Source organism: Nicotiana tomentosiformis, chromosome 6 (assembly GCF_000390325.3).
Source record: "Nicotiana tomentosiformis chromosome 6, ASM39032v3, whole genome shotgun sequence".
In the NCBI taxonomy this organism is placed as follows: Eukaryota; Viridiplantae; Streptophyta; class Magnoliopsida; order Solanales; family Solanaceae; genus Nicotiana; species Nicotiana tomentosiformis.
The window spans coordinates 94772382-94844470 of record NC_090817.1 but is presented as its reverse complement, the minus strand read 5'-3'; the positions used below and the strand labels follow the sequence as shown (position 1 = coordinate 94844470).

Below are 72089 nucleotides of genomic sequence, written 5' to 3'. Positions count from 1 at the left end.
AGAATTTGGAGATGATACAAAAATTAAAGTTGTAGTCCTTGATGTCTAGTTTTTGTAAAATCAAACCATTTCTCATTTGGAGGTTTTTACGCAAAGTTATGACCATTATACTAGAGGTTGTCTGGGAAGAGTTTGGATATCGATGTTGAAGAATTTGTTCATCGTGATCGCGAAGGGATGTCCGCGATCGCGAAGAAGGAAGTCTGGGCAGTGGATTAATGTCCAATTTTGGACCTTTGAGCAATTTATCCATATTTTGAGTTGGGGACCTAGGGATTTAGCGATTGTTTAGTTGATTTTCATCACATGGATTGGGGTAAGTGTTCTCTACTCGGTTTCGATTTTATTTCATGTATCTATCTTCATTTTTGGCATTTAATTGAGGATTTCAAGAGAGAAATTGGGAGATTTTCTTTAAAGTTTCATAAAGTGAATTTTTGAGTTTTGAAAATCGATTTGAGGTCGGATTTGAGTGAAACTAGCATGGTTGGATTCGTAATTGAATGGGTTGTCCGATTTTGTGAGTTTCGTCAGGTTTCGAGATGCGGGCTCGGGTTTGAATTGTTTTTCGGTTTTGGGATTTTGATTAAAGATTTGGCCTTTATTGTTTGGAATTATTTCCTTAGGCATTATTTGATGTATTTGAGTTTCCTTTGGCTAATTTCGAGCCGTTCGGAGGTCGTTATGCATGGGATGGCATTTTTGGAGTATCGTTTGCTTGATCTGTATTGGATTTGGCTTGTTCGAGGTAAGTAACACTTCTAATCTTGGTGTTGAGGGTATGAAACCCCGAATTACTTGTTATGTGATTGATGTTGAGGACGCACATGCTAGGTGACGGGTGTGTGGGCGTGCACCATGTGAATTGTGATTTAGTCGATTCCATGGAACTGTGTAGCTATCTTATCTAAACATTTTTATTGTACTCTATGTCTTAGATCACTTAATCTGTAATTTATGCTAAAAATCATGTTTAGGCTATATTTTGATACTATTGGGACCGTAGTGGTCGTTCTTTGTTGTTGAGTTATTTGCTTAATTGCAGTTATGTACTCTGTCACATTCATCATTACATATCATATCTCAGTCTTTGTTATAGTATATTGTCACATCTCGTATCATTGATTAGGGTTGCTTAGCATGAGTTTTGTGAGCCCGAGAGACTGGAGAGATTGATTACTAAGTGAGGCCGAGGGCCTGTTGTGAGGGATGCGATCGGGCAACACGACGAAACATGCTTATTGATTCATGCCAGGATTTTGCTTATTATAGTGCTTGGGCTGGATCGGCCCCTACGGAGTCTGCACATCCACAGTGGGCGCAATTGCTATTGATTTTTGGCCTGGATCTCCCCAGTATTCATTTGCATTTGGGCTGGATCTGCCCTAGATTTATTCATGTTTGGGCTGGATCTGCTATGTACAGTCCTAAGTGACTAAGAGTGCCGAATATTTAGCATGATGAGTGAGATTACGAGACAATGAGATTGAGTACCTTGAGAGTGCGAGTACATGAGTTCATCACTGAAAGGCATTGCATGTGACATGCACACTTGAGATACATGCATAGAGATGCATTTCCTCATGCTACCCGATTTTGGTAACATTCATGATTTCACTTGCATATTGACATATAGGTATAGAGATGTACTTTGCTCAAGCTATCTGAAAATGAAACATCTTAATTATTGTTGAAAGACTTTTGGGAAAAAATTACAGTTTTCAGACTTACTCATATCTTTGGTGATTTGGTGAAAAGAACTGAGTTTTACTCACATCTTTGAAAAACATGCCTATTTTATCGTAACTGTAAAGGAGTTGAGCATTGTACCTCTAAATTATTTCTTGTACCATTTTTTTATGCTGTTATAAACTGTTGCTGGTTATTGGAGTTGGACACTGACCCTTGTCCCAGCTCATCAGTACTTTCAACCTAATGTTAGGTTTGTTACTTATTGAGTACATGGGGTCGGTTGTACTCATACTATACTTCTACACCTTGCGTGCAGATGTTGGATGCTGAGGTTGAGCTGGATCTGAAGATGTACCTGCGTTCCAGTTATGGCTATCAGTTGTCCTTGGTAGTATTAGATTCGAATTCTGTTCATTTACATTTCAACAGATGTTGTATATTTCACATAGGTCTTATAAAAATCTAAATCTTAGAAACTCATGATTTGTACTACCAGTTCTTGAAAGAATTCTTGTATAAAAGTAGTTGTATTATCATTTCTTCTCTTAATCAATCTCATTAAATTGGATAGTTGTTAATTGGCTTACCTAACGGGTTGGATTAGGTGTCATCACGACTAATTAAATTTTGGGTCGTGACAGTTAACTACATATACTTCCACGTGCATTTGGGAGCAATAATGCCATTTTCTTAATTGTTTCCATTTATAAGCCATTTCACATAGGGGTGGGCATAATACCGACCGAACCGAAAAAACCAACCGAACCGAAAATTTCGATTTATTCGGTTTCGGTTTTTCGGTTTATTCGGTCGGTTTGCGGTTTATTATTTTAAAATTTTCGGTATTCGATTCGGTGGTCGGTTTTTATGGTTCGATTTTCGGTTAAACCGAAAAATCGAAGAACCGATAAAGAAACCAAGTGTTAAAATAGTCAATATATTTGTACATTAGCTTTGGAACAAAATCATATTATAATATTATTATTTCCACCATCACTAATATAGTTTATTAGCTAATAGTACATGTTGGATATTCTTTGTAGCAATGTGTACCGTGTATAGGAAATAGACAACATCAAACAGTTTTTTGTCTGCATTGCTGAACGTTCGAATTTCATCATCCAGGATGTACCAAAGCAAAAACATATTTGCTATGTGTTCCAACACAATTGACGACCGTGAGAGCTTATTGGAATAGTTCTCTTAATGAAAGATTAAGAGATAATGAGTTGGTTCCGGAGCAAATGAACACCCAATGCTTCTCCTATAGTGCTGTCACTGTCACTGCTGTTGCTTCTGTTTTGTCTTAGCTCAGTCAAGGATTATCATAAAGGAAATTATATGAATTTGAACCGAAAATTAAATCGATTAAATCGAATCGAACATGAAAAAATCGAACCGAACCGAACCGAAGTTATTATGGTTCAGTTTTAATTATTAAAATCACAAACCGAAAACCAAATTAATCGAACCAAAATTCTATAAAATCGAACCGAACCCACCGATACTCACCCTTAGTTTCACATTTCAGATTTTATTGGTTGTTTCTTTTCGGCCTCCCATGGTAGTAATAGTTGTACACAGCCTTTTCATGTTCTTTAAGCACTCTATAAAAGTGCATAAAAAAGTATTTATGGGGTAACGTGCCTGCTTGGCCTTCTTTTATTACCTTTGATTTTTCTTGTACGTCCATCTTTTGCTGGTGTAACTTATAAGGCTCTAATTATTTTTTCACTAGATGTATGGATAAGTATATCCATAGACAAAAGGCCATTCACTTGGTCAAAATAACTAATTATCTACTTCTGTATCTCCTCATTTTTTTTAATGTGGCTATGGCGACTATGCAACGCCAAGCTCCCTGTAGTACTTGTCTTTTGGATAACAATGGACATAATACTGGTCAAAGCAGTCAGTAGTTTAGCTAATTCTGTAGGAACTAATTTTTTATGTAAATGTTTATCCGTAAAATAGTACAGTTGAATTTGTAACGTAATTTATAGACAAGCGAATTGATTTGATCCTAAAGTAATAAATAAAGTAAATAAAAAGAAAGACTTAATATTGGAATCGAGATAAGACATCAAATAGCTTGGTTTCGGGAGCAAAGCTTCCGAAGCAGTAGTAAGAATATCGATAGACAAGAAATAAAGTGTTATTGAGCTTAGAATAATGTGTAGCATAAGTTTTTTGTCGGAAAATTACCCCTTTATAATGGTTGTTGAAATCACTATTTATAGCTGCACCTAAGGAACAAGATCCTAGGTTTAAACCCTTCTTAAATGACAATTATGGGGATCATTGATGAATGTGTAACAGAAAGTTATAAATGCCGAAATTCTCTATAACAGACTATGTATTTAATATTGAAGAATATTTTTCATTGAATGTCAGCGGGTGGCAAATATTCATTTGTCTTTATTAGCAATATTGTCTTCAGGGTTTTTCCGGTGCTAACCGAAGCTGCTGCCCCCGGTCTTGGTTTCTATTTGCCTCGCTTTCCGTGTGTCTCCGGTTCCACGTGTCACTTTATTATTCGAGTATTTAATACGAACCGATTTTACCCTATACAGATAGTCCCCCTGCTTTTCGGTGGCACATCTTTGTGTCATCGGGAGGTTGGTAAAGATATCTTTCTTGGCGGGAATTTTCTGATCCCTTCTAAAAGGTTTCTGACGCTTGATTAGACGCACGTGTCTCTGCATTTAATGCCCCGAACACGCGTCACTCCACGATTTAGCAACACTTTCACCGATTCTCAAGGTAATCATGGCCACGATTTTAGCCACATATTCCTTTACTTATATGCCCCATTCTTCTTCTTTTACACCGCACATGCACATGTTTTCAAACTTTCTCAACTTCTTTGCATTCAACTCTTTCTTGCTCTCACTATTATTTAATCTTCTTTTTCAGATAACTCTTATTACCTTCTGCTAACCATGTGCTCCTCCTCCAAGAACTCAAGTTTTCTAAAAAACAAAGAAAGTATAGACGATGCTGCCCCTCCTACGGTGAGCACCATCATTCCCAGAAGGCTAAGTATAAATAAGGATTTCGAAGAGAAGTTTCCTTCTACAAGCTCTCGTACGTGGGCTGTTAGCGTGTACCTTTCTTCCATCTGTCCTTCTAGCATTCCTATTGTGAAGGAGGATTGTAGTTACCATGATCTAAATATCATCGCTCCCAATCTGGTGGAGCGAGTGATCTTCCCCAAGAAGGGTTTTATGTACGTTTACACGTACCACTTCACTTTGGGCCCATTTTCGTCGAGCAGAGGACTTGACCCCGTAATCTTTGGAGTTCTTCCACCGGTATCAAGTCTGCTTGGAACAAGTGAGCCCCTCTGTGTGGTGGACGGTAGCCTATCTACGGAGCCTATGCCAGAAAACGGGCGAAGAGCTCTCCTTGGCTAGCATGATGAACCTCTACTCCCCCAAGATTTTCCGTAGGGGAGTAATAAACTTTAGCAAACGTGGTCACCATGCTTTGCTAACCAGCATGGATGATGACAACAACCGTGGATGGATGGCGCGGTTCGTCGTCATTGTTATCGGGGATACCTGGCCACAACTCCATATTTCCCTGAGTTATGGGCTCGTACACGTAAGTTCAACGTCTGTCTTTTCTCTGATAAAAGTTTGTTTCATGTTGTTACTTATTCTTCTTTTTTTATTATTTCAGCAACTCGATGGACACCACCAAAGGTTCAAGGCTTGGACCAGTGGGTTAAGAAGATTCTGGATATTACCACGCCTGAAACCTGCCGGTGAAAAGAACTGGCCCTCAAATACGGGTGGAAGGACAAAAATCATGGTAAGTTGATTCGCGAAACTAATCTTGTCTTTATCTCATTTTTGTGTATAAGAAATTAGTTAACTTTCTTTTCTGTTGAATTCAAGTCTTCTGCAGGGCTCTATTACCATCCCCGAGGAGGATATTTTGGCTGATCCCACAGAGGCTGTAAGGTTACTAAAGGAGGCCTTCACCCGAACAGGCGCCATCAGATACATTTCTGGTGCAGGTGCTTCCTCTCGGAGTTCCCGGTCGGAGAACAAGCAACCAAAAAGTCGGCATTCCTCCTCGGCCGAGGGCAAAAATAAAAAGGTGAAGAACGACGTGCCTGAGCCACCCGCAGCCACTGTAGTGATTGATGATGATGGGGGAGCCAGTGAGGAAGAGGCTTCCCTACAGAGGAGATAACAATCTTCATCATCTCAACAAAATGCTCAATCTGAAGAGCTTATAACACCAACCGAGGACGATGTCCAAGCCCTCAAGGGAGAGTGTGATATAGTGGAGAATTCCAATTCTCGCTTTCGAGCCCGGTTCCTTCTCCCGGTACTATGGGGCTGAGTACCGGGCCTCTTCCGTCTTCGGTTGATGAGCAACCTAACAACCAACACTGCCTTTGCCGCATTGACTTCTCATCCCATAACACCATCAAGTTCGTCTCCTTCCACGACGGTAATACCTTCGTCACCAACAACTGCTACATCACCCCCACTGTTCGCAGAAACCCGAGAGGAGGATGTCCCCCTTCCCCAGTCCCCAGACCATGAGAATTTGGGGCACAACTACTCGCCCCTCTCTGCAGATCCCCAGAGGAGGAGAATCGTCTCCCTCTCAGTCTCTACTAGGGCTGTCTAACGGGACGGGACGGGACGGAACGGGACGGTGGCGGGACGGAACAAAATGGGATGGGACAAACGGGACGAAACGGTAGGCCCATCCCATCCCGCTAAAAAACGAGACGAGACGGGTTCGCGCGCCTTAAGTGCCATTTTAAAAAAAAATTTAAGCATTGAGTTTGGCAACGGCTATTCTTTTGACAATGACTAAGTTTTTAAAGTTTGCAACAACTAGATATTTTACTGATTTAATAAACTTAAAAATTAAACGGAAATTAGAAAACTAAGTAAATAATTATAAAATATTAAAATAAAAGACTTATAATGAAATATTCTAGTAATTATAAATTTATAATAGATTTATAATTTATTTAATATAATTTCAAGCCATTAAGTAACTAAGTAAGAGTGTAAGACAATTCATAAAAAAATATTCAACGCTTAGAGCCTTTTATTTTATTAATAGAACTTTCAAATCTCACATACAAATATAATTATTTTAAAGAGCACCTAATCTACGCAGCCACTTTCTAGGAAGGGTTCTGTTTGAACTAGGCCTCTTAGTAGTCAATTACAAATTATCATGCTAATATTTGTAAGCTCCTATATAACTTCGTTGTTACTTATCTATAATTTCTCTCGGACATTATTCTGGAATTGGCAATGTTGATTGATGTTTCATGAGTTCCATGTCGTCATCGCTCCCAGTGCTAAGTATCTCATTGTATTCTTCTTCTTCCCTAGTGGTTAATTTTTCAAAACCAAGATTTCTTCTTTCTGAATTAATACAATCTCTGAATAATACGGAAATCTCTAGGATGTCCTCCGATAATGAATGTCTATGATCTCCGATTTAAAATCTTGCCGCGCTAAAAGCACTCTCCGATGCTACGGATGATGCTTGAATAGAAAGAATATCTCGGGCCATTATTGAAAGTGTTGGAAAAGTCTTGCCACGCTCCCTCCACCATGCCAAAAGTTGTTCGTTGCCTTCTTCGTCTTTAATACTTTTCAATCCTTGATTAAGATAAGAATCAAGTTCATCATCAATAGAGGAATCAAAACCTGTTATATCATCCATATCTTCCCATAGAACTTCTACTCTAGACTTAGAAGGTTCACCACCTGTTGTTTTCATAGATTTATATTTATCAAACATTGATCTAACATAAGAATATATGTTAGCTTGGCAGTCTTCGAGAGATGGTTGTTCATTTTCTTGAATTGCTAAATTCTCATAAATTTTACGAACAAGTCCATATGCACCTCTTAATTTTAAAGATGGGTTAAGTATAGTAGAAATTAAATAAACTTGGGGAAAAGGAAAAAAATACCTTTTAAGTTTTGTAATTATTTCGTTAATGGCCGGTGCATAAGTTGGATTAGTTTTATACTTACCAAATACAACAGAAATTTCACAAATATACCATAATATTTGTGTAACAGTAGGATAATATATACTAGAAAATTATTTTGTTGCATAATAAAAAATTTCTAAAAATTTAGTAAGCTCTTTGATATGATCCCAATCAGAATCAGAAATTTGATCAGCGGGGATACCATTATGCATATTAAATACCTTTTGTATATGCACCCGATAATCATAAGCAACTTTAAGCATTTCATAAGTATAATTCCACCTAGTACAAACATCTTTTGGAACTTTTCTATATGAGGGGTATTTATAGTAGAAATAGGGCCAAAGTATAATTTAATAAACTTAGGGGTTATATTAAAAAATAATTTTTTTGGGGGGGAGGGGGGGAGGGAGTATTTTGGGGTGGAGCTGGAGGCCAATTAAAGCCGTTTTTGGCCGTTGGGAATGGCTATTTTTGCAATTGGAGCCGTTGCCAAACGACTAGAATTCAAAAAAAATTTAACAAAAGGACGCGGGATGGGACAAAACGGGACCGGACAAACGAGACGAAATGGCCATCCCGTCCCATCCCGTTAGACAGCCTTAGTCTCTACCGAGTGCCATCTGCTATCCCGGCCGGTGGAACATGCCAATTACCTAAAGACGCCAGCTTCAGAGAAAGATAAGAAGAAAATACTCTCTCTTTCGAGGGAGTGTATGATAAATAATGCCATGCACTACGCAACAACGACATGATATTTGTTCCATCTGTTGTCCCGGCCGGTGGAGGCTTGATTGCAGCAGAGCTAGCAAGAATTGATGGCCCTCAACCAAGAAGCCTCCCAGTTAAGTACACAACAAGAAGCTAAGGCTAAATGGTCTCAGGTCCAAAATGTTATACTTTCTGCTGCCGAGCGCGAGGCTGCCTCTACGAAGAAATTGAATAATTTGGAGGCAACTTTGAATTCCAAAACTGAAGAGGTTGTTGTTGTTGAGGAGAAGCGTGCCCAGATGGAGGAGAAGTATAAGAAGGTCATGGAACACAATAAATTTCATATTTCCACTCTCCGTGACCTTGATCTCAGCCTTAGGGTCACGAGGTCCGAGCGGGATAGCCTTTCGACCGAGGTAAATCGGCTCAAATCAGAGCTCCAGCGCCGAGCGGTTTCCTCACTAATGAGAAAACATATTCTACATATAGCATGAGAAGAAAACCTTGAAAGAAGCCAAAGAGGGCGTCATTGACTTTGATGCAGAGATCGCCAAGGCCCGAGAGCTGGAGTAAACTAACCGAAGGTGCCTCCCGACTCGACCCGATGCAACTGACTCTTCTGGTTTTGATTCCGAGTTCTTGGGAACTGAGAAGCAACTAGAAGAGAATAATGATGAAGGTCAAGATCCCGAGCCGGCGGATGATCCGCCTACATCTCCTGGGGTCGCAGATACTTCTCTTCCTCCGAATTCAGGATGTAGTAGTTTAGTTTTTTGCTTTCATTTTCTTTTGTTGTTTTCTTTTTATACTCTTCTACATGTGCTACTTAGAACGTTTGTTATATAAAAGTGATTTTTGTTTAAGCATTGCATAAAATTTACTTTTTTGCGACGAATTATGCAAGTATTCGGGTGTATTTTTTCCCATAGCATTTGGGTTCCGAGCATAAATTCTTCCGGAACCAACCTTTTACTATGAGGATTTTATAAGAGTGGGCCCTCTTATATTTACGGTGCTCTTGAAGAGGACTTGTTCATTCCGGTACTAGCATTTGAAGTACCTATTAACTTTCAAATGATAAAATAAATTCATAATTGTTAAAGGAAAAAGTACAAATTCTTAAAAATAATGAATATTGATCTTTTTTTTAACTAACTCAGTAAAGGAAGAATTCTTGCCGACAGAAATTCTTGAAATTGTAAATTCGATATACATGAGTTATGTATTTGCTTTAGAAGTCCAAACAAAGTGGCATAATGCATAATGTGTTGACTCGTATTGACATTATCAGCAACAATATTTTAGTCCTATATATGACTTACGTATGTACTTCTTTGAGGAAATAGCTTGAAAAGGCAAATTTCTATGACACAAAGCATGCACGGTTCTAAGATGAAAAAACAAATATTTAACATGAAGAATCGCAATTATGACAACATGGAAAAATATTCTAAGCTTCTTTGCACTAGGAATATGTGGCGTTTAACTTGACCATGTCTATGTTTGATCTTAAGAATGACACTGCTAATGATATGTTCCAACTGGAATGCGTTTATTGCAGATTAAAATCTACTTCCAACCCCCTATTCGACCTAACTTCAGCCTTGGAAGTTGAGAATTTTCAATTGGGCTCCCTTTATGGGGTAAATGTCCTAGAAGAAAAGGAAAAAAGAACCATGCTTATTCCAAAAAATCCACAAAAATAGATACGAAATTTATGTAGATTAATAACTTTAACATTCATGTTATTAGCGATTTATTCTTTTGATAATCAAGAAAGTGATTATCAAATAATTAGCCTAATTAATTAATTTTATTAGAGTAATGATAATTAACTCGGATAGCTTTTGTCTAGTAATTGAAGTTAGTAATAAATAAATAATAAATAAATCAAGAATTTAAAAATATAAAATTATGAGAAAAGGTGAAGATGCATGTGATGTGAAACAACCATATATCAAATACTAATATCACGTATAGAAACCAAAAAAGATATAAACTAATTATAGTGGTTAATAAACATGATAAAGAAATATGAAGATAAAAGACAGAACAATTAACTTTGCAGTTACACAAATTGAATCCATGAGTCGTCCTACGAATATATTTATCAAAAAACAAAAAAGAAAACCACTGGAAGTCCTCAAACATCAAGCATGAGCATTAAAAGATTTTTTCATTACCATACTTCTAAAATGTACAAGATCCAGGAACTTCGTTCTATCATCTATGTCCAAAGAAGTTTTAGTACTCGATCTCGGTTAAGCTCCTGTTCTATTTCTTGCCTTGAGGAAATGAGCTATGACATAGTAGGTCTAACTTTCCATACTGTTCTTTTCCTTGATGAATCAAATTATATTATAGAAAGTCCATGTCGCATTCTTATTAACATATGTATCTATAATGATACTGAATTTACTGTAATTTCATTGCAAAGAAATGAATGATTTCCAATTCCCACGAAAGAAGATTACAAAGCCACAAAAATTTATCCAAACAATTCTTGGCTTTTTGTCTCCCACTCTTTCCAAACGTAACTTTCGACACTTCAATCCCCGATATTTTGTATTAAAGATGGAACTATTAATTGCCACACAAATATTTCATAATCAATTCCCACAAAAGGTAATAGATACATCCTCAAAGAACATTGTGTACATTGAACGTATTTTTAATGTTTATGGAACAATCATAAATTTTTCTAGCACTCTATATTTAAAATAACATTTTTGTATTTTAAAGACTGAATAGTTATTAGGATTTTGAAATGACAAAAAAGTCATCAAAATTCTTATGGATATTTTGGTAATTTAACTTTTCCTTTTGGGGCTTTTCACTTATAAAATATATATATATATATATATATCAAAATAATTTCTGGACACGTGCGTCGCATGTATATCCCATATTAATCGGTACAAACTTTATAAAACGGAAGATTACCAAAAACTATCCAAACAATTTGATTAAAAATACTAGAAAGTGGAGATGTAGTTGCCGTAGTGTAATATCAAGTGTCAACTATAAAAAGACTAATCCAAATAGCTTATTAACTATTTTGTAAAGTAAATATATAACCTTCATAGTGTAGTGTTAAACATCAAGATGTATACATGATATAAAATTGAAAGAAATATTATTAGCAACTCTTGCGACCCATCACAAAGACATGCATGCAATTCATCAACTTATTATATAATTACCAAACCATATAAAATGCAACTCTTAGCTGCAGAAGAATTCCAAGAAAGAAGAAAAGATATGCGCTCACAAGGAAACATTCTCAATCTTTTCAATGGTAGAATCATCAATTGCACCACTACTCTTCATTAGTTTTATATGAGCATGAAAACCGATATAGAAAAGAATAGGGCCTTCGGTGCCTGGAGCATGTAGAAGATATTCGTCCCAGTTGTTCCCTGTCATCTACATATACATAAATCGACACTTTACCTTAGTCAACACATAAATATTGAAAAATCAATCATAAGGAAAACAGTGACAAATCAATTAACTTATCTATACAAAATCATCTTCTTGAGGTGAAGCAGCAAACTGGAATGATATATCATTTTTGCCAAGCCCAATTGTGGTGTTTGATGCTTCCACTGCCGAAGTATCCTCATGCGGGTCTTTTAATATTGGTTACTCTTAAAACTCAAAATAAATGTCTCGTAAATAATGATGAGAAACTGAAAAGCCTATAACTTACTTGGATGAAATAAACAAATGAATTTTAAATGTCATTCTCTCATCCATGCATTGCATGCTATCATATCAAAGCGTTTTTTTCACTCACGGAACTGGTAGAAATTTAAGTTGGTCCTAATACTACACATTTAATTTCTAGTGTTTAGTTCAAGGAAGTCAGTTACATTGAAATAATGCATGCATAGATAAGCAAAATTTATGTACTAGAAATTAAATTTATTATAGGAGTATATAGTGTTTGACTAAGGGTAAAATGGACATTCAATTTTTAAAGAATATTTTAGTAAATTAGCTTCACCTAAAAATCTTCATGTTTATAATATACTAGAAACCCTAATAGTACAAATGGGGGAAATATTAATATCTTATCCTGACACATTAACCGTTATAAGTCTTATCATCAATGGTCAATCTCGACCTCGACCTTGACAAATGACTTCGCTGCATCTTGGGCGAGCTCGAACGACTCTTTCTTTAATGTCAAATTACACTAAATATCCTAAAGACGGATTTTGGCCTATACATATATCAGTATAAATCTTTTAAAACAGTATAGATAATACTCCCTCCGTTCACTTTTACTTGGCACGTTTTGACTTTTCACGCCCTTTAAAAAATAATAAATGAAGTGCATAATTTACCATGATACACATATTAATTGATGCATATTTTATTGGATTTAAAAAAATGATTTGAAATGAGTAATAAATACTGTGGTTATTACAGAAAAAAAAATTTATTTTCTCTTAATATGCGTGAAGTGACAAGTAAAAATAAAAATTTATTTTTAATATACATGTCAAAAGTGAACGGAAGGATTATTAAAATATTTGCACAATGAGTAACCGAAAATTTGGAAAGGAAATGACAAGCTGAAATTAATGAATAGCCACTTAGCCAGCCTATTCGAATGACTTGTATGTCAGTCACTATTGTAGTTTTAGCTGTACGCAAATAATTAAATTGGTACAACGTTTTCTTGTGCAGTCCTTCAAATAGTATCAAATATTTAGCTCGACAGTTTTCTTGTTTTTTGAAATTCCGTTAAATGTGAATATGAGTAACGTTAGTTGTGTTTGTAAATGTTTCACATCTTAAAATTTGTACCTTCTCTTTAATAAACTATAGTCTCCTCCTTTTTTATATCAAGAAGTTATTGTCGATCGGGCGGATTTATGGACGGAAGAGGTTCACCCAAATCCCCTTCGTCGGAAAAAATTACACTATACATATAAGGAAAAATTCGGTTTGTACCTCTATATATTATATTATATTTTAAATTCCCTTAACACAACCCAAAAACATAGCTCAGTGGTTAAGAGGGTTCGAAATCTTTATTAGATTGTTGGTTCAATTCTTATTGGCCACTGTCTTTTTTAACTTTTTTTTTTTTTGAACCCCTTAGCGAAAATCCGCCAATGATTGTCGAATAAAAATACTATTTTGTAGAAGTTGTACGCAACTTCGACTAACTTATGAGTTTCTTAGGATGGCTAGTAAATCATTGTTAATTTCATGGTGTGTACCTACAATAAAATAATTATATGTAATAGAGATAATTAATAATTACTGACGATATAAAATTTAATTTATATATATACATATACCTTTTGTCTCAAAATATGTCCTTATATTTGTGAATTAAACAGAATAATATTAGCTGAATTGTATAATATATTAGTATTACGGAATATATATATATAACAAGACAATTGTGTGATAGTTTGATGTTCTAGTACTATATGAATAATCTAACTTCCAAGTTTACTTTTCAATAACCAAAAAAGATTTAACAAACAGACAGACATAAGAATAAATAATAGGTATATGCGTGTTATGCATAACACCAGTTTGAAGGATAAAATTACAAGCTCAAACTAAGATTGTCTAAAAAACGTTGTCTATGCTTTTCTTTGGGCCCGGAAGCTAGTTATATTTTTGTTTAACTAAAAACCAACAAGATTACTCGTAGGTTGACGTGAACGTGAGTGATGCGCCATGTTACGGTGTAGGATAAAATCGATTTGTATTAAATACTCGAATAATAGAGCGACACGTAGAACCAGAGACAGACGAAAAGCGAGACAAGTGGAAACCAAGATCGGGGGCAGCAGCTTCGGTTGGCACCGGAAAAACCCCGAAGACAATATTGCTAATAAAAACAAACGAATGTGCCACCTGATCACATTCAAAAAAGAATATTCTTCAGTATTAAATACATACTCCGATATAGAGAATTTTGGCATTTATAGCCTATCTTTACACATTCGTCAATGGCTCCCATAATTGTCATTTAAGAAGGGCTTAATCCTAGGACCATGTTCCCTAGGTGCAACTATAAATAGTAACTTCAACAACCATTGTAAAGGAAAAATTTTCCGACAAAAAACATATGCTACACGTTATTCTTAACTCAATAACACTTTATTTCTTGTCTATTGATATTCTTACTACTGTCTTCGGAAGCTTTGCTCCCGGAACCAAGCTATTTATTATCTTATCTCGATTTCAATGCTAAGTCTTGCTTTTTATTTAATTTATTTATCATTTTGGGATCAAATCGATTCGCTTGTCTATAAACCACGTTACAAATTCAACCGTATAATTTTACGGGTAAACAGTTTGGCACCCCCCGTAGGGCTTAGACAGTCGCGTAATTTGGTTGATCCTTGAATCTATCACTAATCTGTTCAATTCTTTGTTTCTTAGCGAAAAATCGTAAAAATGGCAGATAACGATGTCAAAATCTTACATAACGTTGAGGCCCAAGGAAATCCGCCTCAACACGAAGATTCGATCAGTGATACTGGCAATGAGGAGGATGCAGTCACGCCGGTCCATGGCTGGTAATATCCACGACACGTTCGGGAGGCAACTCCTGATGATGCAGAAGACGAGCACATTGCCGAGACGGTGAGAATCCTGAGGGAGCAACAAAAGATTATTATGGGCCATCTCTCACAATAAGATCAGGCCATGATAGAGTTGAGGCAAGCGTTGTCGGATGCTTCCAACAACACGAACGGAATAGGTCCAGTTCCTCCCGATGCTCCCGCAAACCAAACAGCACAATGGTTTGATAACAACACCCCGATGGGTGAGGTCGGCTTCGACGGGGGCGAGGGGAACGACAACGGATCTGGTAACAATAATGGGAATAATCCCTTTAAAACCAAACTCATGCGGTTTATGAGGGAAATAAATGCCCAAATAGACCAAATTCCGGGTGCACCGCCAGTGTTGAAAGGACAGAACTCAAAGAAATACACCCAGTTGCCGTTTAAACTGAGCGCAACACCAGAGTTAATCCCGAAGTGGTTCAAAATGCCAGACGTGCCAAAATATGATGGGACTTCGGATCCTCAGGAGCACATCACCACCTACACAACGACGGTGAAAGGAAACGACTTAGCTTCGCATGAGATTGAGTTAGTCTTGTTGAAGAAGTTCAGGGAGACCCTTACGAAGGGGGCCCTGACATGGTATTCACTTCTACCCGAGCATTCAATAGATTTCTTTGAGATTCTCGTGGATTCTTTTATCAAGGCTCATGCCGGGTCCAGGAAGGTGCAGGCACGAAAGGCTGATATATTCAGAATTACGCAAGGAGAGTCCAAATTGCTGCGAGAGTTCGTGGCTAGATTTGAGAAGGAAATGATGTTGCTACCGGTAGGACCAGATGAATGGGCGGCTGAAGCATTCACCAAGGGGTTGAACCCGAGGAGCTCTAATGCTTCCTGGAAACTGAAAGAAAGCCTTCTCGAGTTTCAGAAAATAACATGGGGAGATGTCTACAACCGATATGAATCAAAGATAAGAATAGAGGATGACCAGCTCGATTTCCCAGCATCAACTAAGGGTCGGGATTGAGAGTAGAATAAGGAAAAGTTGAAGAATGATTTCGACACAGATCGACGGTCTTTCTAATGGCCGATTTTACCCTACGAAAGGGTCAAAGGACGCGGCAGAGGTTTTCGGTTGGCGAACAGGTTCGCTACCGATAGGAGAGTTGACTGTGGCCGGAATAACAGATCGTTGCAGGACAAAGAGATGTCATGCTCTTGGGAATCCGCCTACCCCAGATTGTCTAAATATAATTTCAATGACAGCGTGGTGGAATTTGTATCGGCGATAAGGAAAATCAAGGAAGCACGGTTCCCGAGGCCGATGAGATCTGATCCTAGTCAGAGGGATCCTAATAAATGGTGTAAGTATCCTAGGAATAACGGCCACCAGACTAGAGACTACCGACATCTGCGCGAGGAAGTGGCGAAATTGCTGAAAACGTCCTTCTAGAGAGTTCTTAAGCGACCGGGCTAAAAATAACTACGGCTGTAACCGGGGTAACGCGGAACCCTCGAAGACAGGAGAAAATACTCCTCGTCTAACGATCAACATAATTTTCAGAGGGAATAAGATTAATAGTGTAACCTTTTTCAGCAGCAAAAAAGACAAAGGTATCGGTGACCCATAGCTAAAGACTCCGAAAAGTCGCCGACGACGATATCTCCTTCACAGAGGAGGACGCCGATGGACTCCTACTACCGCATAATGATTCCCTGGTAATTTCTCTTAATGTTTTAGATTTTAAAATTAAATGTGTTTTGGTGGACCTAGGGACTTCAGTCAATATTATCCAATGGAGTGCTAGAACAAGCCAAGCTAACCGGAAGCATTATTTCGGCCACAAAGCTACTCGTCGGGTTCAACTTAGCAAGTGTTACAACCCGGGGGAAAATCCTGCTACCTACAAATGTCGAAGGGGTCATGAAAACGACCTTGTTTGAAGTACTATACGACGACATGGGCTACAACATTATTCTTGGAAGGCCATAGCTACACAAAATGAAGGTTATGCCATCAACATACCATCAACTTTTGAAATTCCCAACTCCAGAGAGAATTAAACAAATAAGAGGAGATTAATCGGCGGCAAGGGAGATGAAAGCGATCTCGGTTTCCAGTAGTAAAGGGAAGGTGCATGCAACGTAAAAATTATAGGAACCGACGCCTGCTCCCGAGCCAAACGAAATCGGCAAAGGGGATGAGCTGTCAGAATCTTATCAGGTACCAAGGTATTTCCAGGTACCAGAAGAAACGGACGCAACCAAATCCATATCGGAAGAGTTCGAACAAGTCGTATTGTTTGAGAACTTCTTAGAGAGGAAGTTCTACTTGGGGATAGGATTAAACCCCGAGCTCAAGTCAGGATTTATAGAATTTCTTAAATTGAATGTTGATTGTTTTGCGTGGTCGCATACGGATACGACAGTTATTCCGCTAGAAGTGGCCGTGCATAAGCTAAACCTGGACCCCAATATCCCTATGGTAAGGCAGAAGAAACGCCTTATTGTCGAGGTCAGAAACATGTTTGTCAAAGAAGAAGTAACTCAATTGCTTGGTATCGGTTCAATCTTGGATTTAAAGTATCTCGACTGGCTAGCTAGCGTAGTATTAGTTCAAAAAAAGAATAATAAATTGTGTATATGCGTAGATTATAAGGATCTAAACAAAATGTGCCCAAAAGACTCATTCTCGTTTTCAAACATTGATAAAATGAATTATGTGACGACCGAGCACGAGTTGATGAGTTTCCCCGATGCCTATTCCGGGTATAACCATTTTAAAATGAACCAAGAGGATTAGGAAAAGACTTCGTTCATAACGAACTTTGTCATATATTGCTACAATCTGATGCCTTTTGGGCTTAAGAACACAGAGACACTTACCAGAGGCTTGTGAACAAAATATTTGAAAAGCAAATAGGGAAAATAATGGAAGTTTACATATATGATATGCTAGTTAAGGCTTTGAATGCAGGTGATAATTTGAAGCACCTCCAAGAAACCTTTGACATCTTAAGGAAGCTCATCATGAAGCTTAACCCCGAATAATGTGCACTCGGAGTCAGCTCCGATAAGTTCTTGGGTTTTCTAGTGTCACAAATGAGGACGAAGTCAATACCGATAAAATTAAAGCCATAGAGTACATTCCCGATCGGTAATCAATTGTGAAAGAGGTTCAGAGGTTAATAGGAAGAGTAGCCGCTTTGAGCAGGTTCATTTCCCAATCTTTAGAAAAATAACATCACTCCTTCTCACTTCTGAAAAAGAAGAACAACTTCGAATGGACTCTGGAGTGGCCGTCTCAGAGGTTGCGGTAAGTGATGTTTTAGTCCGCGAAGACGATGGACTTGAATTGGCCCGGGTACTAGACCCCGAGGTCATTGAAATCAAATGTGATTCCCAGTTGGTAGTAAATTAGGTATACGGGATCTTTGACACCAAAGAGGAACGCATGCAAAAATATGTAGTAAAAGTCAAGATTTTGCTCGTACGGTTCAGGGAGTGGTCAATCACCCACATCCCTAAAGAAGAATACACAGAAGCAGACACACTGGTTAATCTGGGCTCGTCCACGAAAATAAAAGGATCATACTCATGTATGGTCGTACAACCCATGCATTCGGTATTGGATGTGGACGGTTAGTATGAAGTAAATGCGACCAATTTGGTCAGGGACTGGAGAAATGAGATCATCGACTATCTTGTGCACGACAAACTACCCGAAGATCCAAAAGTATCACAGGCACTCCGCACCAAAGCAGCTCGTTACAGCTTCTAGTGAGGCCAGTTGTATAGAAAGTCTTTTCAAGGCCCGTTGGTCCGATGTTTAGGAGCTTCCGAGGCTAATTACACCATGAGAGAAGTTCACGAAGGAATCGGTGGAAATCACTCGGGTGCTGACTTGTTAGTATTAAAGTTAATTACGGATGGAACAAGACACTAAGGCATTTGTTCAGAAATACGACAAGTGTCAACGCCATACGCCATTGGTGCATCAACTAGTAGAACTATTGCATTTGGTATTGTCACCATGGCCATTCATGAAATGGGGATGTACATAGTCAGTCCGCTGCCGCCGGCTCCCGATAAGGCCTATAACTTACTTGGATGAAATAAACAAATGAATTTTAAAAGTCATTTTCTCATCCATGCATTGCTATCATATCAAAGCGTTTTTTCACTCATGGAACTGGTAGAAATTTAAGTTGGTCCTAATACAACACATTTAATTTCTAGTGTTTAGTTCAAGGAAGTCAGTTACATTGAAATAATGCATGCATAGATAAGCAAAATTTATGTACTAGAAATTAATTTTATTATGGGAGTATATAGTGTTTGACTAAGGATAAAATGGACATTCAATTTTTAAAGAATATTTTAGTAAATTAACTTCACCTAAAAGTATTCACGGTTATAATATACTAGAAAACCCTAATAGTACAAATGGGGGGAATATTTGCTAGAATATTCCCTCTTAATATCTTATCCTAACAGATTAACCGTTATATGTCTTATTATTAATGGCCAATCTCGACCTCAACCTTGACAAATGACTTCGCTGCATCTTGGGCGAGCTCGAACGGCTCTTTCTTTAATGCCATATTACGCTAAATATCCTAAGGACGAATTTTGGCCTATACATATATCAGTATATATCTTTTAAAACCGTATAGATAATACTCCCTCCGTTCACTTTTACTTGGTAAGTTTTGACTTTTCACGCCCTTTAAGAAATAATAAATGAAGTACATAATTTACCATGATACACATATTAATTGATGCATATTTTATTGGATTTGAGAAAATGATTTGAAATGAGTAATAAATACCGTGGGTATAACAGAAAAAAATATATTTCTTCTGATATGCGTGAAGTGACTAGTAAAAATAAAAATTTATTTTTAGTATAAATGTCAAATAAAAATAAATGGTGGGAGTATTAAAATATTTGCATAATGAGTAACCGAAAATTTGGAAAGGAAATGACAAGCTGAAATTAATGAATAGCCACTTAGCCAGCCTATTCGAATGACTTGTATGTCAGTCACTATTGTAGTTTTAGCTGTACGCAAATAATTAAATTGGTACAACGTTTTCTTGTGCAGTCCTTCTAATAGTATCAAATATTTAGCTCGACAGTTTTCTTGTTTTTTGAAATTCCGTTAAATGTGAATATGAGTAACGTTAGTTGTGTTTGTAAATGTTTCACATCTTAAAATTTGTACCTTCTCTTTAATAAACTATAATCTCCTCCTTGTTTATATCAAGAAGTTATTGTCGACCGGATGGATTTAGGGGCGGAACCCCTTCGTCGGAAATTACACTATACATATAAGGTAAAATTCGGCTTGTACCTTTATATATGATATTATATTTTGAATTCCCTTAACACAACCCAAAAGCATAACTCAGTGGTCAAGAGGGTTCAAAATCTTTATTAGATTGTTGGTTCAATTCTTGCTGGTCACGGTCTCTTTTAACTTTTTTTCTTTTTTGAACCCCTTGGGGAAAATTTTGCCTCCGCCACTGATTATTGAATAAAAATACTATTTTGTAGAAGTTGTATGCAAATTCGACTAACATATGAGTTTCTTAGGATGACTAGTAAATCATTGTCAATTTCATGGTGTGCACCTACAATGAAATAATTGTGTGTAATAGAGATAATTAATAATTACTGACGATATAAAATTTAATTTATATATGTACTATACCTTTTGTCTCAAAATGTGAAGTCCTTTTATTTGTGAATTAAGCAGAATAATATTAGCTGAATTGTATAATATATTAGTATTACGGTATATATATAACAAGACAATTGCGTGATAGTTTGATGTTCTAGTACTATATGAATAATCTAACTTCCAAGTTTACTTTTCAATAACCAAAAAAGATTTAACAAACAGACAGACATAAGAATAAATAATAGGTATATGCGTGTTATGCATAACACCGATTTGAAGGATAAAATTACGAGCTCAAACTAAGATTGTCTAAAAAACGTTGTCTATGCTTTTCTTTGGGCCCGGAAGCTAGTTATATTTTTGTTTAACTAAAAACCAACAAGATTACACGTAGGTTGACCTGAACGTGAGTGATGCGCCATGTTACTGTATAGAGTAAAATCGCTTTTTATTAAATACTCGAATAATAGAGCGACACGTAGAACTAGAGACAGACGAAAAGCAAGGCAAGTAGAAATCAAGATCGGGGGCAGCAGTTTCGGTTGGCACCGGGAAAACCCCGAAGACAATATTGCTAATAAAGACAAACGAATGTTTGCCACCCGATCACATTCAAAGAAGAATATTCTTCAGTATTAAATACATACTCCGATATAGAGAATTTTGGCATTTATAGCCTATCGTTACACATTCATCAATGGCTCACACAATTGTCATTTAAGAGGGGCTTAATCCTAGGACCATGTACCCTAGGTGCAGCTATAAATAGTGACTTCAACAACCATTGTAAAGGGAAAATTTTCCGACAAAAAACATATGCTACACATTATTCTAAGCTCAATAACACTTTATTTCTTGTCTATTGATATTCTTACTACTGCCTTCGGAAGCTCTGCTCCCGGAACCAAGTTATTTGTTATCTTATCTCGATTTCAATGCTAAGTCTTATTTTTATTGTATTTGTTTATCATTTTGGGATCAAATCGATTCGCTTGTCTATAAACCACGTTACAAATTCAACCGTACCATTTTACGGGTAAATAGTTTGGCACCCACCGTAGGGCTTAGACAGTTGCGTAATTTGGTTGATCCTTGAATCTATCACTAATCTGTTAAATTCTTTGTTTCTTGGCGAAAAATCATAAAAATGGTAGATAACGATGTCAAAATCGTACACAACGTTGAGGCCCAAGGAAATCCGCCTCAACACGAAGATTCGATCAGTGATACCGGCAATGAGGAGGATGCAGTCACGCTGGTCCATGGCTAGTAATATCCACGACACATTTGGGAGGCAACTCCTGATGATGTAGAAGACGAGCACATTGCGGAGACAATGAGAATCCCGAGGGAGCAACCAAAGGCTATTATGGGCCATCTCTCGCAACAAGATCATGCCATGATAGAGTTGAGGCACGCGTTGTCGGGTGCTTCCAACAACGCGAATGGAATAGGTCCAGTTCCTCTCGATGCTCCCGCAATCCAAACAACACAAAGGTTTGATAACAACACCCTGATGGGTGAGGTCGGCTTCGACGGGGGCGAGGGGAACGACAATGGATCTGGTAACAATAATGGGAATTATCCCTTTATAACGAACTCATGCGGCTTATGAGGGAAATAAATGCCTTAATGGACCAACTTTTGGGTACACTGCCAGTGTTGAAAGGACCGAACTCAAAGAAATACACCCAGTTGCTGTTTAAACTGAGCGCGGCACCAGAGTTAATCCCGAAGTGGTTCAAAATTCCAGACGTGCCAAAATATGATGGGACTTCGGATCCTCAGGAGCACATCACCACCTACACAATGGCGGTGCAAGAAAACGACTTAGCTTCGCATGAGATTGAGTCAGTCTTGCTGAAGAAGTTCAGGGAGACCCTCACCAAGGGGGCCCTAACATGGTATTCACTTCTACCCGAGCATTCAATGGATTTCTTTGAGATTCTCGTGGATTCTTTTATCAAGGCCCATGCCGGGGTCAGGAAGGTGCAGGCCCAAAAGGCTGATATATTCAGAATTACGCAAGGAGAGTCTGAATTGCTGCGAGAGTTCATGACTAGATTTCAGAAGGAAAGGGTGCTGCTACCGGTCGGACCAGATGAATGGGCGGCTGAAGCATTCACCAAGGGGCTGAACCCGAGGAGCTCTAATGCTTCCTGGAAACTGAAAGAAAGCCCTCTCGAGTTCCAGGCAATAACATGGGCAGATGTCCACAACCGATACGAATCAAAGATAAGAATAGAGGATGACCAGCTCGGTTTCCCACCATCAACTAAGGGTCGGGATCGAGAGAAGAATAAGAAAAAGTTGAAGAATGATTTCGACACAGATCGACGGTCTTCTATTGGCCGATTTTACTCTACGAAAGGGTCAAAGGACGCGACAGAGGTTTTCGGTCGGCGAACAGGTTCGCTACCGATATGAGAGTTGACTGTGGATGGAATAATAGATCGTTGCAGGACAAAGAGATGTCATGCTCCTGGGATTTCGCCTACCCCAGATTGTCTAAATATAATTTCAATGACAACATGATGGAATCTGTATCGGCAAGGAGGAATATCAAGCAAGCACGGTTCCCGAGGCTGATGAGATCTGATCCTAGTCAGAGGAATCCTAATCTATGGTGTGAGTATCATTGGACTAAAAGGGCACCAGACTAGAGACTACCGACTTCTGCGTGAGGAAGTGGCGACATTGCTGAAAACGTCCATCTAGAGAGTTCTTAAGTGACCGGGCTAAAAATAACTATGGCCATAACGGGATAACGCGGAACCCTCGAAGATAGGAGAAAATCCAGATCGTCTAACGATCAACATAATTTTCAGGGGGAACAAGATTAATAGTGTAACCTTTTTCAGCAGCAAAAAAGTCAAAGGTATCGGTGACCCATAGCAAAAGACTCCGGAAAGTCGACGACGACGATATCACCTTCACAGAGAAGGACGCCGATGGACTCCTACTACCGCATAATGATACCCTGGTAATTTCTCATAATGTTTTAGATTTTAACATTAAATGTGTTTTGGTTGACCCAGGGAGTTCAGTCAATATTATCCAATGGAGTTCTAGAACAAGCCAAGCTAACCGGAAGCATTATTTCGGCCAGAAAGCTACTCATCGGGTTCAACTTAGCAAGTGTCACAACTCGGGGGAAGATCCTGCTACCTACAAATGCTGAAGGCGTCATGAAAACGACCTTGTTTGAAGTAGTAGACGACGACATGTGCTATAACATTATTCTTGGAAGGTCATGGCTACACAAGATGAAGGTTGTGCCATCAACATACCATTGACTTTTGAAATTCCCAACTCCAGAGAGAATTAAACAAATAAGAGGAGATTAACTTGCGGCAAGGGAGATTAACATGATCTCGGTTTCCAGTAGTAAAGGGAAGGTGCATGCAACGTAAAAATTGCAGGAACCGACGCCTGCTCTCGAGCCAAATGAAATCGGCAAAGGGGAGGAGCTGTCAGAATCTTATCAGGTACCAAGGTATTTCCAGGTACCAGAAGAAAAGGACGCAACCAAATCCACATCGGAAGAGTTCGAACAAGTCGCATTGTTCAAGAACTTCTTAGAGAGGAAGTTCTACTTGGGGATAGGATTAAACCCCAAGCTCAAGTCAGGATTTATAGAATTTCTTAAATTGAATGTTGATTGTTTTGCGTGGTCGCATACGGATACGACAGTTATTCCGCTAGAAGTGGCCGTGCATAAGCTAAGCCTGGACCCTAACATCCCTCCGGTAAGGCAGAAGAAACGCCCTATTACCGGGGTTAGAAACAGGTTTGTCAAAAAAGAGGTAACTCGATTGCTTGATATCGGTTCGATCCTGGAGGTAAAGTATCCCGACTATCTAGCTAACATAGTATTAGTTCCAAAAAAGAATAATAAATTGCGTATGTGCGTAGATTATAAGGATCTGAACAAGGTGCACCCCAAAGACTCATTCTCGTTTCCAAACATTGATCAAATGAATGATGCGATGGCCGAGCACGAGCTGATGAGTTTCCTCTATGCCTATTCCGGGTATAACCATTTTAAAATGAACCAAGAGGATTAGGAAAAGACTTCATTCATAACGAACTTTGTCATATATTGCTACAATGTGATGCCTTTTGGGCTTAAGAATGCAGAGACACTTACTAGAGGCCTGTGAAAAAAATATTTGAAAATAAAATAGGGAAAACAAAGGAAGTTTACATATATGATATGCTGGTTAAGTCTTTGAATGCAGGTGATAATTTGAAGCACCTCCAAGAAACCTTTGACATCTTAAGGAAGCTCATCATGAAGCTTAACTCCGAAAAATGTGCACTCGGAGTCAGCTCCGATAAGTTCTTGGGTTTTCTGGTGTCACAAATGAGGACGAAGTCAATACCGATAAAATTAAAGCCATAGAGTACATTCCCGATCGGCAATCAAATGTGAAAGAGGTTTAGAGGATAACTGGAAGAGTGGCCGCTTTGAGGAGGTTCATTTCCCGATCTTTAGGAAAATATCATCACTTCTTCTCACTTCTGTAAAAGAAGAACAACTTCGAATAGTGTAACGACCTGACTTGTCGTTTTAAGAATTTACGAACCGTTCAGTGACTTGAGGTCTCGAACAGCTTCGCAATATGTATTATGACCCCGCGAGTGTGGTCGAGTTTGATTTACTGAAGATTCGGAATTAAATTAAAAGAACAATCCTTATTTAGAAGCTTAAATGGAAAGAGTTGACTGGAGAGTTGACTTTTGAGTAAATGATTCCGGAATAGAATTTTGATGATGTCAATAGCTCCGTATGGTGATTTTGTACTTATGAGTGTGTCCGAAAAATTATTTGGAGGTCCGTAGTGGAAGTAAGCTTGAAATGGCGAAAAAATTAAATTTTGGAAAGTTTGACCGGGGGTTGACTTTTTGATATCGGGGTCGAAATATTATTCTGAAAATTTGAATAGCTTCGTCATGTCATTTATGACTTGTGTGCAAAATTTGAAGTCATTCAGGATTGATTTGATATGTTTCGATACAAGATATAAAATTTGAAAGTTCAAAATTCATAGATTTTGATTTGAGGTGCGATTCATCGTTTTGATGTTGTTTGATATGATTTGAGGCCTCGAGTAGGTCCGTGTTATGTTATGGAACTTGTTGGTATGTTCGGACGGGGTCTCGAGGGCCTCGGGTGAGTTTCGGATGCTTAACGGATCAAAATTTGATATGAGGAGGAGCTGAAGCAGCTGGGCTGCTGGTGTGATCGCACCTGCGCGAAAAAGGGCCGCAGGTGCGAGCTCGCGGATGCGGGGAATGATTCGCAGAAGCGAAAAAGCATGGGCTGTCCAGGCACCGCGGGTGCGAAAACAGTCATCGCGGGTGCGAAGACCGCAGGTGAGAAGAAATCACTGCGGATGCGAAGACCGCAGATGCAAAAAAATCACCACGGATGCGAAGACCGCAGGTATGAAGAAATCACCGCGGGTGCGAAGACCGCAGGTGTGAAGAATTCACCGCGGATGCGAAAATCCTGGACAGAATATTAAAAACAGAGGGGGTTCCGAGTTTTGCCATTTTTGGACCTTCAAGCACGGTTTTTGGGGTGATTTTGAGAGAGAATTCAAGGAAAACTTGAGGTAAGTCACCTGTGATCACTTCTACTCCATAATATTAAATTATCATCGACTAATCCGACTAGATTACATGTTTTTGAGGTGTAAATCGGGGTTTGAACTTAGGGATTTGAAAATAAGATTTGAAGATTTGGAGGTTGAGTTGAGGACGGATTTTGGTAAAATTGGTATGGTTAGACTCGTGGTTGAATGGGCTTTTGGATTTCGTAACTTTTGTTGGGTTCCGAGATGTGGGCCTCACGCACGATTTTTGAGCTAATTTCGGATTTTTGTTGGAAAATTAGTATTTCCTTATGGAATTAATTACAATAAATTTTATTGACTGACTCGAATTATTTATGGCTAGATTCGCGGTGTTTGGAGGTCAATTCAAGCAAGAAAGCGATTATGGAATATTGGCATAACTTCAAAAAGGTAAGTATCTTGCCTAACCTCGAGTGGGGGAATTATCCCTTAAGCATTGAGTCTTATGTGAAAATCGTGTAATTGAAAATCATGTACGTGAGGTGACGAGTACGTACTTGGTTTATATGTGCAAATTATATCGGTTGAAATTCGTAGACGCCCTTAAGTATTAAGTTGGAAATTTTTTGTAACTTATTAAATCCCTTATTTGTCATGCCTCGTTCTTTGTTTGCCGAGGTTTGTTTATAGGATAAATTGGTGTGATTGTCACTTGACTTTTATGTGAACTCTGAGTTTGTTTGAGTTGCCATTTTTTTTATGAAAAACACTTTCATTATTCATTTTACCTACAAATAATTAAAATGAAAAATTTAGTTAATAAGATAAATTACTTTTCAGTTCACGTTGTGAAAATTTTGGTATTGAATTATAAAAGCCGTGAATCATATTGAGGCAAAGTGTCAAATTGTAAAATATTATTCGGTTGAGTTGTTCACTCCCGAATATTTTGTTAAGATGTTGTGCACATTATGATCGAGTCATGGATCCTTATTGTGAAAAAATAATGTGTTGTTGATTTCTGTGGCAAGTTGTAATATTGGAGCGCTTGATGTGCAATTTGTGATATGTTGTAATATTTGAGTACTTGATGTGCAATTTGTGATATGTTGTAATATTTGATCACTTGATGTGCAATTTATGATATGTTGTAATATTTGGGCACTTGAGATGCAAGTTGTATTATGCTGTGATATTTGGACACTTGAGATGCGATTTGTGAAATATTGTCATATTGATACGCATGCGGTGAGATAAGGGTGGCTTGAAATGCATGGCTAGTAGGGGAACTACTAGAAGTCATGCGGTGATATAAGGTCAGGGTGTTGAAACGCATGCGGTGAGATAAAGGTGGCTTGAAACACGTGGCTAGTAGGGGAACTACTAGAAGCCATGCGGTGTAATAAGGATGGCTAAAACGCGGGATGCCATTTCGGAAAAAATAATTTCTTTAAAAATTAAATATGAAGGCTCCCGCGGTGATATAAGAAAATGAGATATTATGAATATATTTATGATTTGGGACTACGAGGCGGTACCTCGGGAGTGCCCTGTTGATATTTCTTTATTTATGTTTCTGTCTTGGTGATTTTGTTTCATTGAATATGTAAATTCTTGTCTTCTTCTGTGATGTACTAGTTGACTTTATTATCATGTGTTTTGTGTTCCTAGTTATTTTGTGTTGGCTTTGGCTTTTTAGCACGTGACTCTAAAGAAGTATATTTCTGGGTTTTCTTACTGATTTTCGATGATTGAGTTGATTTAATTAAAAAGGAATTATTATTTTATTTTAAATTAAATAGTTTTACAACCAAACCAGTAGTTTATCTGATGCCTTAATTTAAGTGAAATGTTACTTTCTTCACCCAAATAAATTCTAAAAATAAATTCAATTCTTTGTTGATTTCTTACTTGATTTAAAATTTTTAAACTCACTTTAGTGGAAATAGATTGATCATGTGGATCTTATATACATTGAGGATATTTGGCACGTGAGTTGTTCGTGCAGTTGAGGTATGAAATGAGGGCACGAGGTGCCGTGGAAATATGAAAATGGGCTGAGACCCGTGTTTATGAAAAATATGAAAATGGGCTGAGACCCTTATTTTTTTATGATTATGAAATGAGGTGTCACATGGTGACTTTTTAATTGAAAGAATTATATTCAAAATATTTATTTGGAGGTATTTTTATTCAAAAAGAATTATATGTGAAAGACATTTATTTGAAGGACTTGATTTAATTGGGTGTAATTATGTTTATTAATTGTTGAGGGATATTAATGGTATTCTTGTTGTCTGTTGTGCATATCACTGGTTGTTTTATCCTGCCCTTATTGTTATTGTTTCCTAGTATTTTGTATATTATATTGCACAGGTTATTAGACTAGTGAGTGTCTTGACTGTACCTCGTCTCTACTCCATTGAGGTTAGTCTTGATACTTACTGGGCATCGCTATGGTGTGCTCACTCTACACTTCTGCATATTTTTGTGCAGAGCCAGGTATTGGAGGTATCGGACTTGAGCAGAGTTAAAGCGCGATCGTAAAGATTCAAGGTAGAGCTGCTTGGCCGTCGCAGTCCCTTGGAGTCTTTTCATTTCATTGTACTGTTAATTTGTAATCAAACAATATTGTATATTCTATCTTCGTGATCATTCTATGTATTCAGTTAGAGTTCGTGACTCTGTACTACCAGTCTTGGGAGGTTGTATATTGTGATTATTTCCACTGTTGGTTTAAAAAGAAGGCTTCAAAAGGTAATTGTAATCGTCTTACCTAGTCTTAAAGACTAGGTGCCATCACGACGCCTGTGGTGGGATTTTAGGTCGTGACAAGTTGGTATCACAGATCTAGGTTCATAGGTTCTACGAGTCACGAACGAGTCTAGTAGAGTCTTGCGGATCGGTACGGAGACGTCTGTACTTATCTTCGAGAGGCTACAGAACTATTAGGAAATTTCCATTTCTTTCATTCTTGTCGTGCGGAATTTGTTGAATTTGGAATTTGAACTTTTGTATCTCCATTCTCTCACAGATGGTGAGGACACGTGCTACTGGGTTAGCTGAGCAGGCATCCGCACATAATGCTAGGGCTGCAAGAGGCCGGGACTGAGTTAGAGGCTGAGGTAGAGGCCGAGGAAGGGCACGTGCTACGACTAGAGCACCTGTTAGAACAACAGTTAAGGAGCCACCAGTAGCTCCAGTTGGGGGGACAGGTACTAGAAGCACCTGTTGTTACCCCCGGACTTCAGGAGACTTTGGCGCAGTTCCTGAGTATGTTTGGTACATTAACTCAGGCGGGATTGATCTCTGTTGCACCAAATATTTCGCAGATTGGGGGAGTAGTTCAGACTCCTACCACAACTCCAAAGCAACAAATTCACGTTGGTCAGGTTTCGGGTGTAGTACCGGTACAACCTGTTATTCCGGTTCGTCCTGAGGTCAGGCCCGAGGCATCAGAAGAAGAAAAAAAGAGACTTGAAAGGTTTAAGAAATATGGTCCACCAACTTTCAGTGGCACAGCTACAGATGATGCCCAAGAATTTCTAGAAAATTGTCACCATTATTCTCCATACCATGGGTATTGTGGAGGTGAGTGGAGTTTCCTTTATTACATTTCAACTGTCAGGCTCAGCGTATCGGTGGTGGCAAATCTATGAAGAAGGTAGACTAGCCGATGCCACACCACCAACTTGGGCTCAATTTTCGCAAATGATCTTGAAAGAATTTGTTCTCCAGGCTCTCAGAGATGCGTGGCACACAAAGTTTGAACAGTTGCATCAGGGCACTATGACAGTGTCAGAATATGCTATCAGGTTCAGTGAGTTAGCCCGTCATGCACCTATCTTAGTTCCTACAATCAGAGAACGGGTCCGCAGATTCATTGAGGGGCTCGATTATGATATTAAAATATGTATGGCTCAAAAGTTGCAAACTGATGCTCCATTTCAACAAGTAGTGGAAATTGCAAGGAAGATTGAGGGTGTTCTAGGCGAGGGAAGGGAGTCTAAGGAGGCCAAAAGGTCTGGAAGATCTGGAGGGTTCAGTGTATTTTACTCTTCAGCTAGAACCCATTATAGCGGAGGCTCGAGCAGTCGGTCAGCTCAGTCCGCACATCAGATTACTCGGGGTGCTCCAGTTTATAGTGCACCACCGACACGAGATTCTTACAGTGGTTATTCCAGTTATTCGGCACAGACTCAATATGAGCAGCCGCGACCTCAGAGGGGTTGTTATGAGTGTGGTGATACTAGGCATATCATGTGAGATTGTCCCAGACTTGGGAGGGGTGGATTTCATCAGAACACTCCAGCTACAAGCTTTATTCCAGTTGATACTCCACATGCAAAGTCAGCTAGAGGTGGAGGACAGGCGGGTAGTAGGCACCTAAGAGGTGGAGGCCCGACCCATTGATTTAATCACTATGATTTGGCTGAGGCCAATACACCAGATGGTGTCGTTGCTAGTGCGATCCTGATTTTTATTATAAAAGGATATTTTCCTTAATTTGATTCGGTTCTGAATAATGAGGTGAGTCCTCCTATTATGCTCCACTTCTGGTGAGCTTCGTAAATTTGTGACCCACTTATATGTTTATCCCTGTTGAGAGATTTAAAGATATGAGTCTGTGTCTGTTATTTTATTTCCGTACACCATTGAGGGCTATAAGTCCAAAAATAAATTTTATTATTCATTACAGTGAATTTAAGGTATTTCGGAATAATTGATTCCAATTTTTATGAATTATACGCCCTACCGGTATGAGGGTTCATTATATGTTGTGAAAATGGTTTATGAAATGTATTGAAAAGAAGAAATAAAGGAAATTGAAAATTTCAGTTGGCACAATGTGCAACATAATTATGATTCGGATTTGAGGACGAGATCCTCGCATTTTTACATGATGTGAAATATTTAAACCGGGCTGCAAGCCGCGATAGAAGTTATATAAGGACGAGGTCCTTGTGGTGAAATATTTATAAGTTTAAAATTATCCCTTGTGAAATTTAATTTATGCAATAATATTAATAGGGAGTCATGCCGGTTAGGCTTATTTGATAATGCTTGTATATTTTCTATTCATATTCAACCATTTTCGTGCTGTAAATATTGAGTTTTAACCTATGAGGTGAGTGCCCAGGTGGCGTTAAATGTGACTCATTAATCCGAGTAAGTAATCATGAGGTCTTCATGTCTCACATTTTGTTGTCAGTATTGTGAAAATTCGAAACGAGGTGATAGTTAATATGAGATTAATTGATGATACTGAAATTAATTATGAACAGCTTTTAAGACCAGAGATGTGGTGATGAGCATACATATGATGTGCTTTATGTCATGATATCATTATGATAAGGCAATACTGAGATTAATGTTATTGATATATACCCTATGATATTTTGTTGAGTTGTGGATATGTTGTTAGGAGTTGTTTGGGTGTTACTCTGGCAGGTGGATAGGCCCAATTACAGGGGAGACTCTGCCGAAATTTTCTGAAAAATTTGAGAGTTAGAAAAATTTGGGGGATTGAGATGTGTGAAAGAAGAGATAAGTTATGTTGTGTATTTGAGGGCGAATGATCCTAAGCGGGGAATAATGTAGCACCCCAGAGAAAGTTTTGAATTACTTCAACACTATTGAGAAAATTGATATGTGCATAGGCACGAGTTGCTATAGCCAGTTGAGACTAATACTGTGCGTTGTTGTGAGAAATCAGGCCTTTTGAAAATATTGGAGCGTAAGAAAATGGCCTTAAAGTTTTCAAGTTTGGATAAAAGAAATAAACTCAAATGAGATGATGTTGTCACGCTTATCTCAAATGCGGTAGCGTGGAATCAACCGTGAGTATATGTGTAAAAGTAAAATCATCAATTTGGTAACCTCAGAATAATTCTTAGAACGTTCGAGGGCGAACGTTTGTTTAAGAGGTGGAGGATGTAACGACCCGACTTGTCGTTTTAAGAATTTATGCCCCGTTCAGTGACTTGAGGTCTCGACAGCTTCGCAATATGTATTATGACCCGCGGGTGTGGTCGAGTTTGATTTACTGAAGATTCGGAATTAAATTAAAAGAACAATCCTTATTTAGAAGCTTAAATGGAAAGAGTTGACTGGAGAGTTGACTTTTGAGTAAACGACTCCGGAATAGAATTTTGATAATTTCAATAGCTCCGTATGGTGATTTTGGACTTAGGAGCGTGTCCGTAAAATTATTTGGAGGTTCGTAGTGGAAGTAAGCTTGAAATGGCGAAAAATTAAATTTTGGAATGTTTGACCGGGGGGTTGACTTTTTTATATCGGGGTCGAAATATTATTCTAAAAATTTGAATAGTTTCGTTATGTCATTTATGACTTGTGTGCAAAATTTAAAGTCATTCCGGATTGATTTAATATGTTTCGGTACAAGATATAGAATTTAAAAGTTCAAAGTTCATAGATTTTGATTTGAAGTGCGATTCGTCGTTTTGATGTTGTTTGATATGATTTCAGGCCTCGAGTAGGTCCGTGATATGTTATGGAACTTGTTGGTATGTTCGAACGGGTCCCGAGGGCCTCGGGTGAGTTTCGGATGCTTAACAGATCAAATTTTGATTTGGAGGAGGAGCTGAAGCAGCTGGGCTACTGGTGTGATCGCACCTGCACGAAAAAAGGCCGCAGGTGCGAGCTCGCGGATGCGAGGAATGATTCGCGGAAGCGAAAATGCATGGGCTGTCCAGGCACCGCGGGTGCGAAAACAGTCATCGCGGGTGCGAAAACAGTCATTGCGGGTGCGAAGACCGCAGGTGCGAAGAAATCACCGCGGATGCGAAGACCGCAGGTGCGAAGAATTCACCGCGGATGCGAAAATCCTGGACAGAATGTTAAAAACAGAGGGGGTTCCGAGTTTTGCCATTTTTGGACCTTCAAGCACAGTTTTTGGGGCGATTTTGAGAGAGAATTCAAGGAAAACTGGAGGTAAGTCACTTGTGATCATTTCTACTCTATAATATTAAATTATCATCGAGTAATCCGACTAGATTATATGTTTTTGAGGTATAAATCGGGGGTTTGAACTTAGGGATTTGAAAATAAGATTTGAAGATTTGGAAGTCGAGTTGAGGTCGGATTTTGGTAAAATTGGTATGGTTAGACTCGTGGTTGAATGGGCTTTCGGATTTCATAACTTTTGTCGGGTTTCGAGATGTGGGTCCCACGGACGATTTTTGAGCTAATTTCGGATTTTTGTTGGAAAATTAGTATTTTCTTATGGAATTAATTCCAATAAATTTTATTGACTGAATCGAATTATTTGTGACTAGATTCGAGGTGTTTAGAGGTCAATTAAAGCAAGAAAGCAATTATGGAATATTGGCATAACTTCAAAAAGGTAAGTATCTTGCCTAACCTCGAGTGGGGGAATTATCCCTTAGGCATTGAGTCTTATGTGGAAATCATGTAATTGAAAATCATGTGCGCGAGGTGACGAGTACGTGCTTGGTTTATATGTGCAAATTATATCGGTTGAAATTCGTAGACGCTCTTAAATATTAAGTTGGAAAATTGGTGTAACTTATTAAATCCCTTATTTGTCATGCCTCATTCTTTTTTTGCTGAGGTTGTTTTATAGGATAAATTGGTGTGATTGTCACTTGACTTTTATGTGAACTCTTTGTTTGTTTGAGTTGCCATTTTTCTTATGGAAAACACTTTTATTATTGATTTTACCTACAAATAATTAAAATAAAAAATTTAGTTAATAAGATGAATTACTTTTCAGTTCACGTTGTGAAAAATTTGGTATTGAATTATAAAGGCCGTGAATCATATTGAGGCAAAGTGACAAATTGTGAAATATTATTTGGTTGAGTTGTTCACTCCCGAATATTTTGTTAAGATGTTGTGCACATTATGATCGAGTCATGGCTCCTTATTGTGGAAAAATAATGTGTTATTGATTTCTGTGGCAAGTTGTAATATTTGAGCGCTTGATGTGCAATTTGTGATATGTTGTAATATTTGAGCACTTGATGTGCAATTTGTGATATGTTGTAAGATTTGAGCACTTGATGTGCAATTTGTGATATGTTGTAATATTTGGGCACTTGAGGTGCAAGTTGTATTATGCTGTGATATTTGGGCACTTGAGGTGCGATTTGTGAAATATTGTGATATTGATACGCATGCGGTGAGATAAAGGTGGCTTGAAACGCATGGCTAGTAGGGTAACTACTAGAAGTCATGCGGTGATATAAGGTCAGGGTGTTGAAACGCATGCGGTGAGATAAGGGTGGCTTGAAACGCGTGGCTAGTAGGGGAACTACTAGAAGCCATGCAGTGTGATAAGGATGGCTAAAACGCGGGATGCCATTTCGGAAAAAATGATTTCTTTAAAAATTAAATGTGAAGGCTCCCGCGGTGATATAAGAAAATGAGATATTGTGAATTTATTTATGATTTGGGACTAAGAGGCGGTACCTCAGGAGTGCCCTGTTGATATTTCTTTATTTATGTTTCTGTCTTGGTGATTTTTTTTCATTGAATATGTAAATTCTTGTCTTCTTCCGTGATGTACTAGTTGACTTTATTATCATGTGTTTTGTGTTCCTAGTTATATTGTGTTGGCTTTGGCTTTTTAGCACGTGACTCTGAAGAAGTATATTTCTGGGTTTTCTTACTGATTTTCGATGATTGAGTTGATTTAAATAAAAAGAAATTATTATTTTATTTTAAATTAAATAGTTTTACAACCAAACCAGTAGTTTATCTGATGCCTTAATTTAAGTGAAATGTTACTTTCTTCACCCAAATGAATTCTAAAAATAAATTCAATTCTTTGTTGATTTCTTACTTGATTTAAAAATTTTAAACTCACTTTAGTGGAAATAGATTGATCATGTGGATCTTATATACATTGAGGATATTTGGCACGTGAGTTGTTCGTGCAGTTGAGGTATGAATTGAGGGCACGAGGTGCCGGGGAAACATGATGATTTAATTATGGGCACGAGGTGCCGTGGAAGAGTGAAAATGGGCTGAGATCCGTGTTTACGAAAAATATGAAAATGGGCTGAGACCCGTATTTTATTTATGATTATGAAATAAGGTGTCACATGGTGACTTTTTAATTGAAAGAATTATATTGAAAATATTTATTTGGAGGGAGTTTTATTCAAAAAAATTATATGAAGGAATTATTTGTGAAAGACATTTATTTGAAGGACTTGATTTAATTGGGTGTAATTATATTTATTAATTGTTGAGGTGTTGAGGGATATTAATGGTATTCTTTTTGTCTGTTGTGCGTATCACTGGTTGTTTTATCCTTCCCTTATTGTTATTTTTTACTAGTATTTTCTATATTATATTGCACAGGTTATTAGACTAGTGAGTGTCTTGACTGTACCTCGTCTCTACTCCATTGACGTTAGTCTTGATACTTACTGGGCACCGTTGTGGTGTGCTCACTCTACACTTCTACACATTTTTGTGCAGAGCGAGGTATTAGAGGTATCGGACTTGAGCAGAGTTAAAGCATGATCGTAAAGATTCAAGGTAGAGCTGCTTAGCCGTCGCAGTCCCTTGGAGTCTTTTCATTTCATTGTACTGTTAATTTGTATTCAAACAGTATTGTATATTCGGTCTTCGTGATCATTCCATGTATTCAGTTAGAGTTCTTGACTCTGTACTATCAGTCTTGGGAGGTTGTATATTGTGATTATTTCCGCTGTTGGTTTAAAAAAAATGGCTTGAAAAGGTTATTATAATCGGCTTACCTAGTCTTAGAGACTATGTGCCATCACGACGCCTGTGGTGGAATTTTAGGTCGTGACAAATGGACTCTGGAATGCCCGCATATCTTGAAAGATTGGAAAAGATATTTATCAAGCCCTCCGTTACTATCGATACCGTAGGAAGGCGAACAATTGCTAATTTACTTAGCTGTCTCAGAGGTTGTGGAAAGTGACATTTTATTCCGCGAAGACGAAGGATTTGCATTGGCTCGGGGACTAGACCCCGAGGTCATTGAAATCAAATGTAATTCCCAACTGGTAGTAAATCAGGTGTACAGGATATTCGACACCAAAGAGGACGCATGCAACAATATGTAGTAAAAGTCAAGACTTTGCTTGTACGGTTCAGGGAGTGGTCAATCACCCATATCCCTAGAGAAGAATACGTAAAAGCAGACACACTGGTTAATCTGGGCTCATCCACGAAAATAAAAGGATCAGACTCCTGTATGGTCGTACAACTCATGCATTCGGTATTAGATGTGGATGGTTAGTATAAAGTAAATGCGACCAATTTGGTCAGGGACTGGAGAAATGAGATCATCGACTATCTTGAGCACGACAAACTACCCCAAGATATAAAAGTATCCCGGGCACTCCGCACCAAAGCAGCTCGTTACAGTTTCTAGGGAGGCCAGTTGTATAGAAAATCTTTCCAAGGCCCGTTGGTCTGATGTTTAGGAGCTTCCGAGGATAATTACACCATGAGAGAAGTTCACGAAGGAATCAGTGAAAATCACTCGGGTGCTGACTCATTAGTATTAAAGTTAATTAGGGGCATAATACTACTGGCCCCGGATGGAACAAGACACTATTGGTGCATCAACTGGCAGAACTATTGCATTTGGTATTGTCACCATGGCCATTCATGAAATCTAAGTGGGTTGAAGAAGGTCCTTACCAGAACATCAGCGAGCACGAAGTGGTCGATTTCCTGTGGGAGAACATAATTTGCAGGTTCGAAATACCAAAAGAAATAACTTGCGACAATGGGCCATAATTTATAGGCCCAAAGGTCACAAAATTTCTTGAAGACTTGAAAATCAAAAGAATCACATATTCTCCTTAACACCCGAGTGCAAATGGCCAAGCGGAATCGACAAATAAGGTGATTATTCAAAATCTCAAAAAGAGATTGGAAGCATCCAAAGACAAGTGGCCCGAAGAGTTACCGGAAGTGCTATGGGCATACCAAACGCCGGCTAAGTCTAGCACGGGAGAGACAACTTTCTCTCTAGTATACGGAGCATAAGCTCTGATCCCGGTGAAAGTGGGAGAACCTACCATAAGATACTTCCGGGCGGATGAGGAAGCAAACAACGAGACGTTGCTGGTTAAATTGGAGTTGCTTGACGAATGCAGGAACTTAGCGCACATAAGGATGGTAGCCGAGAAACAAAGAATGGAAAGATACTATAATCGAAGAGCCAACCTTTGTTACTTCAAAGTGTGAGACTTAGTTTTAAGAAAAGTGACTCAAAACACCCGAGGGCTCAATGCAGGGAAGCTGGGTCCGATATGGGAGGGTCCTTACGGGGTGTCAGCTGTCACCGGGAAAGGATCATATAAACTAGAAAATCAAAACGGAGTAAAATTGTCGAGAAATAGGAATGTGGCACACCTCAAAAGATAGTATTGCTGATGAGCATATCCTGTACCGAAAGTATGTGTTGCACTCGTTTTCCCTTCGTCCAATTTTTATCCCAATTGAATTTTTCTGGCAAGGTTTTTAACGAGGCATCAACGAAAATCATACTACGAAGGAAGGCACGGAAACAACAAACCACTACGGGATGATTAGACAGTCTTTGGTTCGATAGCAAAGTTCCTAAAGGGAAACAAAGCTTGCTATCGGACCAAAAGCTACCCGACCATTCACGAGTGTCGCGTCACCACAAGCCTCTGGGGAGTGGTTAGATAATCTTTGGTTCGGTAGCAAAGTTCCTAACGGGAGATGAAGCTTGCTATCAGATTAAAAATTATCCAACCATTCACTAGAGGATCTTTTCAGAATACGGCAACCCGATTGCCATAAAAATCGGGACTACAAGATCCGGGAACAAGAATATATCATCGGGGACGGGGACTGCGCGACTAGCCCCGTAGAAATAAGTTGTACAAATTAGCCACAAGTAATGGCAATTTTTTTTCACCAAAACGAATGTTTATGTACATTTGAAGATAGAAGGAATAAAATAAAGTCCTTTTATTTTTATCTTGTTTCTTGTCCAACATATTTTTAATAAGATTTATGTCACTTTTGATCATTTTGGTACTCATTGATATGAGATACACGCGCAACGCGCGTATCCAGAAATTAGTATAGAAATAAGAGACAATGATAGGGGCATGTAATATTGATTTTGATAAGAACACTTTTGAGAAGAAGACTTTCTCTCTTGCAAAAATACAAAGACTACCTTTTGATAAAGATTCTTGTTCATATTATTCCACCTTTCCACCAGATCCGAGGATTGTTCATACGAATCTTGGACCTATCTGTCATTCATCTTTGTTAGGAGAAATATTCGTTCAACCCACTCATTATTGGGTTAATCTTTCTCCTACTTCAATGTCATTTATTGCCATTTACTGTTAGTTATCTTTACATCAATGTTCAGGCTTTGAGAATATTTTACATTTATTGTCTTCAATCATTCACGGGGTCTATCCCATCTACTGTACGTCTTCAAGATTAGTATCTAAAGTTATTATCCTTAACTAGACTTAACCTCTTGTTACATAAATTAAATAGTTTAACCGTAAGTTAAACTTTTTTTTCAAACAATATAGACACACGTGCAACGTTAAAAACGGACGTGGTGTTACAGGTTGTTTTTATTCACAAAGTTGTTAGTAATATTTTAAGAAAATAAAAGTTTATACAGTTGGTCTGGTTGATTGGGCCTGTATTCATTAACACCTTTGATTAATATTGCAGCTTGACCAGCAGAACGCCGGCCTACTGTGGCAATAGCAGGACAGAATTTCAGCGCGTTACCGTCCATTTCCATGGACTTTCTTATTCGCGCCTGCATTCATTGTGCAGTGAACTTGAACCCTCAATAGTATCTAGCAAAAGTCAGAAAGCCTGCGGGGAATTTCAAAGTCAATGATTCTGAAAAATGCCAAATATATGAAAGTGGACTTTTCTTAATATCAGGTCAGCCAAAAGTGGCTAAGTTCTCCTTATTATATCCTGATCACAAGTTTTGCGCTAACCAATAACCATGGTCACATTTCAGTAGCGTGAAACTAAAGAAATCACTTCATTCCAAAAGAAGTAAATACTACCAATCAATTTATCTAATTTTCAGTCTGATATTCAATAATAATTTGTTACTATTTTGGAAATTGAGAAATTGCATACCAAATTACTATGTAAAGATTTTATAGATAAAAATACTTCAATTATTTAGCAAAACAAAAGGTATCTAATGAAAAAATTGTCCCTAAATAACTGTTCGATGCAGGGACCATGGGCAAAGCCACCTTTTGCTAAGGGTGGTGACCATCCTTCATTGAAATATTACAAAAATTATGTATATAAGTAAAACATTGACTTTAGATATATATAACATATATTGAACATATTTTGACAGAAATTTTTTTTGCTTTTTTAAAATCTGAATACCTTGGAAAAATTTCTCGGTTGGCCGCTGCCAAGGATGTACAAATATATGGGAATCTAAGATTTGAATTTGATGAATTCGACTTCAAATTTTTTAGCACTGGACTTATTGATCTACTCTTAAAATTATAAGCTCATAACATGATGATATAAGGTGGGAAACCAAATCCTTCTGATATGACATCGTCCCTCAAATCTCAAGCAAACCTCTCTGGCCTATTCCACACTAGTTTTTGGAACTGGATAACCTATAAAGAGATATTGGCTCACTTTTTTCTTACTCAACTGCAAATTATATTGTTTTACTTCCAAATATATATGTCGAATGGTGTCAAATACATAAAAACAATCAATTTGAAATAACAATCTAGTAACGAATAACAATCTTGATAACAATAGAATCCATCAATCAGATTTATTTGAGTAAAAGGTAAAGAGTTATGTATTTATATGAGGCATGAGAATATTTGTACTTTAAACTAGATCTTTTTAAACTCCATGTTCATCATAATTTTGAACTCATCAAAGTTAAGAACTCCATCACCATCAAGATCAAATCTTTGAATCATAGATTTGCAATTATCAACAGAGGTAGACTCACCAAGTTTACTCAACATCCTCTTCAAACTCTTAGGAGTAATTTGACCAGTTCCTTCCATTTCATACATCTCAAAAGCTCCTCTTAACTCACTCTCCTTATTCTTTTCCTCGACGTCACTTCCTTCCATTAATTTACTAAAATCCTCTAACCCTAACATCCCATCTCCGTCTGAATCCGATAGCCTCACCGCCATCTCCGCCTCCTCCTCCGTCAGCTCCCCTCCTACCGCCCTCACGCACCGCTGTAGCTCCGCTGGCGACACTTTTCCATCTCCGTCCTCGTCAAAGTACGTAAATACCCTCTCTAAATGATCACTATTTTCATTACTAGTATTGATTATACTCACAGAAAGAGTACTAGTACTGGCCGTCTGATCAATAACCTCATCGTCCTTGATTATGATCGGCTTTTTGGGTGAAAATCTATTCCTTAATCTTGAAAAAACAGACTTGTTATTTTCTGCAGAGCTAGAAGTAGTCTCCATGCACATGCTATATGCAAACTCCGACCTTAGTATCGTAAAAACAAAAACTAGCTAATTTGTAATATGAGAAGCAGAATATGATAATTAAGTGTATAACGGGTTAGTTGGACTTGACCAAGAAAAGTTTGGAATTTTTTGTGCTAGAGATGGTTGTTGCATGAAAATAACCATTGGTATTGGATGAAGGAAGAGGAAGAATTGGGTTATATATAGCAAATATAAATAGTTTAAGGGCTGAGAAAGCGATGGGCATAAAAAATTAAAGAAGTAGTAATGGGGAAAAGGTTAGTTAATGGCGGTTGGAAGTCGGCTTTCCGTGGGATTTGCGCGTACGGAAGCTTCGTAGTGGGTTTCAGTAATGAATATGTGTCAATTTCGTTGCCTTTTCTTTTTTAGGGTTCTCAAAAGTCAAAAGTAAACGCCAAATGCGGGGGAAGATATCTAATGATAATAATATTCTTACAATATAAAGAATTTAGTGAAATTTAATGGGTAGAATAAGTTATCATTTTAGTTTCTAGGTTGATTTTAGTTTAAATATACACTGATATTGCAAAAACAATACTAGTACTAATATTAGACTATTATGTTAACTAAGAGATAACTATAATATTTATAAATGAGATTGGTAACCTAAAAAAGGAATCATGTATTTGTTACAATAATTTTGAGCATACTAATAGTAAAAATTTCTGATAGTATTTTGTATATAAATTAAATCGTTTCCAACATCTTTTTCCAACTTGTACCTATCACACTTGATTTGAGAACCACAGGAGAATGAGGTTCTTTCCTTTACCGATACTATTTTTTGCGTCTTTTTTTTTCGGGAACTTACGAGATGCTATTTTTCTAGGGTGTCCGACTCTTCAATCAAAAAAAGAGGGTTCATGTGCGAGTCGGCTGAGGAAACACAAGCTTAACACGTCGTTCTTTATCTTTTCATATTTGAATATCTTCGTCGATTTGGATGGCATCATTTGCTCCTTTCCGTCTTTTCTTGTCTGCTTCCGCTCGAACAGATACGCAGTAATCCACCTGAAATAAAGTAATTTTCATGGTACAAATGCTGAAAAACTTGTTTATATTGTCTTAGATACTTAACTTGTAGTGTAAAAAACTAACACTGCTACAAACTTAAATTCATAATAATGAAGGAATGGGAAAGATATGATAATCTTGTGAGCAAGTTAAATTAAAGTTGGCTTGTGGCTTTCCAAACAAGCTCTTAAAAGTAGAAACAGGGCTTCACTTTTCTTTTGCGGGGTTGGGATGAGGGACGGGCGGATATGTTTTTCCTTGATATTAGATTGTGGTGCGGACGCGTATGTTGAAAGTTACATATCTTAGATATTTGCCTATCATAATATTAATATATATGTCACGACATGTTACATGAAACTTTTAATATAGTAAGTCTTGTCTAAATATTTGTTCTCTTCCTCAATTTAACGTTGTTAAAAATACCTTTGGAGTACGGAACGTTGGGGATTTGGACCTTGATAGTTTTCTTATAAAGAAAGTAGCTAGCTGTTAGCCCCTAATGTTAGACGTGACGAATGTCGGGCAGAACCAATGTCAAGTGTTTGTACATTGTCCCTTGGCATGGGTTCGTGCGGGCGTTGACAAGCAATGTGCGGAGCTGGGAGCGTGCCTAAGTTAGTGCATGGACTTGGGTAGGTCAGCAACTAACTTAGCCTTGCCTAAGCAATGTGCGGATATGTGGGAGAAACTCCATAAAGAAATGGAAGACCACTTTTTACCTAGCAACGCATCTTGTCTTGCTAGGGATGGCCTTAAACGTCTACAGCAAATCGGAACGGTTCATGACTATATTAAGGAGTTCACTTCCTTAATGTTGGACATACAGAACATGTCGGAGCATGACAAGTTGCATAATTTTATTTCTGGTATGCAAGCATAGGCGCAGAACGAACTTAGGAGGTAGAACGTGAAGGACCCCTCGAGTGCGATTGCTGTAACGGACTCATTGGTGGATTACCGCAGTACCTGAAGTCTTTCTGAAGTTCCTTCTTCTTCAAAAACTAAGTAAAAGGTAGAGAAGAAAGGGGAATGGAAGAAGGAAGTTCGAAAACTATCTGCTAGAAACAAAGGCAATGCCAACAAAAAGGGCGATGATTGCTGGACTTGCGGCTCACCTCATATTGCCAAAAATTGCTCAAATCGGGAATGAGTTAATGCTTTGCTTGCTACAGAAAATAATCGGGAAGGAGAAGGTAAAGAAGTTGCTGCCTTGGTAAATCCTTTGCAATTGTTGAATTCCATTTCGTTGCTTAATGCTACAAGCGACGAGATCAACCCTCATTCTTTATTGATGCACATTGAAATGAAAATTGGAGAGAAAGGTATGATAGCAATGGTGGATATTAGAGCTACTCACACCTTTGTCTCGGCAAAATTGGTGCATAAGTATGGGTTGAATGTGAGCAAGTGTCCCTCTTACATAAAGAATATGAATGCTAAAGCCCATGCCATTGAAGGTATGGCTTACAATGTTCCTATGTCTGTTAGGAACTAGAAAGGGAAAATTAACCTGATGGTGATTCCACTAGAGGACTTTGAGGTAATCCTTGAAATCGACTTTATGCAGAAAAATCACTTTGTTCCAATACCTCACTTGTACAGAGTGATGATTATGCATCAAATGGCTCCTGGTTTTGTAAAAGTTGTTCATCCTTATGGGAAAGAAGAAACTCAATGGAGGGCTTTATTAGTTTCTGTCATGATGGTCGAAAAAGGTCTGAAAAGGGGAGATGATACTTTCCTTGCTGCTATGGTTGAGGTGAAGCCCGATGTGAAGGTTGAAGTATTGGACTGTGTCGCTCCAATATTGAGTGACTTTGCTGATGTGATGCCACTATAATTTCCTAAGAATTTACCACCATGGAGGGCTATTGATCACAAGATAGAGTTGTTGTCGGGTTCAATGCCTCCTGCTCAACTTCCTTATCGGATGGCGCCAAAAGAGTTGGCTAAATTACGGAAACAATTGAATGAGTTTCTCGATATAGGACTGATTCAGACATCAAAAGCTTTGTTTGGTGCACCTATTTTATTTCAAAAGAAACAGGATGGGACGCTTCGGATGTATGTTGATTATCGGGCGTTGAACAAAGTGACTTTGAAGAACAAATATCCAGTGCCGTTAGTGCAAGACATGATGGACAGATTGAGCAAGGCTTGTTGGTTCACGAAGCTTGACTTAAGGTCTGGTTATTAGCAGGTACAAATAGCTGAAGGTCATGAGTCTAAAACTACATGTATTACGAGGTATGGCTCATATGAATTCCTTGTTATGCCGTTCGGGTTGACAAATACCCATGCTACTTTTTGCAACCTGATGAATGTTGTATTGTATGAATACTTGGATGACTTTATCGTTGTCCACTTAGACGGCATCATCATCTATAGCCGGACTTTGGATGAACATATGTCACACTTAATTAAGGTGATGTCTCATTTGAAGGAGTGCCAGCTGTATGTGAAAATGGAAAAGTGTGAGTTTGCTAGACAAGAGATCAAATTTCTTGGGCACTTGGTAAGCCAGAATCAGGTGCGGATGGACCCGAAAAAGGTGCAAGTCATTGTGGAGTGGCAGGCGCCTAATTCTGTGAAAGAATTGAGATCTTTCCTTGGGTTAGCAAATTATTATCGAAAATTCATTGATGGCTATTCAAAAAAAGATGCTCCTTTGACTGATTTGTTGAAGAAGAATGGTAGGTGGGCATGGACTGAAAAATGCAGTGGTTCATTTGACATGTTGAAAGAAGTTATTGCCTCAGAACCTATCTTGCGGATTTCAGATTTTGAACTGCCCTTTGAAGCTCATACTGATGCTTCTGACAAGGCTGTTGGAGGTGTGTTGGTACAAGAAGGCCACCCAGTGGCGTTTGAAAGCAGAAAAATGAATGAAGCAGAGCAAAGATATTCGACTCATGAAGAAGAAATGGTTGTTGTAATCCACTGCTTGCAGATTTGGCAGGTGTACTTGGTGGGAACTAAATTCATTGTGAGGACGAATAATATGGCTAATACATTTTTCAAGACACAGAAAAAGCTAAGTTCGAAGCAGGCACATTGGCAAGAATTTTTGGAAGAATATGATTTTATTTGGGAGCACAAGCCAAGAAGACACAACCAAGTTGCTGACGCATTGAGTCGAAAATAGGTTTTTGCTGCTGGTTATTTCATTACTCGACTTGAATATGATTTTCTTGATACAATCAAGTCTTGTGCTTCTAATGATCCATTGTACATCAAGACAATGAATCATGTGAGAGAAGGGACGGTAAGGCGGTACTGGATCAAGGACGGTCTCCTCTATTTCAAAAGGGGGAGAATCGTAGTGCCACTTGGTGATGGGTTGAGTTGTGAACTGTTGAAGGAGAAGCATGATACTCCATGGGCTGGTCATTTCGGAATTAGTAGGATGATGGCTGTACTGTCTCGATACTACTTTTGGCCTAAGATGGAGCATGATGTGGAAGCTTATGTAAAGAGTTGCCTTATGTGTCAGCTTGATAAAACTGAGCAGAAGAAGGAGGCAGGTTTGCTACAATCTCTGCCTATTCCAGAAGAACCATGGCAATCTGTTTCGATGGACTTTATCAACGGTTTCCCTAAGGTCAATGGTTTGTGATCGATCATGGTTGTGGTTGACAGGTTTTCTAAATATGTTGTTTTTATTGCTGCCCCTACAGAATTTCCTTCAAAGGTTGCTGCTGAATTGTTCTTGAAGAATGTGGTTAAATATTTAGGAATGCCAAAGGATATTATTAGTGATAGGGAGGCTTGATTTACAGGGCAGTTTTGGACTTATTTGTTCAACTTGATGGGTACGAACTTATGGTTTTCAACGGTGAATCATCCCCAAACTGATGGCCAAACTGAGAGAATTAACAATTTGTTGGAGGAATATTTGAGTCACTTTGTGACAGCTAGTCAACGCAACTTGACATATTTGCTAGATTGTGCACAATTCTCCTATAATTTGCACAAGTGTTCAGCAACGGAGATGAGTCTGTTTGAGATTATTTTGGGGAAGTAGCCTGCACAACCAACGGAGATTGCACAACAAAAGACTGGGGATAAATGTCCAGCTTCCTACCGTTATGGTTGGGATAGACAAGCTATGATCAAGGAAGCAACAGATAGCTTGACAAAGGCTGAGAAACGAATGAAGAAATATGCTGACAGGAACAAGCACCCCTTGGAGCTCAAAATGGGTGACAAGGTGTAGTTAAAGCTTACTCCGCAAATTTAAAAAATGATTGACAGCCGAGTTATATATAGAGCCTTGGTTTCAAGGTATGATGGTCCTTTTGAAGTTGCTGCAAAAGTTGGTGAAGTTGCTTACCGACTAAAGCTGCCTAAAAGAATGAAGATACGTCTGACTTTCCATGTGAGTTTTCTAAAGCCTTATGTTGAAGGACACAAAACAAAGAGAACTCCTCCTGAGGTGCGCACTCAGCTTGAGGAAGAAATTGAGAATATTCTTGACCACCGTATTCTTGGGATGCATAAGAAGAATATGCAGACAGAATTTTTGATTCAGTGGAAAGGAAAGCCTGAGGCAGATGCGACTTGGGAAAAGGGTACTTCATTGTGGCAATATGAACAACAAATAGAGGACTACTTGAAGTTAGCCTCAACGAGGACATCGAGTTCAATTGGTGGGGGTGGTTTGTAGCCCCAAATGTTGAGACGTGATGGATGTCAGGAAGAACAAATGTTAAGGGCTTGTACATTTCCCCTTGGCATGGGTTCGTGCGGGAGTTGGCAAGCAATGTGCGAAGCTGGGAGCGTGCCTAAGTTAGTACATAGACTTGGGCAGGTCAGCTGGATAAGGTGCCTTGAGTGATGGCAAGTCAACCTTGGTTGTGGGCGACGACTATGGCAAATGAAGGCAAGCGCATGGCACTTGGCTAAGGCATGTATGCGGATCAGTGGGACAGTGATAAGTGTGGATTTTGACCACTTATTAGCATTTTTTTACTTTTGTTGTAGTCCAAAAGTATTGATTTATGTTCCCAAAACTAATGAAAGTGTGCAAATTGCAGGAATGTTGGAAGTTTGGGCTCCCATGATGAAATCCGACTCAAAAAAGAGTGTTCCGACTCACAAGCCAAGAAGGGGGCGCAGAACTTAAGAAGTGCGGTCCGTTGAAGGATTTATGCAGCTGCAGAAGGAAGTGCGGACCGCAGAATTCAATCTGTGATCGTAGAACAAGCAAAAGAGCCCAACAGAGTTTTAGCTGATGTCCGGACCACATATGATTTGTGCGGCCACAGAACAAGGTTTGCACTGACAAATGATTCAAAGTTCAGAGAGTGTGCAAATGACCAAGACTTGAGCCTTGCTTGAAGTGCGGGCCACACAAGAATTGTGCAGCCACAGAAGATGCTTTGCAACCGCATACCAGAATTGTATGGTTGCAGAATCCAAGACCCTGCCAATTGAAGAAATCTGCGAACCGCACATGGAATTGTGCGACCGCAGAACCTCTCGAGGGGCATTTTTGTCAGTGAATTTTGGGCCACTATAAATAGATGATATTCACATTGTTAGGTCAAGTTTCGAAGTTTGAGCTGCTGTAACTATTGCATTTTGCTACTTTAGGAAGTTTTTGACTATTTTAGGGTTTAGACATCATATTTTATCATTTTAATCTTAGATTATGAGTTTAATTAGCATTTCTTCTTTGTTTTCTTTATTTTTCACTATGAGTAGCTAGATTCTTACTAGGGTTGTGACCCAACCCTAGTGTGTAAATCTTATGGGTACTTAATTTAATACTTGTTTATGATTGGGTATTGATTATTTAGCCTAGTTTATGCTTTAATTTTAGAATTAATAGTTGCAAACATTGATTCATGCCTTTTTGACTTAGTATTGGGACCTAGTCTAGGATAACTTGGCTAACGAGGAATTGGGCTAATTAAGGGTTTGATTAGTCTAATTAAACGGTTCAAACTAGATATAGTAAGAACCCAACTTGAGCTCATTGCAACTATTTAGTTTGATACCCATTTGGGCTTGAGAAAGCCAAATTGGGCAAAATCAATCTATGACCGAGAGGTATTGAGTGGGTAACGTAGAGTTGAGAGCTATAATATACCCTAATCAACAAAACAAGTGTTAACGTATTTAACCCATTAGGAGAAAACCTAAGTTAAGGTCATATCCCTAGGATTTTTAACTATTTAGAAAAATACCAAAAACAATCATTCGTTCTCTAGTTTCTTCTCTTAGCTTATAATTACTAGAGTAAAATTAGAACTAGAAATCAAAACCTTTTGTTTGGAAGTGCAATTTAGTTGTTCCATTTGTTTTCGTCAAGTGTATACCCCTAACACCTATAGTAACTTCCTGTGGAAATCGACCCCGACTCTTGTTGGGTACTATTCTTCCAACGATTGTTTCCACTCACTATTGAGTGGAGATTGGAAGTGGATCAATTTTTGGCGTCGTTATTGGGGATCGATCCCAGGTCACCCGCGTGACAGGCATGAATACTTACCACTATACTACAACGGTCATTTCCACTCACTATTGAGTGCGGATTGGACGTGGATAAATTTTTGGCGTCGTTGTCGGGGAGTTAAAACGGTGTTAGCTATATACTTGTGGTTGTTTCTGGAATATCTTATTTTCCTTCTTTGTTACTAACTTATGTGAGAAATGTTAGGTACAACCATGGCGAACAATGAGCTCAGAAATTTGCCTTTGGGGGAATTGACGGCGATGAGGAGCAAGTAGAGGAGGTATCTCATGAGCCACAAGCCAATAGGAGAGGCCGGGTACCTCATGACAATGTGCTCATTCCACCCCCACCTCCACCACGAGAGGCTCCACACCGGATTGTCCCATCGAAGGTTATGCTAGTGCAATAGTCCCTCCCCGTATTAGGGCGGGCATCTTCAAAATCACCAATGTGATGCTCAGTTTGCTTGAGCAAAGGGGTTTCTTCACAGGCGCTCCAACTCAAAATTCTTACAAACATTTTAAGGGCTTTGTGGATACTTGTTGGGGGAGCAAGCAAACTAATGTCTCCGAGGATGTATTGAGGCTAAGGCTTTTTCCCTTCTCTCTACGGGGGAAAGCTTTAGATTGGTTGAAACGTTTGTCGAACCATTCAATTCACACGTGGGATGAGTTGGCAGAAACGTTCATTGCTAAGTGTTTCTCTCTTGGGCACATGGCTACACTTCGAGATGAGATCTTGGCATTCAAGCAAGAGCCGAATGAACCACTATACGAGATATGAGAGTGATATAGAACAATGGTCAAGGAATGTCCCAACAATGATATGACGGAAAATATGATTCAACAAACCTTCTATCATGGGATTAACACAACTAACCAATGTGTAATGAATCAACTAGCCAGTGGGAACTTTATGACTACGCCTTATGCGGAGGCATGTGAGTTAGATGAGATGGCGGAAACGTCGTCGGCTTGGCAATCTCGGGCCAATGTTCCACATTCACAAAAAGTTGCAAGACCATGGGCAAGCCATTGCCGAATTGACAACTACCATGACTCAACTAGCAAAGTCCCAACTAAATCAAGTGCAAGCTCCTAAGCAAGTCAATGCTATGGAAGGAGTGAGCATGATGGTGAACAATGTGCAAATTCGAGTGGAGAACTATGTGCAAGAAGATGGTGGTTTTGAGAAAGATGATTCCTATAATGAACAAGAAAAGGAAGTGCAATATGTGAATAATTTTCAAGGGCAAAGAAACAACTTCCAAGGCCCAAGCCAACAATAACGGCGACCACAAAACAATCAAGGCAATTGGAATTCTAACAATCAAGGAAATTGGAGTGGAAACAACAATCAAGAAAATTGGCATAACAATAACAATCAAGGAAATTGGAGTGGAAAAAACCAAGGAAATTGGGTAGGTAACAATCAAGGCGGATAGAGCAACAATCAAGGCAACCGGGGGTCAGGTTTTCAAAGGCCCCCGATGTACCAACAACTGAGAAACCTACCTCCTTATCCTTTCCATGATTCAAGTCCTTCAAACAATTAGATGGGTCATATTGAAAGTATGTTCAAGAAAATGATGGAAAATAATGCTGATTCGGATGCCCAACTTGCCTCACACAACACATCAATCTGCAACCTAGAAGTTCAAATGGGGTAAATCTCTCAAGCTCTAAATTCTCGTCCTAAGGGGGCACTACTAAGTGACAAGGTATTAAACTCAAAGGGTTGTAACAACACGAGGCATGCCATGGTGGTTATCACAAGAAGAGGCGGGAATGAACCCACCTCCATACAAGGCAACTTGTTGATGAAGATCAAGTGATGCAAGAAGAAGAGATCCCGAACAATGTGGTGCAACCTAAGGGTGAAGTTCAGATTGATATTGATGATAGTGTGGAAGAGACTCAAGAGGAGGTGAACCCGTCTAGGAAACACATTATTTACATACCGACGCCGGTATGGAAAAAGCTAAGGCACCATTGTCTAAGCCTCCACCTCCATACCCTCAAAGACTTGCCAAGAAAAATGGTGAGAATCAATTCAAGAAGTTCATTCAAATGATGAAGAGTCTTTCAATTAATATGTCATTAGTTGAAGCTTTGGAACAAATGCCCGGTTATGCAAAGTTTATGAAGGATCTTATGACAAAGAAGTGGTCAATTAATTTTGAAACCATCAAAGTCACTCATAAAGTGAGTGCAATTGTGCATTCAATGGCTCCTAAGTTGTAGGATCCCGATGCTTTTACGATCCCTTGTACAATTAGAAGTGTCGAGTTTGCTAAAGCTCTTTGTGATCTTGGGGCAAGTATCAATTTGATGTCCTATTCGATTTTCAAGACTTTGGGAATAGGGAAACCAAGACCCACCTCTATGAGATTGCAAATGGCCTATCGTACCATGAAGAGGCCCTTGGGTGTGATTGAAGATATTTTGGTTCGTGTTGATAAATTCATTCTCGTGGCGGATTTTGTCATTCTAGATTGTGAGGTTGATTATGAAGTGCCAATTATTCTTGGGAGACCTTTCCTTGCTACAGGTAAGGCTCTTTGTGATGTTGAAACCAGAGAACTCACTTTACGGGTTAGTGATGAAAAAGTGGTATTTCATGTGTGTAAGTCCATGCGGCAACCAAATAGCAATGAGGTGTGTTATTTTGTGGTTTTGGTGACCGATGTTATTATTGATGAAACAAGTGCTACTATCAATGTTGGTGATAAGTTGGAGGCCGTATTGCTCAGCTTTGATGATGACGAGATGGATGGCTTCATGAAATATGTGAACTCTTTACAAGGAATGGGGTCGTACAACTATGCACCCCAAAAATTGTCCATGGATCTTGAAATTAGGACAACTCCTCCTTCAACACCTTCTATTGAAGAGCCTCCTACCTTGGAGTTGAAGCCATTGCCTCCACATCTTCGGTATGAATGTTTTTATCCTTGTTCTACTTTACCGGTTATTCTTTCCTCTTGTTTGACTAACGTGCAGGTAGATTCCACATTGGCAGTGCTACAAAAGAGGAAGAAGGCTATTAGGTAGACCTTGGCGGATATTCAGGGAATAAGCCCCGCATTTTGCATGCATAAGATCAAGTTGGAGGATGGAGCCAAACCATCTATTGAACATTAAAGGAGACTCAATGAGGCTATGCAAGAAGTTGTCAAGAAGGAGATTATCAAGTGGTTGGATGTCGGGGTTGTCAACCCCTTCTCCGATAGTTCATGGACTTCTTCGGTTCAATGTGTCCCAAAGAAGGGGGGCATGACGGTGGTCACCAATGACAAGAATGAGTTGATTCATACAAGAACGGTTACCGGTTGGAGGGTGTGTATGGACTATCACAAGCTCAACAAAGTCACATGGAAGGATCACTTTCCACTTCCTTTCTTAGATCAAATGCTCGATAGATTGGCCGGTCGTACTTTCTATTGCTTTCTTGATGGGTATTCGGGCTACAACCAAATTCTCATTACTCCGGAAGATCAAGAGAAAACAACCTTTACATGTCCCTATGGTACTTTTGCTTTCAAGTGGATGCCATTTGGTTTGTGCAATGCATCAGCGACTTTTCAAATGTGTATGATGGCTATTTTTACGGACATGGTGGAGGAGTACCTTGAAGTTTTTAAGGACAACTTCTCGATGGTTGGAGATACTTTTGATGATTGTATTGCAAATTTGGACAAAGTGTTGGCTAGATGTGAAGAAACTAATTTGGTGCTCAATTGGGTGAAATGCCATTTCATGGTCGAGGAAGGTATTGTCCTTGGCCACAAAATCTCAAGGAATGGAATTGAAGTGGACAAGGCAAAGTCTTGTATTTCTATGCGAAAGATGTATAGAGTATGTATGTATGTATATATATATATATATATATATATATATATATATATATATATATATATATATATATATATATATATGGATAACACTTGAATTTATACGCGGCTCTAAGGATACGTGATAGAACTTGATACAAACCGAGAAAGAGTATAAATATATATATATCAGTGCTATAATTAGCTATAAAAAAGATAAATGCCAACCAAATAAATAGTAGGGAAGTACTACTCTTACTATAATTCTAAATATAGTAGGAATCCTATGAAATATTAATTAATTGGCCTTTCCTTGATATGTGTCGGGATTTCAGCCGTGATTCGAGCCCCATTACAGATATTCCGGCTTTCTGTCTTTGGGCTCGATAAACTTTCCTCGATCGAGGCCGATCTCAGCCTCTATCGGTCTCTATTTAATCTGATCTTGATCTTGACCTGTCTCTATTTTGCTCGACCTTGAGCTTAGCCGATCTCAATCTTGGCCAATCTTGATCTTGACCGATCTCTATTTTGCTTGACCTCTGGGTCTCGATCTCGGTAACCTAACTTCGCATCATGGCTTGATATTTTACGAAGTTGAACCTTGGTCTATCATGTCCCAATCTCGATTATTCATACAAAGGGCAAACTCGTTTTTGACCATATACAGATAGTCCCCTCGTTTCTCGAAAAGATGATAACGAGAAACGATATAAATTTCCGAATTCTGACTTGGTGGGTGACGACGCCAGCGAAGAGCCCGATTATGACATATGTGACAAGCGTCTCGTCGGTTCAGTTATCAAGGCATTAAATGTCTGTCAGTCATTGGTTGGCTATTACTAGTTTTGAACCGTCATTACCAGGATATAAGTATTCAAACCCTCATATTCATTCAAAACTTTTCACTCAAAACTTCTTGTCTACTCCTGCATCTTCTTCAAAAAATCTTTTTGCTTCACAATTCTCACACCGCATACAACCCTAATTCTCTCTTCCTTTGATCATCAATGGCAAAAACCTCCAAAACAGTGCCGCAAAAAGAGGCCGCTTCTTCATCACAACCCGCCGGTGGCGGGGATGCAGCGTAGCCTCAACTTGAGGAATTTATTTCGATAGGGTGCTTAACTGTCATCGACTTTAAGGTTGAAAAACCCTCAAGGTACCAGTGTACAATCACCGAGAAATTCCTCGATAAAGTAAAAAAGGAGTGCAACTGAGGCGAAAAGCATGTGGTAGTCCCATCGCTTGAAGATTCAATTACTACTCATATGGAGGGGTTCTTAAGTGCTTATACTTATCCCTTCACGTTGGGTCCTTTAGACCCTGTCATCGTCTCCTTTTACAAGAGATATGGCGTGACCCTCGGCCAGATCCACCCTTCTTTTTGGAGAATAGTGATTCTCTTTCGATTCTTTTCGAGCAAAATCGATGGGTGTCTTTTCACCCTCGATCACCTCATGCGCCTTTACAGTCCCCGACTCTATCGAGGAGGGCTAATCAAACTTGCTCGCTGAGGCACCAAAGCACCGTTCTCGAGCATATATGAGACTCATGACCGAGGTTGGATGGGCCGATTCATTCGAGTTAGAACTTCGCACCTGATCCCTGCTGATGACATGCCGTTTCCTGAGAAATGGAACATGAATCGTGAGCACTATTCCCCTTCGAACGTTTAATTTTGTGGTTCTGATTTTCATTTTCTTGATCCACTTTTTCTATGCTTATTACAGTTATGGCCCAAATGCTAGAACCGATTTCGAAACTTAAACAATGGGTTGAAGGTCTGGTGCTGCAGAGATCGTACTCCGAGCGGCTTGGATGGAACTATCGAAGGGTCGATGGGAGGCACGTAGTCATGGTAAGTCTCTTTCTTAAATTGTTTATCGTTTGATCTTTTTCTCTTGCTTACCCCCCTTTTCCCTTTGTTGACCTTGGGAAGGATGTTGCCATGAGGGCCCCGTCTAGTGACGAAGAGGTCCCTGCTCCGAAGCAGGTCAAAGAGAAGAAAATAAAAGAGGCTCCGAGTTCCCCATTCTCAAAAAAAAAACTGACGAAAAAATCTCGCAAGCCCAAGGAAGGCTCCGGTATTATGCCTCCGGACTCGATCCGCCAATTAAGGGATGAGCCCGAAGAAGGAGAAGAGGAATTAGCATGTGTGCGGGCTAATGTTGTGATACAACAATCCTCCGAATCGGCGGAGGTTGATAAGGCAGCTCTGGCCATAATTCCTGAACAAGAAAAGGCCAAGGCCATCCCATCTCGAGCAGAAGATATCTCGAGGGACGAGCTCAGGATAATTGACATTACTGGATCCCCTCAGATTTTGGATGCTATGATCCATGAGGCTAACATGTCGAAAAGTCGATCTTACGAGGGTGTTCAGGGGTCGACTAATATTCATGGCTTTCTGGATGGACTCGAGTCCGCTGCCTCGGAGGATATTATCGTGTTCGGTGGATTACTTGTACCGAAGAAAGCATCATGGTCGGGTGATATCGGGTCTTCATCGAGCCCCAAGCTGGTAGACCGATTCCCGGCCCCGAGTGCTAATCTCGATCGTAGGAGGAAAATAGTGCTCTCTGTCCCGGAGGATGCCCGAATTGTTTCTCCCCCCGTGGGGATTGCTAGTTACCTTCGGTTCTTGGTGACCGAAGAGGATCAAGCCGTGATGAACGCGGTAGGAGCCGCTTGCCTTTTCAACGAGGCCCAACATGCTCTAAATTGGGTAACCTCGAGGATATCTCTACTGTTTCTTTTACACTTAGAGTTGTAGGTAATTCTAACATCTTCTTCCTTGTTTGCAGGCTTCAGTGTTGCATCACGAAACTTTCCTCCGAATTCGGGAGGAGCATGAGACCAAGGTTTGGAACCTCACTAAGAAGAGTGACACCTATAAACTCCTTAGTGAGAAGCTTCGGGCAGATTTGGCAACGGCTCGGGATGAGCATGCCGAGATGGCTGAGCAGGTATTTCAAGTACTTCACGATAGTGAAGATGAATTGGAGATAACTACTAATGATACAATTTTATAGGTGGTCCGACAGAGGCTCGAACAAATTGGGAAGCTCCAAACGTAGGTGAATGCGATACAGGACGAGGCAGAAGAGTTTAAAAAGAATATGGACATCCTAGCCTCGAAAAAGGAAATCGTCCAAGCTCAATTGAAGTTGGCCAAGGCCAAGCTCCAAGCTGCAAAAGAGAAAGCCTTGGTGCAGGTCGAAAAGCTCAATGAGCTTCAGTCTCGGTTGGATTTGACCGATTTCGATAAGGCGGGCTTGGCCAATGAACTCGAAGTGGCCAGATCTGAGGTGGTCGTGGCCATAAATAATGATGATGCTAAAGTGGCCCAGTTTAGGGTTGATGTCGAAGCCAATCAGGCCAAGGCCAAGGGCATGGTTGAACATGCAAAATGGCAAACTCGAAGGGAAGCCCTCGAGGAAGTTCAGGCCCAGGGCTTCGATGTCATGGCTAAGATCGAGAATGCTAGAGTAGAGGAAGCCAGGGCCGGAAGCTGGCCTTCCCTGAGGAAGACTCTGATAGTTCGAGTGAGTCTGAAGACGGAGAAGATCCCAAGGATGGAGATGTGACCTCTGATGAAGACCGAGCCTCTTGGCCTTTGTAAAAAAAACAATTGTATATAAATATAAAGCTTTTCTTGTCTTTTCGTCTCTCATATTTTTCCTTTGCTTTTTGGTATTTACAAAGGTTGAAAATGCCTTAGCATAAAATAAGGTTGTGTTCGAGGGTTCGAACAAACCTCGCCTTTATTTCCTTTTAGGCATTATCGGGGTTCGATGTTATCAAAGTTTTTCTCGGAAAACATCTTAAGTCTGAGATTTTGCCGAGGGTGGCCTTTAGAAACGGTTGTGAAAGAATTATTATTTTTCGAAGGCCTACTTTTGTTACGGTTTTCGGATGTCTCTGAGCCGTGTTCAATTGACCGTAGCCTTTTAGTTCGAGAGTTACCCATTGGGTTTGTTTTCTCGTTTTATCTAGGTTTGTCCGAGATAATAGTTCTCGAGCGGGGTGGCCGTGACTTTTAGAAATTGGGGCATTGCCTATTAGGTCTTTTGATCTCGAGGCCCGATGACTTGGGTTGTTTGAGTCAGATGGCAGTCCCCGAGTGACAGAGAGATCGTTCGTATTCCGGTTAAGTATTTCCCTTGGTCTTGTTTATATTTGGAAGCACGGGTTCGAGCAAGGAACATATTTCTCTTTATTCTCGATTAAAACTGGGTTCGAGCAATCTTTGTAAGGAACATACAACTGATCGAGAACATAATCGAAATAAGGCTAATCTACATGGGTACGGTTCGATTCGACCGTTTGAACCTTACAATAAATCCTTTCTATCGAGATCCTCCTTTTATGAAGTAGTTTCCTTTCTAGAGTTGATATTCACATATCCGAGGGTATCCCCCTCAGTATTCGAGGTTGGTTGTAAAGGAACCTCGAATAATATCAATGTCGAATGGATCTCTGATGTCAATTCATAATTGGGCTTGATACTAGGTTAGCACGATTAGTCGTTGCCTCGTTAAAAACCTCACCGAAAAAACCCATTTGGGACCAAACTCGGTCTGAGGAAAAAAGAGTGCAACACGTGCTTTCAGACCTAAAGACTTCGTGTCGTTTGCTACAAAATCTGTCGTCATTTCTTGTCTACCACCTGCATGTGTTCATCTGAAAATAGAAAAGGAATGAAAAAAGAGCGTGCCTCAGAAGTAGTACCGTTTTAGGCAAGATACATTCCAATTGCTTGGTAGTTGTTCCCCATTTATTGTTCCGAGCTTGTAAGACCCTTTTCCGGTGACCTCAAGAATTTGTTACGGTCCTTCCCAATTCGGACTTAATTTTTCTTCGTTAGGATTTCAGGTGTTGAGGGTGACTTTTCTTAGCACTAAGTCCCCGACATTAAAATATCAAAGATTGGTTCTTCGATTGTAGTATCTCTCGATTCGTTGCTTTTGGGCAGCTAATCGGATGAGGGAAGTTTCACGCCTTTTGTCCAATAGTTCTAGGCTCGTATTCATGGCCTCGTTATTTGATTCCTTTGTTGCATATCGGAATCGGGTACTCGGCTCTCCGAATTCGACTAGTATTAGTGCTTCGGTGCCATAAACTAATGAGAATGGGGTAGCCCCAGTACTGGATATCAAGGTTGTGCGATATGCCCAAAGAACTTCGGGTAGAATTTCCTTCCATTTTCCTTTGGCGTTAGTTAACCTCTTCTTAAGATTTTGAATGATGGTTTTGTTGGTTGATTCGACTTGCCCGTTCCTGCTAGGATGATAAGGTATTGATAGGATTCTTTTGATCGTGTGATCTTCGAGGAATTTGGCCGACGATGTCCATTCCCCACTTCATGAATGACCATGGTGACAAGACCGAATGGAGCAGTTCCCCGGGTTGGTGAATCATTGGTGCATGCTTTTGATATTCATCACATTTTCGAACAAACTCTTTTGTATCTTTTTCCATATCGATCCAGTAATAGCCGGCTCTAATTACCTTTTGAACCAATGATTCAGCACCAGAGTGATTTCCGCAAGTGCCTTCGTGAATTTCCCTTAGAATGTACTCGGTATCCTGGTCCGAGACATATCGCTAATGGACTATTATACATCCTTCTAAACAAGGTTCCATCTTCGATCAAAGTGAATCGTGCTACCATTGTGCGTAGGGCCCTCGATTCTTTCGGATCTGATGAAAGCTTTTTGGTTTTCAAATATTCTATGTATTTATTTTTCCAATCCCAGGTCAAGCTTGTGGAATTTATCTCGGCGTGTCCTTCTTTGACTACTGACCTCATGAGTTGCATGACAGCCCCCGAATCAAGCTCGTTGTCTTCGACCGATGATCCTAAGTTTGCGAGGGCATCAGCCTCATTATTCTGATCTCGAGGTATATGTTGCAAAGTCCACTCCTTAAATCGGTGCAAAGTAACTTGTAACTTATCTAGGTATCTTTGCATTCGGTCTTCTCTAACTTCGAAGCTTCCGTTAACCTGATTCACTACGAAGAGGGAGTCGCATTTGGCCTCGATCACCTTCGCTCCCAAGCCTTTGGCTAGTTCGAGACCTGGAATCGTGGCCTTATATTCGGCCTCATTGTTATTCAAGTTCACAGTTCTAATAGATTGTCTAACCACGTTGCATGTGGGTGGTTTCAGTATGATGCCGAGCTCGGACCCTTTCGCGTTCGAAGCACCGTCCGTGAAGAGGGTCCAGATTCCTGAGGATGTGCCCGAATTTATCAATAATTCTCTTAATTGTTATTCGGGGTCGATATTCGATATCATACCCACTGATTTCTACTGCCCATTTGGCCAACCGTCTCGAAAGCTCGGGTTTATGCAAGATATTTCGAAGTGGATAAGTTGTTACAACACATATGGGGTGACATTGAAAGTATGGTTTTAGTTTCCTAGAGGCTCTTAGCAAAGCGAGCGCCAATTTTTCTAGGTAGGGATATCTAGTTCCGGCCTCACCTAAGGTCCGGCTGACATAATAAATAGGAAATTGCATACCTCGTTCTTCCCGGACTAGGACTCCACTTACCGCTACCTCTGATACTTCCAAATATAAGTAAAGTTGTTCGTCTGCCCTTGGTGTGTGAAGCAGCGGTGGGCTCGATAAGTACCGTTTAAGCCCTTCCAAGGCCTGCTGGCATTCCGAGGTCCATATGAAATTATTTTTCTTCTTTAGCAGTGAGAGGAATTGATGGCATTTATCGAAGGACCTCGAGATGAATCGCCCCAGGGTAGTCATGCGCCCGGTTAACCTCTGCACGGCATTTATATTATCTACCACTGTGATGTCATCGATAGCTTTGATCTTGTCAGGATTAATCTCGATTCCTCGATATATACCATGAACCCTAGAAATTTGGCTGACCCGACCCCGAATGCATACTTTTCCGGGTTTAGCTTCATGTTATATTTCTTCAATACACTGAGAGTTTCCTGCAAGTATTTTAAATGGTCCTCTGCTCACAGGAACTTAACTAACATGTCATCAATGTAAACTTCCATAGATTTCCCTATTTGTTCTTCGAACATCCGATTTACTAGGCGTTGATAAGTGGCACCAGCATTTTTTAATCCAAATGGCATTACATTGTAGCAGTAGGTACCATACTTAGTGATAAACGAAGTCTTTTCCTGATCATATGGGTTCATTTGTATTTGGTTGTACCCGGAATAAGCATCGAGAAAATTGAGGATCTCGTGACCGGCCGTGGCATTGATCATGCGATCGATATTAGTCAAAGGAAAAGAATCTTTTTGGCATGCTTTATTTAAATCATTGTAATCTATACACATTCTAAGTTTGTTTCCTTTTTTAGGAACTACTACCACGTTTGCTAACCATTCGGGGTATTTCACCTCACGGATGGACCCTATTTTAAGAAGCTTGGTTACCTCATCTTTGACGAAAGCATGTTTAACCTCGGACTAGGGTCTTTTTTTTCCTTCACCGGATGGAACTTCGGGTCCAAACTTAGTTTATGGGTGGTGATTTCCATAGGTATCCCTATCATGTCAAGATAATACCAAGCAAAACAATCCATGTTAGCTATAAGAAATTGAATAAGCTTTTCCTTGAGCTCGGGATTTAACCCCGTGCCCAGGTATACCTTTCGTTCGGGCAGATGTTCAACCAGTATGATTTTCACCAGCTCTTCGACCGTTGATTTGGTAGCGTCATAATCATCGGGTACTATAAAGGATCGAGGGACCCCATAATCATCATCTTCGCCAGTCCCCTGCTTCTCTAATTGGGTCGAGGCCGGCGTTTGTGATTGCTATTTGGTCTCCTATTTTTCCTTCAAATTTGACCCCTTTATCGAGGGGGGTGTAGACATTGGAATTACTTTGTCAACGACAAATATTTCTTTTGCAGTGGGTTGCTCCCCGTAGACCATTTAATTCCCTCTGGTGTTGGGAATTTTAGGACCTGGTGAAGAGTCGAGGGCACTACTCTCATGTTGTGGATCCACAGTCTCCCGAACAGGGCGTTATACCTCATGTCGCCTTCGATCACATGGAACTTCGTCTCTTGGATAGTCCCGACCATGTTTACCGGCAAAGTTATCTTGCCCTTAGTAGTTTCACATGCCATATTGAATCCGTTTAGCACCAGGGTCGCGGGCACAACCTGGTCTTGTAGACCAAACTGCTCTACGACCCTTGATCGAATGATATTGGCCGAACTACCTAGATCAATTAACACACGCTTAACTTGAGTTTTATTCATGAGTACATATATTACCAGTGCATCGTTATGTGGCTGCATGATTCCTTCTGTGTCTTCATCATTGTAGGATAAGGTTCCTTTTGGTATGTAATCGTGAGCCCGAGATCGCTTCTCCCTTATGATTAACACCTTAGTGCGTTTTAACACTGGCCCTTGGGGAATATCGATCCCTCCGATAATCATGTGAATAACGTGTTGCGGTTCTTCTTGCTCGTTTTGCCTATTGAACTCTCTGTTTTTGAAGTGATTTTTGGCCTGATCACTTAAGAACTCCTGAATGTGCCACTCATTGAATAACCGGGCTACTTCTTCTCTCAGCTGCCTGCAATCTTCCGTTCTGTGGCCATGGGTGCCACGATACTTGCATATTTAATTAGGATTTCTCTGGGCTGGATCGGTCTGCAGAGGTCGAGGCTATTTAGTATCTTTGATGTGTCCGATAGCCGATACGATGGCGGATGCATCAACATTAAAGTTATATTCTGACAATTACGGTGCTTCCTTAGGTCCGATATGCCTGTCAAAACCATTCTTGCTCATCAGCCCTCGAGAGCCTTGGCCTCGATCACTTCTCCTTTCACCTCATACGGAATTGTGCCCAGGTCCGTTGCCCTTACGATCTTTCTAATACGGCTAGTATCGATCCCTGTTCAACCTTGGTTCTCGATCGATATCCCCTTTGATAATGGATCCAGAAGGAGCCCCCAGTTGGTCGTCTTCGAATCTAATCTTTGATTGATATCGATTATGTATATCGGCCCAGGTAACAGCCAGGTACTCAATCAAATTCTGCTTCAACTGTTGTGAAGCCTCTGAGCTTCGTTCATTTAGTCCTTGGGTGAAAGCTTGAACGGCCCAATCATCTGTGACCAGTGGTAGATCCATTCGTTCCATTTGGAAACGGGATACAAACTCTCTTAGCATGTTGTTCTCTTTTTGCTTTACCTTGAAAAGGTCTGACTTCCTAGTCTAGACCTTTATGGCTCCGGCGTGTGCTTTTACAAAAGAATTTGCAAGCATGGTAAAAGAATCGATAGAGTTAGGTAGTAAATTATGATACCATATCATTGCTCCCTTTGACAGGGTTTCCCCGAATTTCTTTAGTAATACGGATTCGATCTGGTCGTCATCTAGATCATTCCCTTTAATGGCACACGTGTAAGAGGTGACATGCTCGTTAGGGTCGGTCGTTCCATTATACTTAGGAATCTCGGGCATGCGGAACTTCTTAGGGATCGGTTTGGGAGTTGTGCTCGGGGGAAAGGCTTTTGTATGAACTTTTTGGAATCCAAACCCTTCAATATTGGCGGTTCCCCCGAGATCTGGTCAACCCTGAAGTTATAAGTTTTCACTTTCTTATCGTTTACTTCGATCCTCTTTTCCCTTGATTCTATCCTCTTTGACAGTTCCTCGAGCATTTTTATAATTTCAGGGTTAGTCCCCGATTCTTGTTCATTTGATCTTACCACAGTTGGCCCCGTTCTGTGGGTGACTTCTTGGGGTTGTCCGGGCTCAGCCCTACTCGGTGCCTGGGTTTGGCTCTGCAATTGAGCTATCGCTACCTGTTGATCTTGCAGCATTTCGAAAATCATACGTAGGATGATCCCGTCTTCTCCAACATTTTAGGTATTTCGAACCGCAGATCAAGTTCCACTATGGATGTTGTTTTCAGGACCGAAATGTTGGTTCGCTTCGATGGCCACATGCGAATTAATGTCAATTGGATCCACAGCCCGAGTCCCAATGGGGTCAGCGGGTGGCCTTTCATCCACAGGCGTCACGTTGTTATTCTCACCTTGATGGCCAGATTCGTTGTCGATATGTAGGGGCATTAATTGAGAGTTCGTCATTTTTAGCCTTAAATCAATGATACTTCCAAGAGCAAGTGTGAAATAGTGTGTTTTACAGAGATTTGTGTCAAATAATCACTATTATCCTTAGTCCCACTGTGGCCGCCAAACTGTTTACCTGAAAAAATAGATAACAATTGAATTTATACACGACTCTAAGGATACGTGATATAACTTGATACAAACCGAGAAAGAGTATAAATATATATATATATATATATATATATATATATATATATATATATATATATATATATATATATATATATATATCAATGCTATAATTAGCTATAAAAAAGATAAATGCCAAGCAAATAAATCAATTAACCTTTGCACTTGAATTGGATCACCTTCCAAGCAAGTAAAGATTCAGCTGGTATATGAATAGTATAACAAGAAATTGAGAGCTGAAAAAAGACAATGTATTGCTTAATACTGTATCTCTCCCTACAAATATCAAAGACCCCCTTTATATAGTAGGAAAGTCCTACTCTTACTATAATTTTAAATATAGTAGGGAATCCTATGATACATTAATTAATTGGTCTTTCCTTGATATATGTCGGTATTTCCGGCGTGATTCGGTCCTCATTATGGATATTCCGATTTTCTTTGGGCTCGATAAACTTTCCTCGATCGAGGCCGTTCTCGGCCTCGATCGGTCTCTATTTAATCCGATCTTGATCTTGACCGGTCTCTATTTTGCTCGACCTCTGGGTCTCGAGCTTGATAACCTAACTTCGTATCATGGCTTGATATTACACGGAGTTGAACCTTGGTCTATCATGTCTCAATCTCGATTATTCATACGAAGGGCAAACTCGATCCTGACCGTATACAAAATTATATATATATATATATACTGATGGGTGTCTTTTGAAAGATCTTAGGATTAACCAAAAAAGCTAACTGGCATCGGATGCCAAGTCGACAAGATGATAAACTTCACTAATGTGAAGTGTACATTGCACATAATGCACACGCCAAAAATAAAAATAAAAAATTGGAAGACAAACTACCAAAAAGAAAGTTATCATTTTGTTTTGTTCCCCGTTCATAAAGGCAGAGTCGTTTGGACAACAATAGTTTTAAATAAAAGTTTTAATAGATCTTTTGAGATAAAAAGTTTGACAAAGTTAAAAAATGTGATTATATTGTCGTCTTTCTTTTTAAAAAAAAAAGTTGTGGCAGCATAAGAAGAGTTAACTTTTATAAAACAGTTTGCAAACTTAGACAAACACAATAGTCAATCTTCAGAACTTCCTTTTCACCTCAAACTATTTTTTGTCTTGAAACTTATACTTTCATTGACGCTTAGTTTCCCGTTCAGTTTTTAGTCATGTGGGAGTTATGTAAGCAAACTTTGATGGGTATTTTTCCTTGAAAATGTCGTGATTCATGATGTTTTCAGAAAGATATTGTTATTTTTCCTTTAGAAAAGCATCAAACTAAAAAGTACATCCCACATTGTACAAAAACCTCAGATGTCCAAAACTTGAAGACAAAGAAAGTTTAAAAGAATAGGAAATTCATAGATATGTTGTCAGCACAATTTAACCGGTCATATATAACAAGTTATTAATTTACTTTTTAAGTTACCACTTACATTATAGTATACTATGATATCATGAACTACAAGTTGTTATAGGTTAACTTAATTTGATAGTGTAAATTTCTTTATATAATCGTACACGTAAAACAAACTTTTTTTAATCAATAGAAACATGGGAAGTTTTGGATGGACAGATCTACAATATGATGGGCGTGGCTTCATGTCAAATACATTAACTATTTGGTATTTTGATACGTGCATTGAGGGCATACTACGTACATATGTATCATTACCAAATATATAACAAACTGAAAACAAATTAAAAAATCGTTTTCCTCAAATTAGAAATCATGAGATTAATTGGAGGTCAACGTTAGGCCGCACCACATCTAAGAAGTCAATTGTTTAATTAAAATCTTAATATGCGTTGAGATTTGAGAGTTAAAAATGTACAAATGAAGCTCATAAGAAACATTAAACAATATAAGGCAAGATCCGGCCTAAGAGGGTCACAGCTATCACGGCGTAAGCACTTTGCTCATTTTTAACTTGTAAGTTTTTTTCGAGATAGCAATTACCTAGGAGCTTACTTTGAGTTAGGATTACACATAATTTGGTAAATACCGAAATCTAAAATTTTGATATTTGGTTTAATTTTTTTTTTTAAAATTTGGTATTAAGTATGGTATTTGGTATTTACAAAAATAAAACTGAAATACTGATATTGTACCGAAATATATAATGAGTTACACAATACACATATTATTGATTATGACATACTAAGTTACATAATACTCTTCTTTGGTATACATGTTGAGGCGGACAATAAAGCCCATGTACTTTTTTAGCAAAATGGAGGAACAACGTAGACCGCAGATTTTAACTCTTATTCTCTAGATGCCAATCATCTTAACGTAGTACTTTTACGATTTTAGGGTGTTTCTTCTCATGTATTGAATTGAATATGTTGGATTAGTCTTTGTTGTATTCTCCAACTTAAGCAATTAGCTCTAAGCAAGTCACAAGATAATTTCAATGATTAAATTTAGAAGAATTAACTCAAATAGCCGCCCACCTAATCTTTTAAACTAAAAATAGCCGACGTATGTCTAATATATATATATATATATATATATATATATATATATATATATATATATTCATGTATAATATATGTATAGATAAGGATAATCAATATATAATCTATGCATACCGACTAGAAAAAATAAACATTGAATCTGGCCGGCTATTTGCGTAATAATCCCAAATTTATTCTTTTATGTGCTTTCTTTTTCTCTATAGGTTGATACTTGCTGGTTTTGGATAAATTTTTTGTCAATAGTCATGTGAGCTTAGAACTTTTTTATTTTTATATTTGTGAGTACTTTAATTAAGATTATTACAGTCTATGGCTTTATACACTAGTAATTATTAAAACGATCAAATCGAAATTACCGTACCGAATAAACCGAAACCAAAGGAGAAAAGTCGAACCATATCGAATATAATTAGGTACGCTATTAGTATAGTATTTTAAGAAATTGAATAACAAAAATAGCGAACCGAAATATTTAAATACCGTATTGTACCGACTCACGATATCCCGTGCTTTGAGTATACTACCGACCGAAAGGAGGTTTCCATGTACTAGGAAAGGTAAAACAGTAAATTAAACGAGGATATTTCTAGAATTTAAACAAAAATTGCTCTGACAGAACGCACAAAAATGGACCACGTGGTTCTTTTGCTTTACAAACAATACCCTTTCTTTTCATATATTTACAGCTATATGTCCTTGTGTAAGTTGTCTGAAAAAAATGCTCCTCTGATGACAAGAAAAGGGCCATTCATCTTCTTCGTCGATACATTTTCTCCTTTACTTGCTTGAATTCGTCTTCTTCTTTCTTTCTTTCTTAGCTCTCTGGTGAGTTTTACTTCTTCTTCTTTTTTCCTTTTTGCTATGTATTCGGTGGATTTCGCCGGTTTCTATTTCTACAAATTATTTTTCAACACGTGTGCGTTTCAAAGTAAAATTTTTTGGTTTAGTCTACTCTAATTTTTACTGGGTTGTTCTTTGTGCTGCATGTATTAACTATGGCTTGAGATAAACATGGAAATTAACGTACAATGGTGGAAACCTGCTATTTTTCTCTCAGTTTCACCTATTTGAAAATAAAATTTAGGGCATTTTGAACTTTTGGGTAATTTTTTGTTGGATATTGTACATGCATGTCAATAATTTTTATTGATTTACTCGTGCATGGTTTTTTTCCTCACTTTCAACCAATTTTATATATATAACTGCTGTATTTTTGAACTAGGTTTCTCCTTTTCTTTCTCAAAATTATTATTTTACTATTTCTAATGACATTTCGACTAAACTGAATAGCTTGTCACTATTTTGATGCTTCTTTTGAAAGATGAATGTTAGTTGATTTTTTCTCGAATACTAAGCTGAGTAGAATTTTTTGAGGAAAATGTTCATTGTGATAACATATTTTGTTGCAAAGTAACTTTTTCTTCAGTGAATTCTTGATTTTGCTAAAGAGCTTTAATAGTGAATTTGATCTTTTCTTTCAAAGATGAATCTCAAAGAGGCAATAATTTTTGCTTAATTAATGGGCTATAAAATATAGATTATTTGGTCATAGAAATAATCAAACCCACATCTTGGCTTGGTATATCCTGGATGGTATGTGATTTGAGGCAACTCCATCACATGGAACAAGTTTTTTTTCCAGCCATGGTATGGTCTCCTTCTCTTCGCCCCAGTAGAGACGTAGGTCTAATTCCTTAATTGAACTCAGCTCATAGAAAGGCATCAACTTGTTCTTAATTATGATTATATGATTACAATTTTTTTCTAATTATATTTAGTCTTATTTGTGCAATGATAGTTTTGGAACTAAATTGCTTGTAAAATTTTGGGTCTGCCTATTTTCATCTTTTCCTCTGATTATATTTTGTGGATTTTAATTTCTCAACACATGATATTACCGAATATTTGTGATTCATTTAGTTGGAATATAATATATAGTTGCACAATTTGAATTTCATAGGCTTTTGAAAGTGAAAATTGCTCTAGGTGGGGAAAAAGGGACAATACAGTTTGACGGTAAGAGGTAAGTTCTGCCTTTTTTTGTTCCATGCTAAGTTATAACGCAAAATGGTTGTGCTTTATATTTCATGTTATTATGTATATATAGATGTGTGTATTCTAGGAATAAATTACATGTTAAGATTACAAAATTTCGACAATCAAAAAAGTTCATGAAACGATGTCTGACAATAAAAGAAATGTAAAAATGTTAATCCGGCCAGTAAACAATGGATGGCAATGATGACCATGCTACCTAAAATATAGTATATAGTGAAATTATCAGAAAATCATTACCTCCTTGAATCTACTATTGTTGGAATATCTCAAGGACATGTGCTTCATGATTTTTCTCTGAACATCCTCACCAATCTGCAGAGACAACCAACTTCTTTGAAATATTCTAATGTCCAGCCAATTCCTATGCTTTAACAAAAATTCGCTAAATTACTAAAGCATTAAAAGTTTAGCAACAAGTATATATGTAGCAATTCTCAAATATCCTAATTTATTTCATCACGCGTAAATTACTAACATCTTTTTTATATATATATCAACAGTTGCTATGCAGGAAAATGCAGTCCCTACTGCAGCTTTTTTTTTTTATGTTTTGTCTTGTACATATATGTTCCAGCAACCACTATAATCATATTATAAAAGTAATCAAAATTACAACTTTGCTGTTGATTTGTTCAACGAGTTGGTGTGTGCATGTAGATTTTGTTTCTCTGTTTTTTCCTCTTTTCTGCTGAACCCTTCGCCGCAACATTACTTTCTTCTTTTCTTTTTTCTTAAGTTGTGAGGCCAGGGGGAGGGGGTTGTGTGACGCCCAGGAATATTTCGTGATTCTTTTAGAACTATGATATTCTCGCCACTCGATTTAATCATCTCTAGTTGCTGGAGATAGTGCAATATCTGCAAATAATGTTAGTGAGTTTGGGTTGTTAGATAGGATTCTTGAGTTATTGTCTTAATTATAGTTTAATATTTAGGGAACTTGTCATTAGCAAGGTAAGTGAGATTTTAAGCTTTGATACTTGCTTTTTCAAAACTCGTTCTGAAAGTATGTTTTGTCTGCATGGTCCATGTGTTGGGACGAGCATGTGCTTGGCAAAATCGGTGGTCTTTGACCAGCCGCAAATGTATATTGTTTTGTGAAAAAGCTGAAATTATTTAATAAGTGATTTGTGGTGTGGTATGGTGTGATGTGGCATAGCCTCGTCTATGGCATTGGTGCGTTAGAAATTATTTCTTTGCTCCCATAATATATTTGGGGCTGTGAGAATGCACGGGAGAAAAATCTATTATTGATATTCTACTTAATTATAATACAATGAGTCATATTTATACAATACATATCATACTCATATCCTATGTGGGACTAGGATTAGTTCATATTATGTACATAACTATCTAACACTTCCCCTCAAGGCGGTGCATACAAATCATATGTACCGAGCTTGTTACATATGTAACTAAAACGAGGACCAGTAAGGGACTTGGTGAAAATATCTGCAAGCTGATTATTTGACTTCACAAACTTTGTAGCAATATCTCCTAAGAGTATCTTTTCTCTAACGAAGTGACACTCAATCTCAATGTGTTTAGTTCTCTCATGGAACACCGAATTTGATGCAATATGAAGGGCAGCTTGATTATCACATACAAGTTTCATGTTGCTAACCTCACCAAATTTCAACTCATTAAGCAAATGTTTGATCCAAACTAACTTACATGTTGCCACAACAATTGTTCGATATTCTACTTCTGCTCTAGACCGAGCAATCACATTCTGTTTCTTGCTCTTCCAAGATACCAAATTACCTCCTATTAAAACACAATATCCATACATAGAACGTCTATCAGAAGGTGATCCTTCTCAGTCAGCATCTGAGTACACAACAATTTGCTCTTGGCCTCGATCTTCAAACAATAATCCTTTGCCTGGAGCTGATTTTATATATCGAAGAATGCAGACAACTGCATCCCAATGACTATCATAGGGAGAATTCAGGAACTGACTTACCATACTCACAGGAAAGAAAATATCAGGTCTAGTCACTGTGAGATAATTTAATTTACCAACTATCCGTCTATATCTTACATGATCACTAAGCGGCTCCCTCTGTCCTGGTAGAAGTTTAGAATTTGGATCCATAGGAGTGTCAACAGGTCTACAACCTGTCATTCCTGTCTACTCAAGAATGTCTAAGGCATACCTCTGTTGTGAGATTACAACACCTGAGCTAGATTGAACGACCTCAATACCTAGAAAATACTTTAATCTTCCCAGATCCTTAGTCCGAAAGTGCTGAAAGAGATGTTGCTTCAACTTAGTAATACCATTCTGATCATTGTCGGTAATAACAATATCATCAACATAAACTACCAGATAAATACTGCGATTTGAAGAAGAATGCCGATAAAATACAGAGTGATCAACTTCACTATTAGTCATGCCAAACTCCCGAATAATTGTGTTGAACTTACCAAACCAGGCTCAAGGAGACTGCTTTAGACCATAGAGGGAGCGCAACCGACATACAAGGCCACTAGACTCCCCCTGAGCAACAAAACCAGGTGGTTGCTCTATATAAACCTCACCCTCAAGGTCACCGTGAAGAAAAACATTCTTAATATTCAATTGATAGAGAAGCCAATGGCGAACAACAATCATGGATAGAAAAAGGCAGACTTATGCTATTTTAGCCACGAGAGAGAAATTATGACCATAATCAAGCCCAAATATCTGAGTATACCCTTTGGCAATAAGACAAGCCTTAAGTCGATCAACATGGCCATCTGGACTAACTTTGACTGCATACACTCAACAACAACCAACAGTCGATTTACCCGAAGGAAGAGGAACAAGCTCCCAAGTACCACTCGTATATAAAGCAGACATCTCGTCAATCATAGCCTGTCGCCACCCTGGATGAGACAGTACTTTACTTGTAGACTTAGGGATGGAAACAGAGGACAAGGGTGATATATATGCACAATGGGGAGATGACAGACGATGGTAACGTAAACCGACATAATGGGGATTAGGATTAGTGTGGTACCTTTTTGTAGTGTAATCGGTTGACTAAGAGGAGACAAGTCCGCAGTATTAGCAGGGTCAGGTGCAGGACATGAATTGGCTAGGCCTGATCCTGGGCGCAGACGATGATGATAAGTCAAAAGTGGTGGAGTTGTAGAAGGTTGAACTAGACTAGGTGGTGGAACTGAAGTTATAGTTGGTGGAGCTGCAACTGGAGTTGTAGGTGGTGAAGCTGGAGTTATAGAGGAAGATGAATAGGAGATAGTGACTGAATCTCCAGAAGATGGAACTGGTAGCACCTCCGAAATATCTAAGTGATTATCTGGACCTGTGAAGTACGATTGGGTTTCAAAGAAGGTAACATCAGCAAACATAAGATGCCGCTGGAGGTCAGGAGAATAGTATCGATATCTTTTTTTCATTCTCGAGTAACCCAAAAATACGCACTTAAGAGAACGAGTAGCTAACTTATCTTTTTCTGGAGTAAGGTTATGAACAAAACACGTGCTCCCAAAGACACGAGGTGAAAGAAAGAACAAAGGTAAGTGAGGAAACATGACACATAATGGAACTTAACTTCTGGATAGTTGAATATGTCATACGATTAATAAGATAGAAAGATGTAAGAACTGTATCCCCCAAAAATGCAATGGAACATGAGATTGTATGAGTATGGTACGAGCAGTTTCAATAAGATGTCTATTCTTTCTCCCAGCTACCCCAATTTGTTGAGATGTGTACAGACAAGATGTTTGATGAATAATCCTATGAGAGTTCATAAACTGCTGAAAAGGGAAAGGCAAATATTCAAGGGCATTAGCACTACGAAATGTGCGGATAGAAACCCCAAATTGATTTTGAACTTCAGCTTGGAAGATCTGAAAAATAGAAAACAACTTAAATTAACTTTTTATCAAAAATATCCAAGTGCACCTGAAATAATCATCAATGAAACTGACAAAGTAGCGGAATCCCAAGGTAAAACTGACCCGATTAGGACCCCAAACATCTGAATGGACTAAAGTAAAAGGTGACTTTGCTCGATTATCAAGATGTCGAGGGAAATAGGAGCGGGTATGCTTACTGAGCTGACATGACTCACACTCTAGAGTGGACAAGTGAGATAAACTAAGTACCATTTTCTGAAGTTTTGACAAACTGGGATGTTCCAACCATTTATGTAATAAATCTGGTGAATCAGTAACGGTGCAAGTTGTTAAAGGAAGACAAGATGTGAGTTCATGTGCTTTTGCAAGGATAACGTAATAAAGTCCATCTGATTCACACCATGTACCAATGATCCGCCATGTACTGTGTTCCTGTATAAAAATAAGGTCATCAAGAAATAAAATAGAGCATTTAAGTGATTTGGCTAAGCAACCAACGGTTATGAGATTAAAAGGATTATGGGAACATAAAGAACTGAATCTAAAGGTAAGGAAGGAAGTAGACTTGCTTGAACTATTCCAGTTGACATGGTTTGAGACTCGTTGGCCATTGTGACTGTTAGGAGAGATTGAGAACATGAAATAGTAGTGAAAAGAGATTTGTTACCAGAAATATGATCAGATGCACCCGAATCAATAACCCAAGACTCAGAGGTTGAAGATTGGGAGACACAAGTCACATTATTATCTGTTTGAACAACGGAAGTCATTCCTGAAGATGTCTGTTTACATGCTTTGTACTGAAGGAACTCAATATAATCCGGTAAAGAAACAATCTGGATTGGATTCAATGCATTGGATCCTACGGATTGTGAGTCAAAGGATTCTAATACGAATTCCATTATAATATTTACGCCGGAAAAGCATAAATTATTTAGAAATTACTATTCACGCCGAAAAATCATTGTTCATGCTAGGAAAATATAAAAGTGGTCAAAATTTGATTTTAACTTTGATGGGTATGGTCGGAATTGCAAGACGATAACACTGTCCGATAAGAAGTTTTTAAAATTCTGGCTGGAACAAACCCCACGTGTCGGCGCGTGGGACAGACACGCTGTCGACAGATCTCCTACAGGTGTGTGGGGGCATGTGAGTGGGTCTTTTCAGGAGGATCTTTTTAGGCCTTGGTCGCCTCTCTCTTCGGAACCTTGTGGTGGTGTTGGATTTCGCACAACACTGATAATTAGTGACTTTGATGCAAACAGTCACTTAGGTCACCGAAAAATCGCACGGTGACTTATTCTTCTCGGATGTCGCTAGAATGACACACATCGACCTTTTCTCACCGATGCTCTGATA

The 72089-nt window shown here is 38.8% G+C and overlaps 3 protein-coding genes and 1 pseudogene across 3 annotated transcripts; 2 read left to right on the top strand and 2 right to left on the bottom strand.

Annotated features, from left to right (window-relative positions):
- Positions 1 to 22442: 22442 nt before the first annotated feature.
- LOC138894442 (uncharacterized) lies at positions 22443 to 23060 on the top strand. The gene has a single exon (XM_070179139.1). The coding sequence runs from the start codon at positions 22443 to 22445 to the stop codon at positions 23058 to 23060; it is 618 nt and encodes a 205-aa protein (XP_070035240.1).
- Positions 23061 to 40006: 16946 nt separating this feature from the next.
- On the bottom strand, positions 40007 to 40890 carry LOC104113352 (putative calcium-binding protein CML19). The gene has a single exon (XM_009623482.4). The coding sequence runs from the start codon at positions 40705 to 40707 to the stop codon at positions 40096 to 40098; it is 612 nt and encodes a 203-aa protein (XP_009621777.1). The 5' UTR covers positions 40708 to 40890; the 3' UTR covers positions 40007 to 40095.
- Positions 40891 to 45988: 5098 nt separating this feature from the next.
- Positions 45989 to 46411, top strand: LOC138894441 (uncharacterized). Its single transcript, XM_070179138.1, has one exon. It carries the CDS (start codon positions 45989 to 45991, stop codon positions 46409 to 46411), a length of 423 nt encoding a protein of 140 aa, XP_070035239.1.
- A 21812-nt stretch (positions 46412 to 68223) lies between these two features.
- LOC138894440 (uncharacterized mitochondrial protein AtMg00810-like) lies at positions 68224 to 69255 on the bottom strand (annotated as a pseudogene).
- Positions 69256 to 72089: the final 2834 nt, after the last annotated feature.

Coding starts and splice junctions, on each gene's coding strand:
- LOC138894442 (XM_070179139.1), top strand. CDS start 22,443: ATGGCGGTGCAAGAAAACGACTTAGCTTCGCATGAGATTGAGTCAGTC.
- LOC104113352 (XM_009623482.4), bottom strand. CDS start 40,707: ATGTGCATGGAGACTACTTCTAGCTCTGCAGAAAATAACAAGTCTGTT.
- LOC138894441 (XM_070179138.1), top strand. CDS start 45,989: ATGATTGACAGCCGAGTTATATATAGAGCCTTGGTTTCAAGGTATGAT.